General features: G+C 31.9%; 2 protein-coding genes and 3 long non-coding RNA genes across 9 annotated transcripts; 3 read left to right on the forward strand and 2 right to left on the reverse strand.

The window, feature by feature from the left end:
- Window positions 1-17,925: 17,925 nt before the first annotated feature.
- Window positions 17,926-28,848, forward strand: LOC120091558 (NAD(P)-binding Rossmann-fold superfamily protein). Of its 2 annotated transcripts, none has more exons than XM_039049650.2 (6): window positions 17,926-18,166; window positions 27,127-27,294; window positions 27,422-27,639; window positions 27,739-27,898; window positions 28,185-28,344; window positions 28,421-28,810. In XM_039049650.2, the coding sequence occupies exons 1-6, from the start codon at window positions 18,034-18,036 to the stop codon at window positions 28,569-28,571; spliced, it is 990 nt and encodes a 329-aa protein (XP_038905578.1). In that variant the 5' UTR covers window positions 17,926-18,033; the 3' UTR covers window positions 28,572-28,810. The 2 variants fall into 2 exon arrangements, with proteins under 2 accessions (XP_038905578.1, XP_038905577.1); XM_039049649.2 differs by having other exon boundaries at window positions 17,929-18,166; window positions 28,137-28,344; window positions 28,421-28,848.
- A 2,061-nt stretch (window positions 28,849-30,909) lies between these two features.
- LOC120090502 (uncharacterized) lies at window positions 30,910-38,214 on the forward strand. 3 transcript variants are annotated; one of them, XR_005485562.2, is made up of 3 exons: window positions 31,066-31,533; window positions 31,820-31,868; window positions 37,813-38,214. It is a non-coding gene; the product is annotated as an uncharacterized LOC120090502 (long non-coding RNA). The 3 variants fall into 3 exon arrangements; XR_005485561.2 differs by having other exon boundaries at window positions 31,067-31,533; window positions 31,824-31,868; XR_005485560.2 differs by lacking the exon at window positions 31,820-31,868 and having other exon boundaries at window positions 30,910-31,533.
- Window positions 38,215-40,799: 2,585 nt separating this feature from the next.
- LOC120090309 (uncharacterized) lies at window positions 40,800-46,006 on the reverse strand. Of its 2 annotated transcripts, XR_005485508.2 has the most exons (4): window positions 42,724-46,006; window positions 41,341-41,470; window positions 41,135-41,257; window positions 40,800-40,940 (listed from the first exon to the last, which is right to left on the reverse strand). It is a non-coding gene; the product is annotated as an uncharacterized LOC120090309 (long non-coding RNA). The 2 variants fall into 2 exon arrangements; XR_005485507.2 differs by lacking the exon at window positions 40,800-40,940 and having other exon boundaries at window positions 41,013-41,257; window positions 42,724-45,999.
- A 4,737-nt stretch (window positions 46,007-50,743) lies between these two features.
- On the reverse strand, window positions 50,744-53,338 carry LOC120092187 (uncharacterized). Its single transcript, XM_039050423.2, has 2 exons — window positions 52,214-53,338; window positions 50,744-51,605 (listed from the first exon to the last, which is right to left on the reverse strand). The coding sequence occupies exons 1-2, from the start codon at window positions 52,899-52,901 to the stop codon at window positions 50,971-50,973; spliced, it is 1,323 nt and encodes a 440-aa protein (XP_038906351.1). The 5' UTR covers window positions 52,902-53,338; the 3' UTR covers window positions 50,744-50,970.
- Window positions 53,339-58,299: 4,961 nt separating this feature from the next.
- Window positions 58,300-67,577, forward strand: LOC150032496 (uncharacterized). The gene is made up of 2 exons (XR_016524923.1): window positions 58,300-58,455; window positions 66,962-67,577. It is a non-coding gene; the product is annotated as an uncharacterized LOC150032496 (long non-coding RNA).
- The last annotated feature ends 4,512 nt before the right edge of the window (window positions 67,578-72,089 follow it).

Below are 72,089 nucleotides of genomic sequence, written 5' to 3' on the forward strand. Positions count from 1 at the left end.
CATGTTCTATCATATAGTTTTGGAATCTTAAGTCCATATACTCTCTACCACAATTAGATCTTAGTGTTTTTATCTTTTTACCTAACAAGTTTTCAACTTCAGTCTTGTACTCCTTGAACTTTTTAAGAGCTTTAGACTTATGTTGCATTAGATATAGATACCCAAATCTAGAATAATCATTTATGAAAGAGGTATGAATGTTTAAGTTCTAGGGTTTCTTTGGCTTTATAACTTTTTCCAGTAAAAGGTTGCCATCAAGGCATGACTCACATACAGGTAAAGAGTTTTCTTCTAAACCATTTAGAAGTTCACGTTTTACCAATTTCTCAATCCTATTGAGATTGATGTGACCTAACCTTAGATGCCAAAGATGAGCATTTTCTTTAGAAGAAACCTTTGATCTTTTAACAGTAATTGCCGTTTTGAACATTTCAGTATTTAGCATGGCTTTTGTAACTAACGGTCTTAATATATATAAGTTATTTTCCATTGAACCAAAACCTATTTCATACCATTCTTGAAAATAAACACTTTATTTTGAATAAAGGATAAGGAATAGTTTTGTTCAATTAGACAAGAAATAAAAATTAAGTTCCTCTTAAAATGAGGAACCACATACACGTCATCTAATAACATATATCCTTTTTTGTCTAAAATAACTTAAGCCTGCCTATAGTAACAGCTAAAACGGCCTCACCAGTACTGACTCTGAGAGTCATTTCCATAACTGCTAATTGTTTCCAAGAATTAAATCCTTATTGGGAAGAACATACATGGTTAGTAGCTCCTAAATCCACTATCCAAACAGAATCATCCTTCTCTACTAAGCACGTCTCCAAGACAAATATATTAGATATATTTTCTTTGGAGTTCTTTCTTTTCTAGAGAGTAGTGGGATTAATTCCACAACCCAAAACATAAACTCCAAGTTTCATCTCAAAGAACAGTCCTCGTTGATTAACTTTATCAGAGTTAACAACTATTGCTTTCTCTTTTTGTCCTTTGACATTCAATATTAACTGGAGTTTATCTTGGGAGCTGACCTTATTGGTGCCATTGTCATCAACCTCATTTTCCTTAAATTTTGAGAAATTTCGCTCAAACAATTCTTGCATTGATTGCATAATCTCACATGCAGTGACCATGCTCTCAAAACTTTTGGTTAATGCATAAGGTATGCTTGCCAAAATGTGAACTCAAGCCTTAGAATTAGCTTTTGTTCACATTTCATATGTATCACAAACATTTTATGTTGCATCAGGGGTTGGGACTTGAGGACAATCCTCAGTCATGATAATGTTGAGGTTGTTTACCACAAAATAGGTTTTAAGTGATTATTTCCACGTCGTGTAAGTAAATTCAGTCAAACTAGAAAAGATAACTAACAGGAAACTACTGTTTGACATTTTGGCTGAAAATAAACAAATTGATCTACATTAGATTTTTAGTATAACTCTAAAACATCTAATCAAGTTTAGCAAAATCTAAATGAACCCCAATTACATCTAATTTTGCAATGACGCTTCAATAATTTAGGATAAAAGCCACCGAAAGGTAGCCAGTTGTCCCTTCACTAAAATGAGACACTCTAAACCAATCATTACACCAGAATAACTCTTATTCCTATAATAATCAGTCAATATCTATTTGGTCAAGAAATCATTAACTTGCTTACTAATTTTCCGTGAGACACTCCCTAAACCAATCATTACACCAGAATAACTCTTATTCCTATAATAATCAATCAATATCTATTTGGTCAAGAAATCATTAACTTGCTTAATAATTTTCCGTAAGTGTGACCCTCCATTTTAGACTCTAGAGTTCAGCCCCAATGAGCCAATCGAAGGGAAAAACTGATTGGGGAAAAAAATAAAGTGATTTTATCCATTTCTAGAGTTCGCCTTAATATTGATCTACTGCACAAACCATCCGAAGGGGGATGCTCTTAGGGCGCCTCGAGGCCGTACAATAAGATCTCATGGCTTAAGCCAATGAAGGAGACCGTAGGATATGTTGACACGCATCCCTCTTCCACTTACTATAAATATTCTCTCCATTCACCTTGATATTGACCCATGCATCCGAAAGGGATGCTCCCAAGGCGCCTCAAGGCCAAGCATGAGTCACACGTTGTGAATATTAAGAGAGAAACGTGAGTGAAAAGAAATTGATGTATCATATATATCTTTTTCCTCCCACTGTGTATTTTAATAATCTAGGGTTTAATTAACTTAGGAAAAATACAGCTAATTATTTTTACTAAATGATTAATTAAGGTTTGCCCAAAAGTAACACTTACTTTGGAAGTTTAAACAATCTTTTATTATTGTTCATTAAATGCTTCAATAAATTTTAATCAACAATTGCATGCTTGTAGCAAACCTATCTAATTCACCTTTCCAGGTCAGTTCCTAGATAAAGATGTTCCGTTTTCGTTAACTTAAATACTCCAGCCTAGACAGAACTAGCCTTAGACAAAAGGTCCCTTATTGATACGTTTGCCACAAATTTAATTTTTTATTGAAACCAATTTAATCCTATTAAACTGATTAAAAGGATTAAACTAATTTCTAATCTCATTAGAAATTTGTGATCGTAGGTCTATGTGAATCAAATTTTAAAACTATTTAAAAAAAATGATTTTACCTAAGTTTGCATGCAATTCTGAGTTATTGATTTTAATTTCTAATTTCATTTATTTATAACTATTATAAAATAAATTAAACAAATTAAAACATATATTGCATCGTATGAAATATTTTATAAAATTATAACATTTATAAGATTAATTAAAGTAATGGCATGCATCATGCAATTCCAATTTCATTACTAACATACATACCACTTATATATATAAGTAATTAAATAAATAATATACAACACATGCATACATTTAGACTATATATTATAACTATTATAATATAAATAATACATTATTATGTTATTTATGCATGCAAGCATATAGTATAACATTTATATCATATGATGCATGAACATACTATAAAATTAAAACATACAATTATATATTATAACTTTTATAATAAAAACGATGCATAAATAATACATAACCTATGGTGGGATTTTACTATATGACATATATTAAAATAAATAAACCATACATCATATGCATAATTTAAATAAAGCAAATATGGACCGGGATTAGACTCCTAAAAACAATAATTAAATTAATATAATGATTATATTAATTTAATTAATCCAAATATTACCTATTACATTAATAAATAGTACAATTGATTTGAAACAAGTGAACCAAGTCTTGAAATAACTCGAACCAGACTACTCAGCACCTGAACCGCTTGAACCAAGCGAACCGCACCTGAACTAGCCCAAACTGAATCAAGGATCACGCAAACCAGAGATTTTTCTCCGCGTCGAAGCATCACGACGCTATGGAGAAAATTCTCTGTTCGCTGTTTGTGGTGTCACAACGCTACTTATTACATTAATAAATAGTACAATCAGTTTGAAACAAGTGAACTAGGTCTTGAAATAGCTCGAACCAGACCACCCAGCACCCAAACCGCTTGAACCAAGCGAACCACACCTGAACAAGCTCCAAAGCGAATCAAGGCTCGTGAGAATCGGAGATTTTTCTCTACGCCGAAGCGTCGAGATGCTATGGAGAAAATTCTCCGTTTGCTGTTTGTAGTATCACGACGCTAGGGCACAATGTTGCAACGCTACTGTACAGTTTCCTATTGTACAACTTCGGTTTTCTTCTAATCGACATTCGATTTAAGCCCCGTTTCACCAGAAATTCGTCGAAAATAGCACGAACGACTAAAGACTTCAAACTTATAGACTCTATAACAATTATTCCCAAAAACAACGGTCTCTTACACAATCAAATTGTAAAGAAAAGCTTGTAAAACATAAGAGACCAATCCCGAAACATCCATATTGCAAACCACGTTCCATAAAACATTCATCATATGAAAAATAATACAGAATGCACCCATCAATTCTGTAATTAAATTTTGAAATTATAAAAAATTAGGATAGAAAACCTGTCTCTGATACCAATTGAAGGGAAAACCAACGAAGTTTTTCACAGTGTAATGCGGGGATCGATCCCAGTTTCATTTTTTCACAGAAATAATGAAATTACATAATTAAAAAAAAATAGATTATGCATTCTAATATAAACTTACAACATGCAATTTAAATAAAAAAGGGAGAAAAGCAAATAACTTTGAAGAATAAATTTTTCACGAACTCCCTCGAACAGATCACGATCTCTTCTTCCAAAAGGGACACCACCAAAAGAGGAGCGTCCTGTATTCTCCTAGAGTTTGAGAATAGGTAGGAGGTGTGGACTCTGCCTTAGAGTTTTAGAAGAGGAAAGAGATGAAGAGGAGGAGAATGAATTTTTCAGAGAACTTTTTCTTTGTGTAATTTCCTCCAAAGAGAACTTTTTATCTAGGTTTTCAAGGAGGAAGATGAATGAGCATCAGACACCTCACCTTTCATCCTACATCACGTACTTGGTTGAGATAAATTTTCCTTTAATTAATTTAATAAAATAAAATTAATAATAATTATACATATAATAACAACTTTATTATATGTATATGAACTATATGTTATATCACATATAGCACATAGTCTATAATTACATATTATATCAAATATAATATAACCTATAGATTTATTTTTTCTCAACCATATATGGCATTTAATATAAATCACATTTATATTAAATTCACATATATGAATCTCATCCATATAATTTGAATCATATTTAAATTCTTCTCATATTACCTTATATCATAATATATCAAATATATTATATTAATTATATCACATATATAATTAATTTAATTAATTATAACGTATATAATTAATTTCCTCACTTAATTTGAATACATCAAATTAATCCAATATAAAATTAATTTAATTAATTATATCACATATATAATTAATTTAGTTAATTATAACATATATAATTAATTTTCTCAATTAATTTGAATACTTCAAATTAATCTAAAAGAAATTCTCAATTAAATCCCTGTTGAGCTACAAATGGGACCTTATGGACTTGTAGATTGAAGCTCCAATAGTACTTGGATAATTAATTGAACTCTTTAATTAAATTACCCAATTTTCATTAACTGATAGTCATTCCACTAAAAACTGAGAGTTGCACTCTTCGTACTACAGATATATTTCTATGTCCATTGGATATAACCAATCAACAGTGCAATGACCTCTAATAAATTACTCGTAAGTATAATCGAACCAAAATTACTGTTTTGTCCCTACAGTTACATCTAACTCCTTAAGTACCACTAATTCCTTTAATGAACAATAAATCATAGTCCAACTATGACCAAGTCCCTCTCGGGCCAGGAGCGAGTGTGTCCACTATGTTCAAGCCCCAGCATCAGTCCTTAAGAGAACAATTTATCTACATACCCCAACATTGGGGAATGAGTGAATTCCGTCTTGTGTAGTTATGTTCCCAGCTCCTCAATCAGACGAATCCCCAAAATGGTAAGTTTATTGAGTTGGCAATCTCACTACTTTCACCCATATAAATCAAATGACTGCCTTCATGAGCAGGAGTTCACAACTCACTCAAGATTCAGGTCATATCACCTATGGTCATTCTAGTGAAATGTAAGTTTCTATTATCAACGGTGTTATATAATGAGATTAATCATTTCGTGGTCCAGTCTTATTCAAACTCTTTGTATAGGATATCCCTGCTCACATGTCTCCACATGAATGATCATGATCAAATCATTTGTAGCACTTTATAACAATTGTAATACCTACAAAGCAGGTCGTGTCTGTAGTGTCACCAGAATAAGGTACCCAACCTTAACCATCTACTACATACCATTTAGCTTATTATTTAAACAGGATCTATTTGTATGTCTCTACATATTTGTTTAAATTACATAAAATAACCTAGGATATTTAGTTTATTGGATTGAGTGTATGTTTATAAAATAACAATTATTGTATTTGTAACAACTCGTTTATAAAATGTTTTCAAACTACAAGAATACAAGAGATTTAGGACACCAATCCCAATAATAATTTTTATTGCTTATCTGTTTTGACAGCATGCTTCACTTGATAATTTGAAACATTAAGAGCGACCATTTTAGCTGAACTAGTATCCATATTGAACACAGAGCAATCACAATTAGTTTAATCAACACTCTAATACCACTTTATTGAGATAAACACTATAGGAGCGTTTGAGGCCCTGAATGGGTTATAACAATCAGTGTTTATTATAGTCTGTGAGTTATAATATGTGTTTGGGGTGCAGATTATTTTAGTCTGTGTTATAATAGTATGTGTTTGGAGTGCAAGTTACTATAGAATGTGGTATGATAGTCTGTGTTTGATGTACACGTTATTATAGTTTGTGGTATAATAGTCTGTCTTTAGTTTGTAGGTTATTATAGTCTGGGTTATAATAATCTATGTTTGGGGTGTGAATTATTATAATAGCCAGTTTTAACACTATGTACATTAAATGCATGTTATCTTAGTATATATCACAATTGATTCTACTTTTCCTTATATTAGAGGAAAAAAATTTAAATGAAATATCATATTTTCATGAACATAAATAAAATTGTTTGTTCCACCAATTTGTATAAAATGTGTTGAACGTTGCTTTGTCCTCATTCCACCAATTTTAATCTTGTTTGACATATCAAATCCGTGAACATGCAACAAATACAATTCCATCTCTTCAAATGATATTAATCATTGCCCCAACACATTAATGTATGTAGAGATAGAGAAATTTCACAAACAGCAGAAAAAGAAAACCGAATCACATTCATGTCCATGAAATAGTTCAGAGTAAAACATTAAAAATATTATAAAGTAGAAGTCATAATTTAGATATGTCCAAATTAAACTAGGAAAAGCAAGTGATGAAAATAATTATAAGATGTGTCTAGAAGAAGAAGCTCGCAATACTCCAATTTCATATCTGCTGGAACAGATAAAAACTCTCTGTATTATGCACATTGCGGAATATGATATTCATAAGCTACACCTTCCGTTGGGTTTGCAGTTTTGGAATATCGTTAAGTTCATTCACAACCTTGGCACGTAGCTCAACCTCTGTTGCATGCTGCTCTTTCGGCCATTCAGCAATGGACTTCAGTTGGTCATTTGCAAAATCCATTGCATTCTTAAAAACCTTATCCAACTCAGACTGATATCCATAACGTTTTCTCTTACTACCCTTTGATGAATTGCCTCTTTCGAAACCAAAACCGGTCAAGATTCCATCAAACTCATCCTATGACATGTCATGTTCCTATGAATCGCCAGTAGGAATACTTTTATGCATAGCCCCGACACATTTGAGGCCATGTCACCAAGTGACTTTTCCCCTTCTCCAGTTGCTCGGTCCTTATCGAAGACGTAGGCTAAGTCATCAAAATATGGGAATGACTTTTTCAGGAGCCATTTTGCTGTAGGATGGCTCTGCATGAAGAGTATGGCTGGTCAATATAATGGGTGACGATGAATGAAAAATGTTTATGAAATTTTACCTTCACCCAACCATCGAACGTCTCTTTCTCCATAGTGATGCATTGGAATTCTTCATTCCAGCCGAACCCGCTGCATGCCAGTCCTCGTATTTCTACTATAGCTTGGTACATTTTTTAAGGCTTCTTACCCTACAATCTATGGTGGGGGTCCCTTGTATTGTACAACCAGGTATCTTATTAGCCATCATATACTGTAATTGTGCCAAGTACCCAGGGCGAAAGGTTCCGTTGTCTGATCTCTATCCACCAGATTCAACCAAAGTCACCAAACATTCCACTAGGTTCAACTCTTCCTCCTTCGTCCAAGTGTGCTTTAAAGGTCTAAAAGAACTTGACAACCTGCTACATGTACACCGTAGTACAATTTAAGTAGTAAAGAAAGAAATTGTCATGTGATGTGTTATGTACAATTTATAAGGTATTAAATCTAATTATATTAAGAAATTTTGAAATTGATTTCCAAAATCGCATACATGAAATAAAAAAATACATTGTAAAAGTCAAAAACTAAACATAAATCTACTGATTGTTACATAACTCCCAGTCAGAAAACATATTATGTGCCAGTTCATCTCTCCATTGTGTTCATTCGTTTGAACTCTCAATATAATTGATCTCGTCCCCACCAATGGTAGCAGAATGTGAGTCCACCTCGTCTAGATCCTCGGGCATTTTGTTGTATTCATCTCCTTATTAATAAGATTATGAAGAAAGCAACATACAGTGATCGTCCAAGTTCTGACTTGCACGGGGTAGTATGATTTTTCGTGGAGTATTGCCCATCTCCCTTTCAACAACCCGAATTCCCTCTCGATGACATTCCTCACAGAAAAGTGTTTCATGTTAAAAAAATCTCTTGCAGTTGTTGGTGCATTCCCTCCTCCACGTCATTCTGAAATATGATATCGTTCTCCTCTATACGGTGCCAAGAAGCCTTCCGCATTTGGGTACCCAACATCATACAAATAATAATACCCTATACAATGTCCAATTATATGAAATCATAATCGTTGAGTACCACGATGTACGACAAGAAGTTGTGTGTTTAAGTTGTTGTCCTTTGGAACCTTCAATTCATTAGGTCGTGATATTACACCTCTAAGCACATGAGAATCAGCTATAGAACCTTCCCACCCAGGTAAGACAAACAACAAATTTCCATTCGTGTTGCAAACACCAGGAACATTCGTGGCAATTTCAATCTTGTTGACCTTTATGTGCGTACCATTTGATGCACCTAGACAATCCTAGGTGAACACAACGTATGAAATATTCATATACATAAGTTATCTAAACTAGACAAGGACAATGCACTAACATTTGTTTAGTTTCATTATACCTTAAACCATCTCCATCTTGGATCTGTACAGGAGGTTGTGATTGGCAAAGGTTTTTTCAACAATACTTCATGTAGTCATAAAACAACATTGAGAACGGAATTGAAATGCCTAGAAACTGTTTCACCACACGTAATGAATTTTCTACAAACTACTCTATTCTTAACATCATGGGCTAAGATATACAGGAATATGGCGACGATCGCCTCAACATCTACAATTTTTATTCCCACTAATCCATCAGTTGTCCTTAGTAAAGTACATAAAATGGCAAAACAACTTCTATCCATTCGCGTTCTTTCACGACAACTTAAATCAGACTCATGGATTAGCCAAAAGTATGTTAATTGCCTAATATGATGTCCAATGTGATGTGACGGTTATTCTATCCTCCTATGGCCGTCGAGTAACAACTCTAATGTTAGTAATAATTAACGTCGGGTAGTTGTGAACACCGTTAGTATGGTTACTACTTCTTGGGGGTCCATTATACCGTAAATTATAAAAATTGGCTCCTGAAACATTTATTCATGATGGTTTTTTAAATTTACGCAAAATTTAATTTTAGTTTCAAATTAATGTACTTTTAGTCTAAACAAGAATATACTGATCATGGACTTTTAAATGCATGCAAAATTGTGTGATATAGCTTAGAGTAGTAGTAATAATAGCTTGCAATACTTTTTAATGTTTAACGTTAAGATTGAAACTTTTATCTAAATTTAGAGTGCAATTAGATGAAATTGAAAGTTTGAAGTAAGAATGCATTTTTTTTTTCTTTTCTCTCTTTTCTACTTCTTTAACAAATAAGTTTAAATCGTTATCTATGGACTTTTAAGTTTGTTCACCTTAATTCTTCAAGATAGTTATTCATAGTTGTTACTTTACTTTTAATTTATCAATAAAAAATTTGTTTGCATTTTTATCAAATATATTCAACCCTACCAAATGAAGCTATCAAATGGTATTATTAACATTTGATATTGATCACTAGCATACTTTAACCCATAGATGAGTGCTAGCCCTACAAACTATATTTTTTATTATTAATCAACAACAATAACTATATTCAACTTCACGCAATGTCGTTGAATAATTTCATTTTTGTGTATGAACATGGAAATTGCTGTAATAAAACAACTGCAAAAGCATAATCAATATATAACTAAATTATTTTAAGAATTTAAATTTTGTGTCAACAAACACTTCAAATATACATGATGAAATTTGAGAAAAGAGGAAGTACGGGTTAGTTTCCACCCGACCTACAACACATGAAAGAAAAGATTTTAAATCCACCAATCATAGAAATAAACAAGAAAATAGTGAGACAAATAGTACGAACAAAGACAATAAACAGAGAAAGGAAAAAACTACCAAGAAGAATACAAAAGAAAAGAAAATTGAGATAAAGAAGAGTACCACCTTACGTACGATAGAAGGAGGAAATGTGAAGCTTTGCTTGTTCTCTAATAAGTTAAACACTATGAAAATCAATAAACAAATGCTTTAGTGATAATATAAAGAAAAATGTGAAAATGACTTAACAAGAGATGTGATAAGCAACACGAAAGAGAGAGAGGGGGAAGGGACTTACCAATAATAGTGTGGTGAAGATGGGGTTGTCCTTATAGTTGTAAGGAAAAGAGGTCTCATTTATAGAGAAGAGAAGATATTGACATTCTTTGTAATGGGTAGGTCAAGTTTAGGTGTACCTATGGTAATAAGTACATCTTGGAAACTCTACCTAGTGAAATAAAGTGAATAGTATACCATTAATGTGAACCAAATACATTGGGAACCAAAGAAACCATTACTCAATCACATCAACAAAGTACTTACAAGCCACTAATTGCAATCAAACTAGAGTAAACCAAACAAGAACAATTTGGGAACCAAACAAGAGTTATGACATAAATGCAATGAGATTGGAAAAAAAAAATAAGGAAGCCAACAAACAATCAACTATCTTAGTATTATGCTTAGACAGTAAGAACCAGCCTCAAAGCAATGAAATTTTTTCCTAAACCATTTTGAATTTTGGATAATATGATGTATCATGGTAAATTAGATACATTGAACATTAGAGTCAATGCAAAAATAGTCATTGAAATAGTAGCATACCTTTGACCTATAAACAGAGACTAAGAAAGAGAATCACATCATGGAAATAGCATTGTAATCAATGTTTATATAGTGACAAAAAATGAATAGGGACTGATAATCAAAGACCAAGAACAAGTAAAGAAAAATATAAATGCAATTATAATCAATGTTTATACAGTGACCGCTAATCAAACATCAAGAACAGATATCAAATCTCAGGAAAATACAATTATAATCAATGTTTATACAGTAACATATAATTATCAGAGACCGATAATCAAAGACTAAATTTCGGACACTGAAATCAGGATAGAGCAAAATAATCAAAGTAAGCTGAAAAAATAAGCTTATATTTGTCAAAAAAAAATGAAGGAAAAAAATTACAATGATTCATCATCGGCTGGTGAAGAGAAAGAAGACTTACCATTTGATCTATTAACCCTACCGAGATCCGAACACCATGCTCCATCCCCTACCATGCTCCAAACGAGGATCTTCATCCCTTACCAAGCAAGATTTGAGCTCCAACATGGTTGTACGATTTCAAACTCAGATAGACAGGAGGGACAACACAAAAGATTGGAGAACCGAAAGAAGCAGCAAGGGGAAATTCTCGTTTGAAACAAAGAGAGCAAAGAGAACCGAAAGAAGTGGCAAGATAAAGGAGCAACATAAGTGACGTTCGGGACAACAAGATGAAAGAGGAAGCCGAAAGAAAGGATTATGGATCTAGAGAAAAACACAGATATAGACTACCAAACATACCGTAGTCTAGATCTGTGAAGGATTTCTTCAAATCCAACCAAAGAGAACCACAACCCACCAGGACCTACGCCAATCGGGAACCATGGCGAAACCCTAAGGAGAAAAGATGGAAGGAAACGGAGGAAAATAATCGAGCAAAATAATCGGAATAAACAAAACGAGGAAGAGCAAAATAATCTGTGGGTTATATGGGATTTGGGCTCCAACTACCAATTAAAATAGTTGGAGCCCCAAACGTTGGGTGGGCTATAATAGCCCACCCGCCCAATTCTAAATAGGGGGCCTAAATGCCCCCTATAATTTTGGATCAATTATCCCACTTTTGTATGAATCTAATAGAATATTAATCACTAGAAACAACAATAATAATCAAGTAAGGACACAAGAAATTTTAATGTGGAAAAACCTCATCGATGTGAGTAAAAACCAAGAATTGAAGTCGAAATCTCCACTATAATCAACAATGGGAGCAAACAAGTTCTCCCTAGTCACAACTAGAGGCATACTAAATATATATCTTAAGATTAATAATCTTGACAACAAATGACAACAAATAGAGAAGAATAAAGTTAGAAATGTACCATCTGAAGTGGAAACCAATTACCCACGGTATCTGACTGTAGATAGCTCTAAACAAAATATCGTCCAAATTGAAGATTCTCATGTCAAGAATATATGATCAAAATTTCAGCTTGATCGGAATACAAATCGATCCTCGAATGACTAAAAAAACATTGCCGATCGGAATGAAGCTTTCTTCAATTTTCTCCTGTCGGTTTTCTTACTCTCGGACCGTGTGTAACACACTCAACAAACCGGCTGCAGAAAGAAAAAAGTATTTAACTAAAACCTAAAAGCTCATGTGGGCCTTGATATTGGGCCTTCACGCAAGTGTGAAATAACCCGACATTGTTTAGGGTGCTAATTATTTCTTACAGATTCTTTTCAGTATAATCTCATCAGTTCTCAGGTTACACATTTGCCAGCAGGCTATGTGGACCTTTTGTTTTTAAGATATAGTATATTTGCACTTGTCTAGTTGTATCTGAAGTGTGGTCCTTTTGAATCCTCGTATTAACTCAATCTAGGGGTCATTAGGGTGGTCGGGTCATTTTCTAACTAGTATTTTCTATTTTCAAATTAGGTTTTCTATTTTAACTAATTTGAACTACTTTTACTATTTTTCTAAATGAAACATCGGAATTTGTTATTTCTCTTTTTAGCCATTTTTTCTTCCATTTTTGTGTTTTCTTTTTTTCTTTTTTTTTTTTTTTGACAAAAATTTAAATGAACGGCGCCCATTTGACACACCCAAAAGTTTGTCGAAGATTTGATTTTCAAATGAAATTTATAATATCAATCAAATTAATATTTTTGTAGTATTAGTATGAGACCATATGGAACCCCATCAAACTTAAAAGTAGTTTCTCACTAATTAATTTTCTAGTTAAAACGGTAACCAAAGCTTTGGTAAAAGGAAATGAAAGGACAAAAAGATAAATGGAGGAAAAGTAAAGGGCAAAAATGTAGTCTCTCTAAATAATTAACTTAGAAGAAGGGGTTAATTTGATGCAATCCTATCATAGGAAGTCAAATTAAAGTTATTTAAAGTGAAAGCACATGTTGGTCGTTTGCCATCTTTTGGAGCTTGGTTGCTTCGTTTGAACCCTAAGTGCTCCGTTATAGCCCAAATTTTACTAAAATTGCCTCGTGATCTCTCAAGCTCAAATTGTTGTAATTAAGCACATTTAAACATTAAGTTCTCCAAAACTAACAAAATTTCAGTCGAAAAAAGATAACACTTTTAATTTCCATAGTTATATCATACTTTGTTAGTACTCGAAAGGTACTACTTTGCTCAGTTTAACTTACAATCTTATGTTATTTAATGTGTTCAATTGTTTATTATAGTTATCGAGCATCTAACAATTTTTTTTATAATACCCTTTTCTATTTTCTTCCTTACTTTCCCTTCCTACCATTTGTGGAATTTCAACCTCAATTTTTTTCTAGTCTTTTTTTTTCTTACTAAGAAGTAAAACATATATCGTAGATCTCTCGAACCTTCACTTTCAGTCTCTCTCAAGTATCATAGTTGGCGTTCTCCTTTCTCCACCGACTCCATGATGTTCTCCTGTATTCGAATCTCATCTCCTTTCTCACTTCACTCTCTATTTCTTAGATAATTATTAGAAAATTATCAAACTGAATAACCCAATCCAACCCATCCCGATAGATTGGGTTAGAGATCCTATGGGTTACCCAGGTAAGCAACCCAACCAACCCAAAATCTAAAATTTTCTCTGAACCTAACCCGCATACACCCTTAAACAAATCGAGAGCCCTAACAAAACAACTGGGCAGAGCTCCACAGTGGTTAAAACAGTTTTTCACGAATGAGTTCGACAACACCGTCCTGTTACAAAAGGAGTTTTCCTAGTTTTCCAATCCCCATTTAATTCTCTCCTATTCTTTTCAACTTCTATGTAGTATAAAATTTCATGGCTTTACTTTTGGAACCACTCCAAAATGTCTCATACCAATAAAGATAATTGTCTTCATTTATATATCTATGATCATGTCATTTCCTAACCAATATGGAGTTTTATTCGCATTCTTGACATCTAACTCGTTCAAAACCATATTTGCACTTCACTATTAATGAATACAATCTTTTTAATTGTACAATGTAATAGTATAAATAATCTAAATCGGTAATCATAAATTTTATTTAATCAACTGAGAGATTTACAACACCTTTTCTACCGTATTTTCCACTTCTATTTCTTCTCCTAATAACTTCGAATGGAACACTTTGTAAGCAAAATTAGTCTGTGAAGCTGTCTTTATCTTATCTGTAAATTTGTTTGGAACAATTTAAAGAGCACTCTTGGACAATCTTTGGACAAAGACCATTCATGCATGAATTAAGAAAAAAAACATATGTTGACACGAATCATACCCACGTGTCAAAAATTCCACAAAAGAAGGTTACAAAAAAAAAATTAAAACTATTTTACCCCAATTAAATTGCTTGAATTGGAAGGGAAGAACACAAACATGGAAGGCTAGTTGGGCTGGCTACATCTGCCTTCTGGCTTTCCAATTCTGTTGCATTTGCAGACACCATTTATTATAATTACAACAAACCAAACCATATATATAAAACCAAACCATATATAATATTGCCTGCCCCTAACACAAATGCTGAAATCACGGCATGTGAATTCTGATCACAACAAAAATGTTCAAACCACTTTGTTTTTATTTGTTCGCAGAAGAAATCAAGACCAAAACATGAGGAACTGGTTTAACCATAAAAATCATTCATTCACAAGTTTTTATTTTCATTCTTTAAATAACTTTATAATCTTATTATTAATATTATTATTAGGCTTAACCTTCGATGATATTTTGTTGGTATTATATTGATACTCTTATGAAAAAGAATCTTCTGTGTACATATATATTGAATCTATGTAAGTTAAAATTGTCGATAAAATTAATATTCGATTAATTTTATTTTTTTTTCAATACTCGACCTTGTTAATAATATTTGTAAAAGTATTCGCAATGGTAGATCTAATAATGTGGCACTAAACTTGATCAAATCATGAATTTAAGGTATTAACTATCACTGAAATGTTTCAAGTTGGTGATTAACTATTTTAAAGTATTCAACTTGGTTTAATTAAATTTAATCAGTTAAATTAAAAGTTGTGTTTCAACTTTTGACTTATTAGATATTTTTAGAGTCTAAAGACCAAATAAATACGAACTTCAATGTTCAAAGATTAAGTTTGTAATTTAATCAAAAGTATACCAACATGTCAATATAGGAAGGGTATTAGGGGTATTCTTTCTCAAGTTGCGATTTGAGAAACCATGAACTAGAATAGAAGAACTTGCCTCACCTATGAATAAATATTTTGTAGTAATCTTATTGGATCATACATCTTTCTTAGTATTTTCTAGATAATAGGTAGGAGCATAAATTGAAACATTTTGGAGTTATAAAGATAATGGTTAATACGAATAATAAAAGCTCTGTTATAGCAATTTATGTACATTTAATATACTCTATTGATAGATGAATACATAGAGTTGAACATAGTAAAATAAGAAATTGAAAGATTTCATTGAAATTGATCGTTTGGATATTTTCTGAAAAGCTAATCATAGGTTCTTCTCTTTATCAAAACAATGGGAACGTCATGCGCATTATGAAGCTTATTGAAGAGATGAAATATAACCAAGATATATCATTTTTTATTAGAGATTAAATTGATCATCAAAAGAAGAATTAGGTAAAATATTTAAGATATATTCTGAAAAAATATGACTTCCATCAAAGAGAATCATAGAATCGAAAATGAAGTTCTCATGAATTAGTAATTGCATACATCAATGTTCATCAATTTGATGGAAGCTCTTCTCTTCTTACTGCTGCAAACTAATGTTCAAAATCAACTCTTTTTTTTTTTTTTTTTGTAATTACTATATTTTCCACAGTTGCTTTAAATTAGAGAGCTTTTTTCTAGTTCTCTCCATGTACTTTTTTTTTTTTTGAAATGAAATATTATAAACCTAATTGAGATATCTAAGTGTACCTTCTAATTTACTCTTTATCTTGTTTGTAAAAGAAGTATGGTATAAGATTGATAAGATTTCAAACAAAAATAACACTCAAATCAAAGTGATGCATGTGTCACAATTTGTGAGCTTTGACCAAATTATTTAATGGCTAATTTGTGCATTTAATAAAACTTAAATTAGTGAAAATTTTGATATTAATAAACTTAGTAAGATTACAAGGAAAACTTTTAAAGGTCTTTTTTCTTCATTTTATTGAATTATTAAAAATCAAATATATGATAGAAATTGTACACTTAATTGACCAACAACATGTTTGGTAGATAATTTAAATTTTGTTTTATGTTTTTTTGATTTACTAAGTTCACTGAATCTATTTTTGATAGATAGTCTGGATTTTATTTTCGATAACTGTTTCCAGATTTTGTATTCTAAACTGACAAATTTTAGAAACGACATTTTTATATTTTTAGTGCATCCTGATTTTAAAATTGAAAATTTAAAATGCAGAATTATATTTAAAAAGATATAAAAACATAATAAAACTCGATTATTCTTGTCAAACTCAAATATGTATTATATAATATATTATAAATATATGGTATAACAAAATAATAATAATACAAAAATTTTAACATGGAACAAGTTCATAAATTAATTAGTAATACTGTATATCCAACCAATACTTAGTAACTATAATTATTTTTTATTATTTAAAAATATATTATTAAACACACATTGAAAACCGTTAGAATTGAAATTTAATTTTTTAATCAACTACCAAACATGCACATATTTGAAATTATGAAATACAATTTTTTCATCAAATTTGTTATTTTAAAATTGCCTATCAAACCAACTCTAAATTGTTGAGATAGACTTGAAAAGTTTAGACCAAGAATAAGTTTCAAGATAAAAATTGAAACTTACAGACCCCGTTTGGTAACCATTTTGGTTTTGGTTTTTGTTTTTGAAAAATTAAGCATATGGATACTACTTACACCTCCAAATTCATTTCTTTATTATCTATATTTTACCTATAATTTAAAAAATCAAGTCAAATTTTGAGGACTTAAAAAAATAGCTTTCAAAAAGTCTTTTTGAAATTTGGCTTAAGAATTTAACCATCGTACTAAAGAAAAAAGAGGGAAAATATTTTAAATTACAAAACGTTTGAAAATATTTACAAATTATAAAAAATCACAGTTTATCTATAATAGACCGCGATAAGCTACTATCCGTGTTAATATGTGTCATGATAGACACAATAATAGTCTATTACAGTCTACCATGATCTATTGTAGATAGATAGTGATTTTTTGGTTTATTTTCTTATATTTGAAAATAACCCAACGAAAGATTCAAATGATAGTAAAAAGTGTGGGTGAAATATGTTTAATTTTCAAAAGCAAAAACGAAAAATTCAAATGGTTACCAAATTATTTTTTAAAAAGCTGTTCCGTAGCCCTTTCCAAAAGAGAAAAAAGAAAAAACGTTTTCCCCATCTAGGCCGTTTGCCTCTTGTACACGTATAAAGCAAAGGATGCGTAGCTTGTTTTGTTTTGTTTGACAAAATAATCTGCATATCAGAATAAATTAAAGGGAAAATAAAAGGGGGCTTTTGATTTAGGTTAAAAAAAAAAAAAAAGCAGTAGTTTTAGCAGAGAGAGAGAGAGATGGAAGAAGAAGAAGGGTTAAATTTAGGAAAAACATACTGCGTAACTGGTGGCACTGGCTTCATTGGCTCTTCGTTGGTTAACCTTCTTCTTCAAAATGGCTACAAAGTTCATGCCACTTTTCGAGATCCTGGTTTGTAACTCTTCTCCAATTTTCTCATTTCTCCCTTTAATTAACTTTCTCTTCTTTAATTTCTTTCCAATTGTTTCTTCTTTTCTTTTCTTTTCTTCATTCTCTTTCTGGTTTTCTCTTATCTCTATTCCCTTCTTTGTTTTGCTGTGTGTGCTCGAGTTTATACGCCTCGTTTTTTTAGGAAACAGACTTGTTTTATGAACTATCTCATTTTTTATTTTCAAAGTTTGAAAGTCGATTCTTATGTTTATACAAGTTACGAAATTGTTAATTAAAGAATATAAAATCGTAAAAAGAATCAACACACAGATGTACGTAGTTCATTAACGATGTGTTAGCTACATCCTCGAATTTGGATCAACTCCATATTTGGTTGTTTGAAGCTTCAATAAACAAATTTAAGGCGTTCCTACAATACATACTGTTAAATGATATAATAATATAAATTTGTGTAAATGGGTGGTATTAAAGAGATGACTTCTTTTGTTTGGATTTGTCTATTCATTATTTTGGGTTTCAACTTCTTGTTTGTATTCTTAACAACTTTATTTTTTAAAAAAACTTTTTAATTTATTTTATATATTATTTTACTGTGGAATTTTACATTTTCCAATACCTAGATTTATATATTATTTTAACTTTGAATTTTGAAATGATACCATTCATATATTATTTTCAATTTGGATTCTAAATTTTGCCATATGATTTTTTAAATTTGCAATATTTTATTATTTTGAAGTTTTCAACACGTATATTTATTTATTATTTTAAACTTTAAATTTATATGTTTCAGTAGGAATATTTTTGCATTAAAATCCATGAAAATAATTATTAAAAGTTTACATTATCTATAACAAATAAAGTCTCAGTGAAAATTTAACAACAATAATACAAGTATTTTTTTTCTTTGAAATGTTACCCAATTTTGATTTTTCACTAGATTCATTCAACTTAAATAATGTCTATTTAAATCCGACTCAATTACATTAATTTAGCAATGTAATAGTTGTAAAATAATGAAGCACATATAAATATACATATTAAAAAGTGAAAATGAAAAATAAAAATAATATACTGTGTTACTTTTAATATTATATAATTATTATATTTAAACTATTAAAACAGAGAAAAGTAAGAAAAGAAATATAATAAACACCCAAAATAAGAAATTTTTATCCAATATATTTTTTTCTCAAAGAAAAAAAAAATAGTTACCAAACGTATATTCTCGTTTTTAGTTCTTGAAAAACACAAAAATAGAAAATAGAAAACAAGAAAACATGAAAAAGAAGACAAGATTCGGAAAATGTTATTAAGTCCCTTCGCAATATGCAGCTTTTTAATATGTCATTTTTATTATTTCTTTAATTTTTTTAGTTTTTTATTTTAAATTAAATTATAGGTTAGGTATAAAAATAGATTACCAAATATGTTATTAAACTAAATTTTTGCATTGATAAGTTGTAAACTTTAAAAAATTTATTGTATTTAATTCTCGAAATTTAAAGAGGTTGTATCAATAGCTATCTTTAATTTTGAAGTCTAATTAAGTATGTATTTTATACATTTTTTTTTTAAAAAAAATATTATTTTATTAAACATGGAACTAAAATTTTGAAATTATATTAAACACAAAATTAAGATTCGTGAATTTTATAGGATCGAAATCGGATCGAAATCTTAGACTTATTATCTGGATTTTGAACTTATTATCTAATAAAATGATTATTAAAATTTTAAAAACAGTTGTAATTTATTATATTAATTATTCTAATTTCGTAACATCAATTATTTTATTTTTAATTAAAAAAAATCGAACAAATAAAGTATAATCCGTCATGAGGTTAAGTGCAAGTATGAAAATTTAAAATTATGTAAAGGACACAAGTAGAAAAATAATGATTTATTGTACCTTACTTTGCTCTTCATATAGTAAAGATAAAAATAATAATAATAATAAATCTTATGAGTGAATAATTAAAATTTTATGATGATCTAATAAACTTATTTTAATGGTAATTGACACATCTTATTTTTTAGATGTTGAAGTTCGATTTTCATCCCTACAAATATTATCCAAAATAATTTAGGTAATGATCAGTTGAGCTTAGATTATACTTATATTCCAGTCCTTTTTGTGGTAAATTTAGGAAAATTTTTATTGAATAACTAGGTGAGTTGTACGAAGATAAGTACAGCTCAGCCAATGCCTAAATATTTATTAAATTATTTAGTGATGTATTATCGATTAAAGAATGGAGATAGATTGTCTAAAATTCTTTTCCAACATTATATATTCTTTTCTAAGAAAACCATAAATCATCTATGAATCAAGGTACAATTTCTTTCCACCTATGCCCCAACTTTAAGAGAGATAGTGGTAACCCCTCGTTAAAAGGTCTACGCACCTTTTTTTTTCCCTTGAATTTAATAGAACTTTCTCCATAGCCATTAAAAAAATGGTAGTAAATTGCAACCTTCTAACGAAATGATATGATTAAGTCGACTTTTGATCTATAAATAAAGTTGATTCTTTTTTCATTAACATATTATACATTAATGTCAATAAGAACATAATTCAATTGGTACAGTATTCATACTATTAATCTTGTGGTCAAACTCCTTTGTCTCAATTAAAAAATATATATATTCTTTTATCTCACAAAAGATCAATTTAACTTCACCAATTTAAATTTTAAGTTAGATTGTGATTAGAATCGTTTGATAATGTTATCGTATTTGATTTTTAGTTTTTTTGTTACTATTTTTCTTCTTAAACAAATTTATTTGGTAATTATTTTTGCTTTATGTTGTTAAACATGTTTCTAAATGTTTCTGTTTTATTTTTTTATTTTTTATTATTTTTTTATATAGTAACATTCCATATATAAAATCAAAGTTGGTGTTTTGTTTTATTGGCACGCGTGGGATGGCCCGTGTACTCATTCTCCTCCTTAGGTACAAACCCGATCAAATTGTTTGCTTTTTTTTTCCATTTATTTATTTCTTAATAATCTAATGTACATTTTGTTTTCTAAATTTTAACCTTTTCAAAATGTAAATTTGTATATTATATTGAATTTTTTTTAAGTATCACTAGAACAAAACTAGGAAGAACTAGAAGAACAACAATCCGCCTCAGAAAACCGACAAATCCAAGCGAGAAAATTATCCCACCACCCGTGAGTACAAACCTCACTAATTGCCCATGATACAAAACGGTTAGCCACTTGATGTCGTGACCGATCTATATGCTGATATAGCCCCACATTGACACCTATACTAAGTTCTAGTGTTTTTTCCCACAAGGATCCTGATGCCAAACAAATTTATCTCTTCTCCCTTCACTAATTTTATTGTAGTCAGACCATTAGACTCCACGATAATCGAATAGAAATGGTTGGATGCAATAACCTTCCATCATCAACATAAAGGGTAATGATAAGCAGATTACCTTCTTTTTTTTTTTTTTACATATAATGCATACTCATATGAACATTGTATGAACTTGTTCTTTTTGAAGTAAGTATCAATTCAAGTGTTCCATGCTCGAGGTGCTTGCTTTAACCCATAGAGCGCCTTCTTTAGTTTCAATATTTTCTTTTCCTTTCCAGATTTCATATATCCAGGGGGTTGCTCCACATAGACTTCTTCTTCAAGAACTCCATTTAAAAATACTAATTTTACATCCATTTCATAGATAACCCACTTAAATTGTGCAGCTAGAGATAAAAGAAGTCGAATTATCTCCATTCTTGCAACTGGAGTAAAATCTTCGTCATCATTGATTCCTACTTTTTATCTATAACCTTTTGCAACTAGACACGCTTTGTACCTTTCAATCTCACCTTGGGTATTCATCTTCTTCTTGTATACCCATTTTACACCAATGGGTCTAATCCATCAGGCAATTCCACCAAATCCCAAGTTTGTTTCTTTCAATTGCTTTTATCTCTTCATCCATTGCGGCTTTCCACTTTTTGTCTCTTATGGCTTCTTCAAAAGCAATGTTCTTCGAGTCTGCTAATAAGCAAACTAGGTGTACTTCATCGGTTGAGTCGTATAGATCTTGTAGACTCCGCATCCTAGGTTGACTCGACCCTTCAACTTCATCAGATATTTGAGAAGTCATTGGAGTATTTATTGGTGCAATTCTCAATGACTCTCCTTGTAATGCCTTCTTTTGATTCTTCCAGTCCCACACGCTTTCTTCATTCACTTGAATGTCGCTACTTACAATCACCTTCATTTTAATTGGATCAAATAATTTATAAGCCTTCGTCTTCTCGTCATACCTAATAAACACATATTCCTTACTCTTATCATTGAGTTTGGTTCTTTAGTCTGGTACTTCGCATAGGCCACACTACCAAATACTCTAAGGTGTGAGACGGTTGGTTTATGACCACTCCAAGCCTCTTGCAGTGTTTGATTCACCAATTTTGTATGTGGACATCGGTTTTGCGCATACACAGTGCATTGTACTGCTTCCGCTCAGAATTCCTTTGGCACGTCTTTACTCTTCAACATTGATCGAACCATATCAAGGATCGTTCGATTTTTCCTTTCTGCAATGCCATTTTGCTAAGGTGAATATGGTGCAGTAAAAAATCTTTTGATACCTTGTTCCTCAAAATAATTTGTGAAAGTAGTTGATATGTATTCTCCACCTCTATCTGACCGTAAAGCCTTGATGTAAAGATTTATTGTCTTCTCTACCATCACCTTGAACTTTTTGAATACTTCAAATGCTTCTGAATTTTCCTTCAAAAAAAATAAACTCGTGTCTTTCTTGTACAGTCATCAATAAAGGTAATAAAATACCTTTTCTCACTGAAAGATTTCGGAGTGATTGGGCCATATATGTCTGTGTGTATCAACTCAAGAGGTCTCTTTGAAGAATATTTTGCTTTCTTTTGGAAAGTTGTCCTTACTTATTTGCCAAGTACACAACCTTTATAAAACTTCTTGGTATAATCCATTTGGTAGCCCATGGACCATCTCCTTCTTTGCTAACTCTTTTAGTCTACCGTAGTATAAGTGTCTAAACCGTAAGTGCCATAAGAATGCTTTGTCCTCCATGTTGACTTGTAAACATCTCTTTTGTATGTTCTTCAGGTTGAGTTTGAACATCCAATTCTTCCCCATCTCAATGTGTGCGAGCACCTGATCATTTTTGTCCTTCAAGTGCAACATTCGATCTTTCATGAAGACCGAACATCCTTTCTCCAATAACTGCCCCATACTTAGAATATTACTCTTTAAGTCATGTACATAGTAGACATCCTCCATAGTTCCTTCTTTTCCATTCCTTTTAGAAAAACATATTTTTCCTCGACCTTTGACTTGAACCTTTGATGCATCTCCAAAAGACACATGTCCATCTTCTATCTCTTGCATATCAACAAAAAGATGTTTATGTCCACACATATGGTTGCTTGCACCGGTGTCAAGATACCACACCATGTCACTTTCTGGAGTGATGCCTTTATGGGCCATCATGAGAACACCGTCATCTTTGGTCTCATCTTCTGCGACTAAGTTTGTGTTTTCTTCCATCTTCTTCTCGGCATAGCAATCTTTTGCGTAGTGTCCATATTTTCTACAATTGTAACACTCGACATGATTTGAGTGACCACCTCGTCCATGCCAATTTAGTTGGCTCGTTTCATCTTTCTTTTCATTGTTGTTTCCACGATCACGAACTCTGTCGCGACCAGAACTGTGACCACCATGACCACATCCTCTTCCTCGGTTGTGTTGCACATACATTGCATTGTCTTCCTTGATAGTCATCTTTGTTTGTAAGGCCTTTTCCAAGACCTCTTGTTTCTTTTTCTTATTTCTTTGTTCATGTGCTTCAAGGGAACCTGCAAGATCATCAATATTCATTTCTTCCAAATTCTTTGACTCCTCGATAGCACATACCACATTCTCAAAATCATTTGTTAATGATCGAAGAATTTTCTCCACAACCCTAGCATCTTCAAGAGTTTCTCCATTGCATTTAAGTTGATTCACCATCGTTTAAACCCAGGTGATGTAGTCAGATACTCCTTCTGACTCCTACATTTTCATGGTTTCCAATTCACCTTGAAGAGTTTGGAGCTGCACTTATTTGACTCGATCAGCACCCTTGAAAAACCTTCTCCAATGTGTCCCACGCTTCCTTCGATATCTTTGCACCTGGAATTTTCTCAAAACCTAACTCATCCACAGCTTAGAACATGAAATAGAGAGCGGTTTTGTCTTTCATGCACATCTCTTTTATCGCCCTCAATTGATTTGTTGTCGGATTTGTAATTGAAGCCTCATCTTCAAGACCTTCTTGGACTACTTCCCATGTGTTTTGAGCACCGAGCAAGGAACGCATTTGAATGTTTCAGTTGTCATAGTTTATCTTGGATGAGTCGTGGTAAAGGCTTCTGTCCCAACATTGTGCTCCCATGGTTCGACATAGCTCTGATACCAAATTGAAAAAAAAAACAAAAAAAGATTTGAGTGGTGGAGCTTTTTATTGAAGAGAGAAAGAATAAAGTATGGACACTAATACTCAATCTTCTATTGAGTGGTGGAGCTTTTTATTGAAGAGAGAATATATAGTCTCACAAAATGTCTCCCTAAATTCTTCAATAAATCACTAATAAAAGCAAATGAAATAGATTACAATAATTAAGACAAAATATCAAAAGTTGTAGTAATTCTTGACCCTTCGTTACTCAAACTGCCATAACTTTTTATAGAAAACACTAAACGACTTGAGACTTGAACCATCAAAAAGTACACACCCAGAGCATCAAAGTCCATAGGTCACATATTTAATTTAGATAACGTTTAACCTTTCAAATGCCTGCTAAAAACCACCTAAAAACTTGACAATTTGAGTTTAATACTCAACATACCTGTATTCCTGCTTATCATAACACAGACTTATCATAATTCACAACCTAACCAAATGCAAATTCATAAGTAGACAAAATTCTCTTAATGGGCTGTTTGGTTAAAGGGAAAAGAGGGTGGGAATGGGAGTGGGCTTACAAAGCCCATGTTTGGTTTGTGGGCTTTGTTTATTTATCTTGGAAAAGACATTTCGCATCTTTTAGCCACATAAGTGTGAGTTTTCACTTCTTCTTCCCCTTCCTACCACCATTTTCACTTCTTCTTCCCCTTCTTACCACCATATAAATGCTTATTTTGTCTATGTTTAATATTTATACTGTTATATTTGATTTTTGGAATAAAATATAGTGCAGTGACTTACGGTTGTTTTTAATAATTGCATAATAAAAATAAAACTGCACAAATTAATTATTTAAAATCAATTAAGGAATTTTTTTTTATTAGTTATATGCTTTATAATTGCACAAAATTTTGAAAGTGATCATACAATTTAAACAAAAATAACATTTACTTGGTGATCTAATAATATTCCCATGCAACCCAAAACACATGTATTACTAGGAAAAGTAGATAACATTTCCTACACAACCAAACATAATTATCTTTAATTCCCATACATACTATTCCCAGACATTGTTTTCCCAAACACAACCAAACATAGTCATCCTTGATTCCCAGTAATTTTATTCTCAGACATATAATTCTCAGGCATCCGATATTGAAAAAACCTCAATCCAAACGGCCCTTAATAGTCATACAACCTAACTCACTCACCCTAAATAAAACAAGACTATATCAACATATGATAGAAATATCTATACAGTATATTTATGTATTATTTATTTTAATTCTAAAATTTTAATTTCATATTTTGCATTTTAATGTTTAATACATTTGGAACCAACTAGAATTTTGCAACATATAAATTTTGTTTACTATATAGGTATGTAGCTCCACTTTAATATTTTAAACTATAACATTTATAAGTAATATAATTGGGTTGGATATGAGTCCATTCTATTTAAGGTGAAGACTCGTGTAAGATATAACATTGCATATCAAATTTGGACAATATTTAAATAATATAATTAATTGTATTGCTGTTTTAAATTTTGCATAAGGGCCAACAAACAAAGCAAAATATTTTTGTTAAAAATAGGAACGACGTATAAAGTAAATTAGCAAACTATTAGATGATATACAATTATGTTTACCTTTATCTACTAGTTTAAGTTTTTGGATCAATTGGTGATTTAAGATGATATCAAATCCACAAGTGAGATGAAGTATTTGCCTTAACCCATTAACTTAAGTTTTTGGGTCAATCGATGATTTAAGATGGTATCAAAGCTCATAAAAGTAAACTTTAAAGAGGCACTATCATGTTGAGAATCCCACATTGGAAAAACTAAGAGATCTCACACTCTTTCTAAGATAGATAAGCTATTCCTCTCATTCTCATTTAATTTTGAGATGGAACCCCATATTATCATATATGGTATCAAAGCCCAAACAGGTATTCAGTCAAATAAACAAGAAATTGATCCGATGAACCCAAAAGAGGCACCAGCAAGTGATCTCTACTCTTCATAAGATAGATAAGCTACTCCTCTTATTGTCTATTGATATTGAGATGGAACCTCATACTATCAAATATGAATAAAAAAAAAATTGAAAGAAACTAGTCTTTGTAGCTTCTAAAACTCAGTCCCAATTTTATAGAGATGGAATAGGTTATCAAATAACTTTGTTTCTCAAAAAATGAAGAACAAAAAGGAACGACCTTTAGTAATTACTATTATAAGTTCCATGTTCAATGAGTTGAAGAATAGGATAAAAGAATTATACAAATTTCAATAGCAATTACTTAGCCACAATCCCAATTCTATGCCTCTAATTCATTATAATGCACTTACAATATATTCCATTTATTGTGAATCCACGAGAATATGTCGGGAATGATCTTCTAAGTGATCAAAATAGCGTGTTTAACACTTGTAAAGTCATTCCGAACAGTTTCTAAATTTCTTAGACTAAACTTTTCTCATCAAATGCTGCAGCAAAGTCTATAAAGTTATTATCTTCGTGGAGGGGCACTGACCGTTTACGATGGTTCAAAGCCGATCTGCGAGAAGAAGGAAGCTTTGATGAAGCTGTAAAGGGGTGTGATGGTGTATTTCATGTTGCTGCTTCAATGACTTTCGATGTTGATCAACAAGACAACACTGGTAAGCTCTTTTAAATTTGTGGTTTTTCACTTCATATATATATATATATAAGAAGATGATTAGGTATAATGGATTGGAGCATCTCTTTTTAATTTTTTTTGTCTTTTCTCTCTAAAAACTTTTGAAGAGGAATATGTTCAAAAAAATGTGATCGACCCAGAAATTAAGGGGATCATTAGCCTTCTAAAATCTTGCTTGAAATCTGGATCTGTAAAGCGAGTTGTGCTCACGTCGACGATTAGTACTCTCACTGGTAAAGACGCGGATGGAGAACGAAGGGGTTTTGTTGATGAATCATGTCAAACTTTTGTAGATCAAATATGGAAGAACAAACCAAGTGGTTGGGTAAATAATGTTTCATATAACTAATTTGTTGCATTGTCTTAGTTTCCTGCCTAATTTATGAAACTCTATTCTGACTCTATCTCTCTTTGGTTGTCACAGATTTATTCACTTTTAAAGCGTCTAAGTGAGGATGCAGCATTTAAATTTGCATCTGAAAATGGCATTGACATTGTCTCAATAATTACAAGCACTGTTTCTGGTCCATTCCTCACCTCTTATATCCCATCGAGCATTCAAGTTTTCACTGCGCCGATAACAGGTAAAAACTTTCTACATTTTTTTATTCAACTGCAGAAAGTATTCAAAATACATGATATCAAAGAAGATCTCATGCTTCAATTCTCTAACATCATTTTCTCTCCATTTAATATTAATAACTATTTATTCGGCCTCGTACAAAAGTCACCCTAAGGTATTTTAAGTTAGTAGTGATTTGACAATATTAAAGCAAATAAAGATAACAAAATGAAGTGATGGAACTATAATCACTTGTATAGGCGATCCCCGCCTCCTTATGATACTATCAAATGTGCACGAAAGAATAGGATCGGTTGCTGTTGTACACACCAACGATATATGCAGAGCTCACATCTTCCTAATGGAGCATGAGAACGCCAAAGGTCGATACCTATGCTGTGTTGGAAGCTGTGCATTGTCGGAGTTGGTTGAACGACTATTGCTACACTATAGTGTGAACTTGCAAGGGTAATGTTCGCTTCGAACAGCGGAATTGGATGTAGGGATATAGGGAGCTGACATGGTTTTGTTATTTGTTGTGCAGATGTGTTCATTACAAGAAAAATTGGATGCCTTCTGAGGTTTCTAACAAGAAGTTGAAAGATTTGGGGTTTAGGTTTGAGCATGGAATAGATGATATAATAAAGGATACAGTTGCTGCTTGTGTTGAATGTGGCTTTATATCTCCTACTTAGAAGGAAGTTGCCATTTTTCTACAGCTTGGACAGAATGGGGTTGTAGATGTGACTATCACATTTATATCAGCCAATATATTAAATAACAACTCTCTAATGTCCCAACAAGGAATATCGTATATGTTGTCGTAGAGGTTTAATAGTATTTTCGAAATGCTGATTATATTATTGCAAGTTTTGGACTTTTCATAGCATCTTTTTTATGCAATAAAAATGATAAAAATTTGGTTGTGATACAATGCTAGAAAATACATACTATAGCATTTTTAGGCTGCTATCATAGTTGATCTTATTCAAAATACTTGACTTTTAATAATTTTTTTCAATTCTGCAAGAAAAGCTATAGAAAAAAAATCCATATTCGATTGCATAATTTTAACAATGGTAACTTTTCATTGTGTTAGCAAAATATGGTAGAATTGTTTTCTAATAGCAATAAAAAAATGTTATAGAAATATATCATACCATTTTTAGTCTTGCAACGATAGCAAATGTTGGTACAGTAGGTGACTTTTTAATAACATTGTTTTTTTATACATATTTTGTTCCTATTGAACATTTGTACCATTTTAGAATGGTATGTAATAGTTTTATAGCATTTTCATTTAAGTAACAAATTGCTTCTAATATCATTGTAAAATCACTACAACAAAAATGGATTTCCATGATAAGGGTATAGCGAAATTGAGAGGAGGAAAAAAAATGTCATAAATGAAAAAAAAAAAAAAAGCCCGTTTTTGGCAGGAAAAATCACAACATTTGGACCTTTGTTCTTTTATAGCAATTTTTCAATGACACCTATTTATGATATTTATTAATTATGTCACTACGTGCTCTCGATGATACGGAGTGATCAACGTCCTCAAAAAGGAATTTATTTGAAAAGAAAATAAAGGGAGTCGCCAAAACATGTCGCCAAAAAATTTTTTTATGCTGTAATTGGACACTGAAAAAAGTAAATAATGTTTTAAATAAAAATCAACTAAAATGGTCTGCGAAAAACTAAAGTTGGGTTCATGAGTCATTTGTGTAAGAGAAAGGTGTTAGCACCCCACAATGCTCGTTTAGAAAATGGTTACCAAATTTTAAATGTTGAATTGAAAATGTTCTTTAACGAAATTCATTCCGGGAATAATAAGATATTTTCAAAATAATATCTAATTTTACACCTGGTTTCTCTAATATTTTGAGTTGTGATCCCATAAAATAACTGAAAAAATTTTCATAAGTTAGACTATATTATAATTGAGTAAAAATTCCTCACCTCAAGAAATTGAGAAGAAATTACACTTTCTCAAATCCATCATAAGTAATTTTTTTAACAAATAATTTAAAAAAAAAACATTAATTAAATTCGTCTTTTCTTGCGATCAAATCTTGACTCCCAAAGATATGACACATCACCTCAAGAACTCTAGAAATTCGTATTTTCACTTTTTCTAGATTTCATCATATGAAATTTTTTTTTTAAGGAAAATGGTCGATAATATATTACCTTTATTAAAATAAATCCAAATACACAAAAGAAGATTTTGCAAAAACCTTCTTGTTAAAAAAAATGTTATGAGAAAAAAAATATAAAAATCATTATAAAAATGTTAAGTTAGAAATTAAAATTAATGAAAACATTATAAAAGCAAAAAATAATAAATAAAAATAATAAAAATAATAAATAAGAATAAGAATAACTTGAGCATAATAATGGATTAAAATAACATAAACGAGCATATTAAAATTTTAATAAAAAATATTGGAGTTCAATCTCAAACTTCCAAAGAATCGACTCTTCATCTAAAATATTCTAGAAAATTAGACTCTCAATTTTCTAGAATTCACCGACAATTAATCTTATTTATTTATTTATATTTTTTTTTTTTTTGAAAGAATTGTGAATTAAAAAATTAACTCCAATGAAATTTGCAAAATGGCAAACATGAACTCAATTGATGACATAGTGAATACATCATATTTAAATCAAATAAGATGATAGATTAAAAGATGCTAAGTCAAAGACATAAATGTAGCGATCAATTAAAGTTGGATAAATTAGTATGAAAAGATGAAAGAGATAAAAACATAAAGTAAATAAAAAAACATTAATAATTTAAACTAGTAAACAAAAAAGAGATAAAAGATTATAGTAGAGTAAAAAAATAAAATAAAATTATGTTGATGGGATGGAAGAGGGAGAAGAATCAAGAATAATAAATCTAACCATACCCATAGAAATATGGGTGAAAGATTACATATTAATAAATAAATGAATAACAAATAAATTAAGAATCAAAAACAAATATGTCCAATTAAGTTAGAGTTTTTCTTATCTGTTGGACTCTTGAGTTGGTAGATGGGTTTTTTTTTAGGGCCACTTCCAGGAATAGCAAATTTTTTTTTTACTAATATTTAGTCTCTATACAACCTTTTATGATTTTGCAAAAATAACAAAATCTTCAAACCCAACCCAAATTTATTGATAGATTATATGAGAAAAAGTCGAAAATGCCCCAAAACATTTGAATCGGTTTGTCCAATTTTCATATTTAAGTTAGGGTTTGATTTCAACTTCTCCGATTTTCCATCAACACGATTTCTTCCACTTCTTCTTCCAACACCAATTTCTTCCAACTTTGATTTCGCTACTGATTTGATTTCGACGTTAACACCAATTTCTTCGTCCAACTCTGATTTTGTCAACACCAATTTCTTCTTCCAACTCCAATTTCTTCAACACCGATTTCCTCTCTTCCTCCTCTAATTTCTTCCGCTTCCTTCTGTAATTTCTTCTTCCTCTGAATTCTTTCTCTTCCTCCTCCGGTTTCTTCCTCTTTCTCCTCCAATTTCTTCCATTTTCTCCTCTGATTTCTTCCTTTTACTCATCTGATATCTCCCACATTGATTCTATTTCAGATTATACTTCTTCAGTTAGGGCAGTTGTTTTTTCTTCAAGTGCAAGAAGAATGAGGTGAGATTTTTAGATTAGTATACTAGTTTTGTACACATCATTGGAATAGTTTGTTGCATGTGATTTTTTGCTTTTGGAAAAATATCTAGCAAATACCGTTTGAGATTTCAATTGCTTTATGATTACTTTCTATTATGCGTCATCTGACTACCATGTAATAGATTTCTTCATTTTACTTTCGGTTGCTTTTTATTTTATTGTTATAATTGTTCTGTACAAATAACTTAGATTGCCATCTGATTACCATGCGATTGATATCTAATTATCTTCTGGCTTTTTAAACAAGGTAGTACTCACATGCTAGCCTGCTGATTTCCTTATGATTATCTTACACGGTTAGTCACATAGTTCATGCTATCTATTATGTGTTATCTGATTACCATGTAATAGATTTTTTTCCTTTTATTTTCAGTTGCCTTTTATTTTATTGGAATAGTTGTTGTTTAGAAGTTATTGAGATTGTCATCCGATTACCATGTGATTTATATCTTAAAAAAAATGTCTCATTACAAATAAAAATGGCCAAAGATAAAAATTTTCATCACAACAAAAATAGAATGTTGGGAGTGGAGGCTAGGGAAAAACTAGCATCACCGCAACAAAAAGTGTCAAAGGCTAGGGATAAACAAGTACCCCATGATAAATAAAAATGAGTTGGAGGCCAGAAATAAACAAACGTCATCACAACAATAATCAAACGATGGGGGCCAAGGATAAAACAATGGGGGCCAAGGATAAACAAGCACCATCATAATTAAAATATATATATATATTGGGGACTAGGAATAAACAAGTACCATCATAACAATAATAAAATTCTAGGGGCTATGGATAAACAAACAGCACCACAGCGGAACATAAATGTCATTCCTTAATGCATTTATGAATGTATATGCTTCTTCGTTATTTTATTCGTTTTCCTGTTATACTTCTCTAGATTCCTTTAAAAAGAAGAAACAAGTTAAAGCATACAAAGTAGTTTGTTTTCTTTTGAATACAAAAATGGTAATCAAGTACCACAGTCTAGAATTATAACCCAACTCCAATTTTTGTGACTGATGTTAATAAAGAAATTGTTTCCAAATTAGCTTGAGAAGTCACATTATGAGAAATTTTAGAAATACCTCAAATAAAAAGGAAGGGAAATGAGAAAATGAGTAAATTTGGTATATTGGGTTCTTATTGGAGAATAAATATTTACATATAGATTGGTAAATTTGGATTCACTATCAAATTTTTTCTTCACTACAATTACATTGTATATTTGGAGAATATTTTAATATGTAGGATAGCTTCTACAAGTTGGCACCAGAAAGCTCATCTCAGTTAAAGAAGTGAGAGATATTATATTGTCATTGCTTATTTATGCTGAAAATTGTGTTTTTTCCACTATATGTGAAATTTAATTTCTCATAAGTTTACTACTACATATGCATAGAGTTTGAATGGTTTTAGTAATAAAGTATGTTTTCAAATTGTTTGAAAATATGTTTAGCTTTACATAAATTCAATTTTATGTACGTTAAAAGTTAACACATCTAAATACTATACGAAGAAATTAAGGATTAATAAATCAAAAACAAAAAGACAAATTCTATTCTCCAGAAAAGATACTTGTCTTTGACAATTAAAGTTGATCTTCAATTTTAATGACTATTTCGAGTAATTCTCTAAGGGTTAGAGTTAAATTATTTTACCTGCTTAAAGATCATACCTTTCATGCAAATAGTGATTGGACCTAATTGGATATGTGACATAGCCAAAGAACATGTTAGGCCTACACATTCTGATCCAAGCGGTATGGTAAATGTAAGAGTAAGTTTGACATCATAAAGATGTCATCAATATGATTGATTAATATTTTGTGTAAAAGTATCTTCATATAATCCCATTTAAGTCTCATTTTCTTTTAAATGTTCGAAAGAAATTGGAATTAAGTTTAAATCAATTAGGTATGTCTATCAAGACATTATGATTAGAGAGTAAGTTTGACATCATAAAGATATCATCAATATGATTGATTAATATTTTGTGTAAAAGTATCTTCATATAATCCCATTTAAGTCTCATTTTCTTTTAAATGTTCGAAAGAAATTGGAATTAAGTTTAAATCAATTAGGTATGTCTATCAAGACATTATGATTAGACCATTATAGTTTGTACAGGAGTCTATTATACTACACCTAATTGAAAAAGATGGGATTAGATTCCATTTCAAGCATTAGATACAATTTAGGTGAAATTGTCAAGTAATAGGAGAAATTTGATCTTGTTAGACTTGGTCAAATCAATGATGAGTACCTTGCTAGACATAGTCGCATTTAAAAGTTACACACTATTGTCAAGCTCTACTTAGGACATGCTATAGAGATTGTATTTTGAACATTCTTTCTTCAAAAACTTTTTGAGAAGCAATTTTGAATAACAAAAGTGTTGTAAAACTAGTTTACGACATTTCAAGATTTAGGTATTTTAATATACTTGGATTGGAACAAACCCAATAAGTACATAAAGGTCGTCCTTCAGGAGTTACAAAATGGTCTTTTGTTCGATTTCAAATAAATAATGTATTTGTGTGAAAACATTGTTTTATTAGGAATGACTAATAAAAAGCTACAAACCTGTAAAAAAGTTAAATAATGTTGATGAACTAATTCCAAGTTAAACCACTTAATCGTTGACAGTTGTTGTTAACCACTGAATTGCAATTGAAATTCAAATAATTTCTAATAGTCAACTAGATAAGTCTTCATCATAGTGGGAGAGTTATAAGATAACTCAACTTTTAACAAAGACTTACTTGAAGTTAATGGAGACATGTTTGATGACAACCAGAAAACTTATTAAATTTCAAACATAGTGGGAGAGTTATGAGATGACTCAACCATTAAAATGACTTAATGGAAGTCAAGTTGTCATATTAGATAACAAGAATTGAAGCATGTTGACGAGAAATGGTATACCAAAGTCATAAACATGAGATAAAGTCTATGTACTTCATCTCAATTTGAATCCGTGGATATCCTTGATAGGGTACAACTCATATGATATGGATTTATCTACAAAAGAGACTTTAAAATGCAGAATATGAAGAAATAGATCTTCAGGGTAAGACTTTTGGCAAAAAGTGAAAACCAATGCTGCAACTGGTGAGAAAAATTAGATTTTGAGTCAATTTTCCACTTGTTGCTATAATGGAGTCTTTATGTATTATTTGATTCATTGTTGCATATGAGATATGTAAAGATGATTGAATTCTTTTTCGAAAATAATTTTAATGCATCTACACAAATTTGAAAATTTTCAAAAACTCAATAGCAAAAAGTATGCATAATTATATATATTCATTTGAGAAATGACTTACACAATTAGAATCTACGAATATATGGGTTTGATATAGTATCTACAAATCTCGAACCCTAGTTTCCCTACTTAAGTAAGTAATAAGTATGTTAATTAAGATCAAGGTTATGTTAAGGTAAAGTTGTAGGAAAATTTTAAAAGGATAAGAAGAGTGAGGGAAAAAAATTCTAAGTGTTGGAAGACTTGTACTCGGGTAGCTTAGTGGTAGGCAAAATAAGTAAAATAATGGCTAAGTGTTGAATAAATGTGTGGAGGCCATGGGCGTTGGTCTTATCTTTAGAGGTTAGGAAAACTTATTTCGTGGCTAAGTGTGGTCGCATGATGATGCTAGGCGTTGGAGTCGTGCAAGCCAAGGTGATTGAGTTGGACGCATGAGGACACCATCCGTTGATAAAGATTGTGCGACAACCAAAGGTTATGTAAAGGTTAGTGAAGCTTCCGGCCAAGGGTGTGCTATGCGATGACAAGAATGGGCGATGCTAGGCAACGCGTGGCTTGAGGCGTTGGCATGGCCGCTATCTAGTTGATGGGCAATTTCCAAGAGCTTGTCATGCGATGGTGAAGGACATGCATTGATCAAAGATCGTGAGAGGCTACATGGGCAAGGGTGCACGCATAAGAGTATGAAAGCCTTAGTTATTGGGGTTGCGCATATGCATTGATGTGTATGGGAGCAAGACACACAAGGTAAGATGTTGTCAAGGGGAAGTTGTGCTGTGGATGGGCGTACTATAAAGCATATACAGCTAAAGGTTGGTCGGTGTGGAAGCATTGTGTTTGAACTAGGTATTGGCCACAAACCTATGCGAGGTGAAGATGTAAGCATCAGAGCGTGAGCTGAGTAGTGGGGTATGCGTGCGACAAGGCAAGGCGTGTATACGATGGCGCTTGTTAAGAAGCCATGTGCTAAGGCTAAAGCTATGTGTTGATCAAAAGGATATACGGCCAAAGGACCAAGCGACAATAAGAGTGTGCTGCCTTGGGTGATGGGCATGTTAAAGCGTTGACTAAGTGAGCACTGTGAACAAGGGGAAGCCAAGGTGTTGGTCTTGAATCAAAGTGATGGATAAAGCATGCGTTGGTCTAGAAATGTGTGACCATAGGAGATATGCGTTGGCTCAAAGGTAAGCTATGCGTTGAAGGATGCTGATGAAAAAAGCTATGCGTTGAGGATTTAAGGAAAGCTTCCAACTTAATCACCCATTAAGGTGGCCATCTGTTGAGATTAGGTGAATTAAATTCCATTTAATGATGGAGGTGGCAGCTTAAGACTTAAGTTGAGCATGTAGATTTTAGTATAAATAGGAAGGGTTGAATTCATAAGGATGGTTTGGGCATTCTACTCGTGCAATTGAAGTGATTTTAAAGCCATCTTAAAGCTGAGTAAGTCTAGTTGATGAGGTAGGGCTGCCGGAAGGAAATCTCAAGGAATTGATCTAGAGATTGAAGAAATTACAGAAAGATCAAGATCTCAGGTAAGTCTGAGCCAGTGTTAAAGATTTAAAGTAATTTCTAAGGTAAGTTTGCTAAGACAATTTTGAATATGTTTTTAGAAAAAATTTCTTGAGAAAATTCTGGAAATTAAGTTATTTGAATTAAAAGTTGAATCTGGAAATGTTGAACAAGCAGACAGCTGTTTGGGATGAATAAGCAGGTAGTTAGATGGTCAGCATGTGTGCACGAGCTAAGATGAACATCAGCCTATGTGAGGTTGAGCGTGGGGCTAAGTAGGCAATCATAAGAGGCTTGAATACCTAAGGACAAGGTTGGGTGTTGGTGTGTAGCTTGTTGAATGCCTAGAACATGCGATGGACATTTGATGGTGGGTGATGGTGAAGTGTGTTGCCACCTAGCCAAACATAACTTCTAAAAATTTTCTAAGTGTTCAAACGCCTAGAAGGGTTGGCATTGGAAGGGTTGACACCAATGGGAAAAGCTTATCAACCCTAGGAGGATGACCAAGGCTGTGAGTGACTATAAACATTTTATAAATGTTTTGAATATTTTAGTTAAAAGTTTATTCTCATGCTAGCTTATTCTAAAAGAAAGTTTCAAAGCAAACCAAGTCTAGGAAAGATGCTAATGCATGCTAGTTGTAAAAGAGAGAGTTTCTAAAATATGTTTAAAATAATGATGTACTTAGTTATATGAAGCATGCATTAGTTGTTATGTTCTATGATACCATGACTACAATAAACTTGTTAATGGAAATATTTACTTAAAAGTTATAATGAGCTCGATCATACTAGTTTATAAAGATATAAAGTATGATTTCAGTTAATGAGCTTTTAATGTTTATGAGCATGTGTTAGAAACAAAGTTCTCATGAATGCTATGATGTACGAACAGCTCAAGACTGAAGTACTAGGAGAAAGTATCTGAGCTTAGTTTTAGTTATGATCCTTGACGACAGGATCCAGGTTATCTATACGTGCATGTATGACAACTATAAAGGTTTAGTTGAGGGGCTAAGCAAAAGGGGTTCTCCCTCATTTAAAGATCAGCATAGAGGGTTGAGCAAAAGGGTCTCTCCCTCACATGAAGATTGATTGTAAGATGATGGAAAAAGGGTCAACACCTTAGCCTAGGTTATGGTTGGGAGTTGAGCAAAATGGCCTCTCTCTCAACTAAGAATTTGTTTAAATATGTTTTCAGATATGTTTAAATGGTTTTATTTAAAGCCTAGGTTTTCATATGGGAATTGAACAAAGGGATTCTCTCTCAACTGAGGTTTAGATCAGTTATGTTTAAAAAAATATGTTTTTAAAATATACATACATGTTTGCTTGGCCAGTATTCAGTTTTCAATTTTCAGTTACCAGTTTTCAGTTTAAGCATGAGATTTATGCTAAATTTAAATTTAGTCACTCACCAAGCTAGTAGTTCACACCGTTTTTAAATGTTTTCCTTCCCCAGGTAGCGGCCATCTCCCCAGAAGATAACTACACTGTTGCTCTGCCACTCAAAGACTCCGGCTAAAAGTAAACTTTAGGTGTTGGTTCTGTTAATGTCTGTACACATGTTTTGGTCATATAAGAACTAGTTTAGTATGTTGAGGCCCATTGAGACTTGGGTTTATATGTGAGTTGCACATATGTTGTAATTGTAAAACCCTTTTGATGTTAAAAGTGCTAAAGCAGGTCAGTTAGGCCGTAAGTGCTTCAAAAGGGTTGGTAATTGTTGTCGTCACGCTCTCTTCCAAGTTAAGAGTGTAATCTAGGAGAGGGTGTGACAGTATCATACCCACGACTTTGAATAAATAATAATGTTCTTGTACATACAAGATAATTATTAAATATTAAGTGGAAATTTTTATCATTGATGTCTAATTACTCATTATGAATGAAGTAAAATTTCGATATAAAAGTTTGACTATCTAACCAATTTCAAATGGATGATTTGAAATGGTATTGTATATTAAATGTCCATATAGAGATTTTTAGGACATAATATTAAATTTGTCTCAAGTATCTTATATATACAAAAATTATTTGTTAAATGTTTGATGCAATGAATTCAAATAGAATCATAGTGTATCGTTCTAAAGTGAAGTTGATAAAGTCTAAGGAAAGTTTCTTAAGACACCTCAAGTGTTGAGAATATATGATTAATTATTTTCTTTAAGTAGGAGACAATTAATAAATGAGACTAAATTAGCATTAAATATACAATTGGTTAGTTATGTTGGTTAAATCCATGGTACGACCATTGAATATGAAAATTAAAACCTTCTCAAGATATCTATGTATGATGCGAAATTTATGTGTATGGAGTCAAAGACTCGATCTTTTACAAAATTCACTAAATCTTATAGAGATTTAGAGAAATCTATGTAAAGATTAGATTATCCTAAAATGGTGTAAAATAACATATAAGATAAATGTTTTTCCTATGAAGTAATATGAATAATTAGTATAGCTATAAAATATTCTTATAGATTTGTAAATTGTTTCAAATGTAAATCAGTCTATCACATTTTACTAAAATTTAGGACAATAGTAAACACTGATTTATAGGGTAAAGGAAGATTGAGAGAAAATGTCATGGTTGTGACCAAGAAGTTTTTTGTAACATCTTCATATTCTTCATTGCTAATAAGATCAACCTGAAAAATAAAACATAATAAACAAACATAATCAACTATGTGATCAATAATTATCATGGATAACTGACGGTAATTTTTACCTTGAAGCTTCTTGATGGGTTATGTTGATCGTGCAACTCACACTCGACCCAACTAGTCAAAACAATCTTCATTGAAAATTCTTATTTACTTCTTTCAGAAAACCAATGTGAAAAACAGTTGTCTAATGAAATCAAGTAATGATGCAATAGAGAACTCTCTAAACTCTTTCAAAACATTATTCAAACACTCTGAAATATGTGTAGTCGTCATTTTATACCATATTCTCCTAAAATATGCATGTGCCCACTTTTCAAAACCAACTTTACTGAGATATTCCTGAATAGTAGGATATATCGATTCCATCCATTTCATATACAACTCAAAGTTATCAATTGTATAAGCTTTTGCACAACTATAAAATATCTTATCAATTAACAAATTTTTATAAGTCAACTTTATATTTTGCAAAAGGTATCATATACAAACAGAGTACTCAGCAATTGGAAAAATGCTCATAACACTTTTCGGAATGATAAAATGTTGATAAGAAATAATGATTAATCCCTCTCGTTCACCAAAATGGATCTTTATATACTATAAAAACATCATTTTCATGATGCATCCTTTTTTTTTAGTCAATAATACTAAAAGTAAGGGAAAAATTTTGATTGTTACCGTCAATCATTGAAGCCGTCAAAAGAGTCCCAAAATATTTACATTTAAAAATGCGTCATCAACAAATATATTGAGTCTACAATGCTTCCAACTCTAATTGACCAACCAATTGCCATATAACAATACTTAAAGTGTCTATCTATATCAGCTTTATAGGTCGTGAATGGAACTAAAATAAGATAAATATGAAAATAAACAAGTAAGCAAGCTTAAAAAAGTATAAATTGATTGATGTCTATTAGTGATAGCTTCTATCACTGATAATTATTAGCTACACTAGGAATAACATTAGAAGAGGCTTTGACTAGTGATATGAGTAACCAAAGGATATCTTGTATTTTGTTCCTTAACCAAAGCAAAAAACTAAGCTACAGCCTTATCTCATTACAAGAATTCTGGACTTTAATGTCGGTTTAAAATCTATATTAAAGGGCGTTAATGTTGGTTGACAACCGACATTAAAGATAGTGTTATTAAAGCCCTTTAATGTCAATTGTCTTTAATGTCGGTTTTAAACCGACATTGGAGAGGGTGTACAATGTCAGTTTAAAACCGACATTAAAGACAACCGATATTAAAGGGCTTTAATAACACTATCTTTAATGTCGGTTGTCAACCGACATTAAAACTAACATTAAAGCCCTTTAATGTCGGTTCATTAACGCCTAGAATTATTGTCCATTTTTTTCAATTATTGTCCGTTTTTTTCAATTATTGCCTGTGTATTCAATATAATTATTGTCCGCGTATTCAATGTAATTATTGTCCGTGTATTCAATATAATTATTGTCTAATCTATTTTTAATGTTGGTCACAAAGTTAAAAACGACATATTCTTAAAAACCAAGGTAATCAACCTGTACATGCACAAAATAAATTCTTAATTGCTTGCTTTCACAAATCCATAATAATAAGTTACAAAAGAGAAATTGGAGATGATAATTTAACTTTAAAACCAAGGTAATCAATAAATTACCAAAACTCATAAGCGTTACATAGCAAAATTAAAATTTTAATCCAAACAAGAGCGAGAACTTACTTTTTAACTATAAAATACAAACTAAAACTTGTAAATATCCCCTCCCCCCTCTCCCCCTCAAAAAAAACAAACAAACAAACAAACAAAAGTGCACACACACTTGTAGTCATTATATAATGTTTTCCAAATAGTCTTCAATTGTTCTTTCGTTATGTTCTCTCCACCATCCACTACAGATTTGATCCAAATCGAAAGCATGACTTCCTACAAGCAGAGAAAAATGGACAAACAACATATAATAAGAACTTATAAAAACATATTAAAGAATGTTGCACATCAGGAAAATATGTCATCTATTCTTCAATGTTGCACATATTTACAAACTTAATATAAAATTCTAAGAAAGAAAAAATTTTAAACATGGAATACAACAATTGAGCTTTCTTATCTCAGAACACCTTCTACACATTCATCAATGAAAGTGAAAGATCTTGTTTGAAGACCATCTCCCTACATCTCAAACTTGTCTACAAAAGTGAGGGCCTTTCTACAAAATGCAGGAGGAGCCTTTTTCCTTCCACCTATATAAATGAACCAATAGCATTAGATCTTACATTATGAATTGTCCAAAGATAATATAACCATTTCTTGCATTTGGATCTACCTTTCCATGTTCCAAATGGACCACAAATGTTGTGGAACCTCCCAATTCAGCATTCAATACCAAAATCCTTAGTATAATGTTTGCACAACTCCTCTATAGCAAGCTTCTCCAAACCATAAGTATCTAGGTGCTATGAAACAAATGTTAACACGGTTTTAGTAAGCACATGTCTAACAGTTGTTTCATTTCCAAATCATTAACACATAAGTAAATATGGACATTAGTTTCCAATTGCTTAAATTTAGGGTAGATGCAAGCACTAGAAGCATAGAAAAACCTACAATCACATGATAGAAAAACTTGCACTCACACTAGTAGCACAATTATAAATGTCGCATTGTATAAACATAGGGTAGGAACTCATACATTATCTTTTATCCAACTTTTCAAGTTAAATAATGCTCTTTGACCTATTTATATTACCAAAGTGACTGAGGCTTAAAAACATATCATGTTTAATTCTTAAGTTGATAAAAAAAATTAAAAAAAAAAACTTTCATAATCGCATCCTCTTTACATTACCAATGTGCATAAATGGTACATTCAAGGCAAAATTCTTGTAGTTCGAAGAAACAAGTTACGATACCAAATCTTTACTTCTTTGTTGCATTTGCAAAACAAGAAAACTCAATAGTTGAATAAATGAGAGAATCTTCTTTTTCAAGATCATGAAGAGAAGCTTGGTTACCTAGATATGAGCTACGAAGACGATGAAAAATTTTCGACAGCATAATAATACTACCACAACAAAACCAAAAATTTACCTTGAATCTGTTCAAAAAAACACACTCCCAATAATATTTCACAACCATTTGTTCTCAAATCTAATTTCAAGATATATTTCGAGACTCGTGTCCTTAGAGTTAGACTCTTTCTATAAATACTTCATAAAAGTACCTAACATGTGGAAACATATCACAAATCTAACATGTAGTTCAAGATATATTTCAAGACTCGTGTCCTTAGAGTTATACTCTTTCTATAAATACTTCAAGAAAAGCTAACAATGAATAAAATACCTAACAGATGGAAACATATCACAAATCTAACATGTAGTTCGAGATATATTTCAAGACTCGTGTCCTTAGAGTTATACTCTTTCTATAAATACTTCAAGAAAAGTTAACAATGAATAAAATACCTAACAGATGGAAACATATCACAAATCTAACATGTAATTCGAGATATATTTCAAGACTCGTATCCTTAGAGTTAGACTCTTTCTATAAATACTTCAAGAAAAGCTAACAATGAATAAAATATCTAATAGATGGAAACATATCACAAATCTAACATGTAGTTCTATGAAGCAATAACAAAATCTAAACATCCAACAATCAATCAATAGATCAGGATTTACACATAATTAAGTTAAGAAAATACCTCTCTCTTCTTGCATTTCTCATAAACATCAAAATGATGTTCTTGACATTTGCTCTTCTCCGAGCGATGTTCTTCAAGACCTATAGTATTTGGAAAAGAGATTTTCTCTAATATGAAATTAAATTTTGTTGCTTCTTCAAGTTCATAAATTGTTCTAAAACAATAATAGAAACAATTGCATAACACTTTTATTTCTCGAAAATTACGAAATGACTCCACAAATCCCTACACTATCCTACATGAAGAATGTCTGAAGAAACCTACAAGGAGTGTTTTGAAGTATTAAACTAAAACAAAAATCTTGAAGTAAACAAACCCAAATACCCGTTTTGCCTCTTTCTTCATCCACTTGTTCTAAGTGTCCACTATAGAAACATACCAATTTTGCCTCTTTCTTGATGTCTTTTCTCTACAATCAAACAATATAGAAACTAAAAAAAAAATCCACAGGCAAGTTTTAGGGATAGAAAACAAGAACAAAAAGATACTCCAATTGAACTCCACCAACTAAGGGAGTTGCACAACTGCACTTGGTACTGTTGGCCTACCTACAATCATTTGACTACTTGAGCCAAGCAAGAGAACACTATTCAATATCAACTGGAAAAGATAAATCCATAAAAGAATACTCATTAAAGCTTGCTCAAGATGAAAGACATAGAAGAATTATAGTCAATAATAGTATTGAAACTCACACAGATAATAAAAAAAAAGTAGGCAAGGTATTAACAGCAAACATGAAAAAATCAGCAGAACAATATTCAATTGTGACAAGACTAAAAGGCAATAGAAACTAACAATAAGTACTTAAATAAAAGCTACCAAATGATGATATGTTTCACGTTTTCTTTAGTTAGTCTGAAGCAATTGTTCTTATTAAATAAAATACATCACTATACATTTTAGCCTCATCTATGACAAGCTGAAAAATGCAACTTCTCATATATGTAAAACAATTGCTTTTTAGGAGCTCTACTATATTTTGTCACACTATCATAAAAAACAAAGGAGCTCTTATATATTTATTCATCTAAAAACTTGAGCCCATCAAATTAATGTTTAAGTCCAATTAGGAATGGGAGTTTGAAGATTGCGTGTAATAATAGAAATTTTAAAAGGGAAAGTGGAAATACGTTTTTCGGAGCAAGGGAAGAGAAGGCCTGGTTTTTCGTTGATGGTGTGAGCATCGAAGGCCTGGTTTTTCTTTCCGAGGGATTCATTTTCAATCAAATTTAAAAACTGAGAAGTAAAGTAATGAAAATTACGGGGATGTTTGGCCAAGAACGAACCTGGCGGTGCGTGCGACACGGAACGAGCAACAGATATAGGGATAAGGGGAGAGTGAAGAGGGAAATGAAAAAAAAAATGGAGGAAAAATAGAAAGTGAGAGGATAAATTAAGTGGGTCTTTAATGTCGGTTTAAAACTGACATTAAATGTACCCCTACAATGTCGATTTAAAACCTACATTAAAGATCCGCTTTTAAAAACAAAACAAAACCAACATTATACATCCGATTTCACTTTTTCCAAACGACATTAAAGTCCAAAATTCTTGTAGTCTTCATAAATTTCAACTACATTTTGAACTTCATTCATACAAAAATCTAATAAAGTTGATAGTTCTAAAGAAAAAATTGATACACTCAAACAAATCTTCTTTACTATTAAACCACAAAATCTTCAAACACCATGTTGTCTTGTAATCCACATAACAATATTTTTCATTCCATATTTAAGTAGGAAAAAAAACTATAGAAATAACCATATTCTTAAATTCCTACAAAACTAAAACATAAACCCATGAATGACAATATCAATGAAATTGATATAACGATATAAATTACAGGTTCTAATATCTTACTATCATAGACTCATATCAAAGAGGAATATCATAATCTATCACTATCACTGATACCAATCTATAACTAGGCATGTCTATTAAGGGATATCAATAAGAAACAATAACCACAAAAAAAATAATCTTGTTCAGCAATAAAATAGATATCAGTGGTTATCATTCATATATCTCTACCACCAGTGATAGCCATATAGGGGTGGTCATCCAAACCGCAAAAACTGAACCGTTTCTAAAACCGAACCGAAAACTCAGTGAAATCGAAAAATGCGGTTCAATCCGGAAGAAATTTTGAAACCAAATTAATTCGATTCGATTCGGTTTCACTTTCGAAAATCGAATTTGAAACCGAACCGAATCATTTTAACTAATATATATATTTATTTATTTATATATTTAAAAAAAAAAGTAAAACTGAATTTAAAATCGAACCGCTTTTAATTTAAAGAATAAAATCGAATTTAAATATATAAATAAATATAACATGGATTTTTTAAAAATGCAAAAACCGAATTTGAGACCAAACCGAACCGCAAATATACAGTTTGGTTCGATTCGATTCAGTTTCACATTTTAAAAAATTCGATTTGATTTGGTTTAACCACCAAACCGAACCGAACCGTTTACACCCTATAGTCATGTCACTAATAATCAATATCAATGTTATGCTTCTATTAATGATAGCAGCTTCTTTAGACTTCTACCCACTTATAAACTTCATTTAATAATAGACTTATACACTAAACCCTAAGTTTAATACCTTGAAAATTTCAGAAAATCATAGATGGCAAACAAGGAGTACAAGAAAGAAAAACCTACGAACCAAAAATTCGTGAATCTAGAAGAAGAGGATTGAAGAAAATGAGAAAGAAAAGATTCGAGAATGCAATGAAGGACGCAATAGCTGAAGAAATCGAAAAAGCTCAATGAAAGACAGATGCCATCGAAAAAAGGGAAAAATGAAAGGGAATAAGAAGTTGTGCGCGCCCTAACGTACAGACAAAAAATTAAAGCCTATGAACCAGTGAAATAACTGATTTATCAATCCATAGGTTACCTCTTGAGATCGAAGTCTCCTTATTAACCAATCGATCAAACCTAAATATAATCTATTATTAATCACGAAAAACAATCTACGAGTTCCTTAGTGAATGTAACTTCTCGAACCCAACTGATATAGCCTGTGTAGTGATCGTGAACATAGCTTCTCAAACTCAAAGATTCATGAATTCAGCAGAAACTTGAAGAAAACGAGAAATAAAAGGGTAAGAAGGCAAGAACGCAAGAACTGTAGAAATCGAAAAGACCCAAAAACGAAAGACGAAAGCAATCGACAAAAAGGGGGGAAATGGGGGAAAAAAAAAGGAAAGGGAAGAATATATATTTTCCATATATGCAATTGTTTTGAAAATGTGCTATATTGTAGTATTATCCCTAATTTTGCTCCGTATTACAAATTTACTTGTTTTCATTTTTGTTGCTATTATTTTTTTTTCATTTTCCATTTTTTTTTCTAATTCAATAGCATGTAGAATGTGGATTTGAATCTTTGACTTTTTTTTTTTCTTTTAGAATATGTGATATTATATACGACAAGGAGGATCCCATAGCCTAAGATCAAGGCATCAAAACAACAAAGCACAAGTAAAGACAAGACTCAACAGAAACAAAGCCAAAATAAATGCAAAACAACACCATCCACTGAGAGAAAATAGAGAAAAGGAAACAAAACCCCACCACCTAGGACCAACAGCCAAACAAAGAACAGTGGCAAGTACAAAAGAGGAAAAACATCTGTAAACGCACTAGGTAAGATCGAGAAGATCAACCCACCAGGCAGCAGCACGAGCATGAATCGTAGAGACTATAAGGTGAAACAGAGCAGACACCGTCCTCGCTCTACCCCTATGAAGCCGACGATTACGCTCCTGCTAAATGTACTAGATGAAAGCACACCAGAAGACACGGAACAACTTACTACATACCCCCTTACCCGACCCCACTCCGCACAACCAACTCAACTCGACAACCCAATCTGCCACCCGATGAGACGAACCCCGCAACATACCTGACCACACATCTCTCCCAAACTCACACTCAAAAAATAGATGATCTTGCGACACCACACCTCCCCCACACAAAAAACACCTTCTCTGACAATATACCCCAACTCCTCAACCAATCCCGCGAACCCAATCTGTCCTCACAATTAACCACGCACAGAAGGAGTGACGCGGAATACCACCCCCATACTACAAAAGACCTGCCCAAAACACCCTAGGACGACGAGGGCACAAACTCTCCCACACACTAGCGATAGAAAACTGACCACTAGCACCCGACACCCAAACCCAATAATCCTCCCCCCTCACCTTAGGTCCCACTACCTGAATAAGACCCCGTATCTCAAACAACTCCCATGACATTGTAGGCTACCTCCAACCTCCCTCACCATCCACCTCCAACCTCCCCTCTCCCCTCTTTTTGGCAAGCACACCTCATCCCATGCCACCTGAGCACCACCCCGACTCTCCGCACTGCCCTTCCATAAATAACTATGCAACAAACGATCAACCTCATGAGTTACACACGTAGGTAACACGAAGAAGCTATATCAAAACACCTGAAAGGACTGTAAGACAGACCTGACAAGCTGCAACCTCTCAACAAAAGAGAGAGACCGAGCCGCCTAGCTTCTAATACGAGTTGTAATCGTCTGTATCAAAGGCACACAATCTTCTTATACTTAAAACTATCTTTGAGTCTTTTGATTTAGAACTATCTCAACAAATTAAATTATACTTAGGCTAAAAATTTAAACGTCAATTTAATGATTTTACCAACATAGTTAATCTAGTATGGATTTTAAAACTTAAAACTGAAGGAACATATAAAACTCTTAATTATAACGATGACAATTTTGTCCAAATTTCATCATTTTTCAATCTTCTCTTGGCATTTCCACGCCATTATAAAACCACTTATTAGCATTTAATGTTAATATTCTTTCACATTTATGAAAATGTCTCCCATTTTCTTTATTTTAGTTCAAAATGTAGTTATGAACTTAGATATTTGGATGAAAAATACATATTATATATATAGTCACCAAAAGCATAGCTCAACTGGCATAAGATTTAGGACTGACAAGTTGATCCCCTCCCTCTAAACCTATTTTGGTTCTACAGTATTTTTTTTTCTCTTTTTACCCCAATCTTATTATTTCCTTGGCCCCATCATAACAATATTAATTAAACATTCTATACTTTTCAACATTATCCTCTTATATACAAATTACATGTTGCTCATAATTACATCAAACAACCTCTCATATTTTCAAGATCTAATAAAATTGTTCCATTGGGGATATAGACACATTGCTTCATTCAATCTTCAAAAGAAAAAAAAATAAAAAATATATAATTTATTCATATTCCTTAAAACATAATATATGGTTTTCAAGGATAATAATAGTAACATAAATATGGTAAAATGAGAATAGTTTAATAATTGGCATTATACTCATTTTGACATAGTACTTATATTATACTATTATCAACTTCGGAGTTAGAAATTTGATTTTTCCACCTTACATATTATCAAGAAAAAAAACACAAACATAATATTTTGTTTTAAAACAATATTGATGGCAGTCTAGATTTTGTTTTCCAACCAATAATTGTCAGTGAAGATTGAACTATGTATTTTTTAGATAGTAATCGATATCTTTTTAGGTTAATTTTCTTGTAAGATAGATTATTTTTCTTAATAAGAGCTCAACTAATTATTTTTTATTCATTTCATCCAATATAGTTGATTATAGCATTGTAGCTCAATTAATTATCTCATAGCACCTTAATACATTTATATAATTATAATTATTAGAAAGAGCTTAACTTAATAATAATTGACATGACCTTCTTCCACAGAGGTCAAAGGTTCGAGATCTTTTATTCCTATAAAAATTATACCATTGTAATTTAATAACAAATTAATTTAGATTCACAACAATAGGAATTCCAATCTTTGACCCTTTTGCCTTAGAACTATCTCAACCAACTGAATTATAATTTGGTTGAAACATTCCCTTTCATTTTACCAATGAGGAATCTTAATTTAATGCTAATACCAAATCTAGCATTGATCTAAAAACTTATGATTGAAGAAACATTTAAAGCTCTTAATTGTAATGATAACATCTTTATCCAGATCGTCATCATTTTTCAATTTTGTCATTTCCATCATTTAATATCAATAACAAATCTTTCTAATATCTACCATTTTTTTTAAAATTGAAGATGTGTGAAAAATCAATACACTTTATATGTTGCCTGAGTTCAACTCATTTTAATAAAAGATCTATCGATTATGATCATATAAAAATAATTACTTCGAAACTGTTTGGAGATCCAATATGAGATGATATATTTCCACATCTTATATCATCTCAATATTTGGAGACCCATTATCCTATCTCACCGATTGTAATTGTTTGTGGACCCATTTTCGAAAGGCGTTTCGTATCTCACCATCATTTTTCTTCCATGTATCGTTGAACATACTCGATCATACTCGATTGTTATCAAAACTCCCCAGACATCAGTACTCTCCACACATCAAAATTTCTCACATCCTATATCATCTCAGCGTCTCAAATAGTCTCTTCATATTATATCTGATAGCTTTAAAAGTCTATCCCTACACATTAACTAGAAAAATAAATAACATTTATAGGATATCGACAGACAAACGAAATGACAAACTAATCCTTAACTAGAGGTAGACGTCCTATCCCCATAAATGTACATTAGAATTCTCAATAGGAGAGGAGATGGGACCCTAGCCTTATCATAAATGAGGGTAGCCAAGAGTAGAATGAACCCCTTGTGAAGAGAGTGAAAGAAAAATAGCCTTAAAATTACAGGGCACATAGCCCTTTGGAACAAAAGCTTTAGGCTGTTCTGGACAGAGACATGCAAGAAAGAAACACATTACAGTCACAGTTCCTCCAAACTTTGTCTTATAATTTGAATTCACCTTTTTTTTTTGGGTCATATCCCTCCAAATAAAGGACCACCTGCCCTCCTGCACCTATTCTTTTATTAACTGCTTGGCTTTCTCTCTCATATCAGCTTTTTACTTCACTTATATCAAGAACAGCCATTGAATGTGAAAGTATATTTGGTTGATTTATACCCAATGTTTTAATCTTTTTGGTTTGCGATATAGTTTTTATTTCATCTTTATATTTCAAAATGTTATACTTTTAGTTTTTAATTTTGAGTTTAGTTTCAATTTAGTTTTCAAAATGTTACAATTTTACCTTTAAAATTTAAATTTTATTTCAATTTAGTCTTAGATTTCAAGATTTACACTTTTAACCTTTATTTTTTTTTATTAAATACTCATTTTTCGTCTTTAATGCTAATGTTTAGAACTAAAAACATTGTAATAAATTAAGTCACTATATTTCATCACTCTAAAATTTTGACTTTCTTATTATTTTGAATTAATTAATTCACATTAGCGCCGATAAATAAAAGTGGGTATTTAATAAAAATTTAAAATTAAAAGGGTAAATCTTGTAATCTAATTGTCAAACTCACACTAAAACTTAAATTTCAATGATAAAGTTGTAATATTTTGAAATTTGGAGAGCAAATTGAAATCAAATTCAAAATTTACATGAAACATTTTGAAACCTAAAGAATAAATAGAAATTAAATCTAAACCAACATATCAAAAAAGTTTTTTTTCCTTGATTCAATAGAAATAGAAGCTTCAAAATCAAAGCTCTGATTTATTTAAGCTCCGTTTAGTACACTAGTTTTACATCCAATTTTCTTTTTTTGTTATCTACTTCTCACCAATAGTTTAAAAAATCAAGTCGAATTTTGAGAACTAAAAAAAGTAACTTTTAAAATGTTGTTTTTTGTATTGAATTTGACTAAAAATTATGTATTGATAAGAAATGGAGATGAAATAAATTTAATTTTAAATAAATAAATATATATATATATATATATATAATGTTACTAAACTGGGCCTATTTATTTCAAAAAGATAAAATATATATACTTTTTGAACATGGATTTTTCTGTCTCTGATTTTAGTACAGGAAATTCAGGGTTGGCCTTGTGTTTCCAAATGATGCAATAAATAATTCTGAAAATACCCTCTCTCCTCTCTTAAGGATTTTGAAATTTGAAACTTTTTACACTTCTTTTACATAGCCTAACATAAATCATAAACAAAATATTAGGACCCTCTGTCACAACAAAAGCTTCCAATCTTTTCAAACATTTTGGAAAAGTAGAATCAAATCTTCCAAAAGATGAAAAACAAGAATTGGATGAACAAAAAATTACAAATTTACCACAATAATTTCCTTCATGGTTTGCAAATTACCACAAAACAAGGAAGCAAAGCTCTAGGATTCAGCAAATAAAGCTCTTCTATATTTGAATGCAACCCAACTTTCCCTGCCAATGAATCAAACCCTGTTTGCCCTGCCATTTCTTGTATGTTTTCCAATGGCCTATGAACTCTCCCTGCAATCACCCTGCAAACTATCATCGCCTTCCTTGTCGTTGCCTCGTCCCCTCCCGATGCCTCGATTGAGTTGAATGCTCTTGCACTCGTCGAAGTAGTGAACACTCCTATCCCTTCTTTCATCTCAGTCTTTGCCGAGAACCCATTACGTATGATCCTACAAACACAGCATTTCTCCGATATGCATAGGCTCGAGGAGCCATTAAGACCGAGCGAGCACGCGACTGTCGTACCATAGAATCGCAGGAGCTCGTTCCCGTCAGCAAGACACCGAGGGTGCTTCTTTGGAAGCTTGCTGGCTTTGATCTTAACCGTCTCGCGATACTCCTCGAATCGAGCTAGCGTACGTTGCATATTGTGAACTTTTAGGACTCTTTCTATTCTACCACTTTGATTCTCAGACTTTAACCAGCTTGTCCTGCATATGATCTCCACAATTTTTCTTGATGAATCTCCTTCCACAAGCTCAGTCACTGAAAATGGAAGAATCTTATATGTAAAATAACTAGCATTATCAAGATTTAATCAAACAAATAGTATGTTTAATAAACTGGTTAGCTTCAGGGGATTAAACCACACACCAAAATGATTAGAATGAGACTATAATGATCTAATAATAAGATCCGTTTGATAATTGTTTGATTTTTGAAAACGAAGCTTTTAAACATCCTAAATTTCTTGTTTTATTATCTAACTTTTATCGTGTTGTTAAAAACTAAATCATAATTTGAAAACTACAAAAAGATAGTTTCTAATTACGTGTTTTTTTTTTTTTAATTTAGCTAAGAATTCAACACTTCTACAAATCATTTTAAGAAATAAACTAGATTCTCAAAAACAAAAACCAAATAGTTATCAAATAGCCTAAAATTACAAGATCAACAATAACAACTTCACTATAATTAATCACCAATGGCTTAATCTCTTGGATTCCAAAGGAAATAAAGGCAACTGGGTTAGAAAAAGATCTAAAGTTAGATAGAAGATGAACAAATTTGCTCACTTGCCAAACAGGAATTTTCCAGGAAAATGAACAAGAACAGAAAAAAAAAAGTTAGAATAAAGAAATTTTATTTTATACCAGCATGTTTAGAAAGATGATGTGCTTCAGCAGCATCCCATTTGTTAAACTGCTCTCCACATTTATGGCAAGTAACTGCAGAAGAAGATCCATTCCTACTATTCTCTGTTTCCAAGCAGATTCTATTACTCAAATGAACACCACCACCGCCGCCGCCGCGAGCACCTCCGCCAGCGCCGCCGCCAGATTTATTAGAGCTACCAAATCCCTCTCTGAAAGGAAATTTTTTCGAAGAAGACCTCAAGGAAGGATTGAAGTAATGCATTGAAGGGTGGCCACCGGGGCCTGGCGTGCCCGGTGTGAGAGTACCAACAAAGGTTGAACCGCCGTTAGGACCGCCGTGAGGATCGGCCGCAGGAAGATCTTGGGGGAAACCACCATGAAAACCGGTGATTTTGAGCTCGCACTTTGAGTTGCTGAGAATGACTTCGTGGGTTATTGGGTTGAGAAACTCACTACTGCCAATCGATCTTGGACTGCAACTTGGAGGTTTATCCAAATGCCTTTTGCTGCCGCCATGGATGACATCTTTGAGATTTGCTATGGACCTTGAACAACCTGATCTTCCTCCCCCTGTTTTTCTTGTCAAAATTGCTCCCAAATTCTTTCTGATTTTTGGGTCATGAACTTCTGATGGCTCTGATTTACAGTGCAAAGATTTCTTCAAGGACAACCAAACTGTTGGCATATTTTGATTTTTTTTTACTATCTTTCAAAGATAACAAAACCCCATTTCTTCAAAGAGGAATATTAAATTTTTGGGCATTTTGGGGAGAGATTTTGGGAGGAGATTGAGGGAAGTTCAAAAATAGAAGCTAAAAAGAAGAACCTCTTTATCATGTGTGTTCAAAGAAGAAAAAACAGGGGAATAAAAATTTAATATTTATGTATATATAGAGAGAAAGAAAAGGATAGGGAAAGGCCAAAGAGTTTTTTTATTACTTGAAAACCAAAAAAAAAAACATTGAACAGTGAAACAAATAAATGTTACTGAGGAAAAGGCAGAGAAAGATCCCCAAATGGGACAATCTGAAAGGGAGGTTTTCATGGCCATTCATTGTTTTTAATCTGATTTTGAATTTTTGGTGTTTTTTTTTTTTTTTTGGACTTTCATGTTAGAAATCTGTTCTGAAAGATTTTCCATCGGTAAAGTTTAAGAACCAAGAGATCTTTGCTATTGACTGATGGATTAATTCAAGATGTTGCGCTAACTATTTTTTTTTTCTCCTTTAACTTAAATTTTATGTTTAAAACAAGTTTGATATCTAAACTTTAAAATAACAATTTAGCTTTTAAACTTTCCTCTTAACAATTTAATTTATATACTTTCAATTTTGTAATAATTTAGTTCATAAAGTTTAGTTTATAACAATTTAATTTTTATATTTTTAAATTTATAACAACAAGAACTAACATGTTACAAATTCTAAAGTATAATGACTAAATTGTTATATAGTAAAGTTTATGGATTAAATTATTACAAAATTGAAAATTTAGGAACTAAACTGTTACAAATCAAAATTTATAGTTTAAATCGTTACTTTTATAAATTTTATGATTTTTTGCCCAATGAAATTAGGTAATCACTTTATTGGGTATAAATATTCATACTTGAGTCTGTCATGTTACTTGCTCTTGTTAACTAGTTCAATTTTTTTTTTTTTTTTTTTTTTGTTTTACTTTTTTTTGGGTCATTTTTTCGAGTTGCCTTTAAACAAGAATTAAAAAGGAAAATAGAGAGAGAGACTAGAATTACATTATTAAATCACAAAAAGTGGAAAAGAAAATTGAAAAAAAAAAATGTGTAGCCGATGGCAAGAGTCGAGTATTAGCACACTTACATAACCGAGTTAGTTCCATAAATTTAGTCTGTGATGATGCATGCAAAATGCCATAAAACTTATGTTTTAAAAAGGTGAATGAGGTACCACTTTGGCCTTGTGAAAAGGTCATCCATACATTTCAAAAAGGAAAAAAAAAAAAAAAAAAAAAAAAAAAATCCTCCTTTTGGGTACTTTATTTTGAAGAAGAAAAAATTAGGCATATTTGTTAAAAGATAAATTACAAATTTAATTATAATGGTCTGGATGATGTTAGAACTGAGTCTCTGTGGTTTAAAAGTTTGAATTCATCTTGAAGATTGGATAAAATAAGTATTGTATCAAATGTGATAAGACTATCTATAAAATTTGTCAAATCTTAAGGATGAAATTCTAACGTTTAAAACTGCAAGGATTAAATTCTAACTTTGTCTTAATCATAGGGATCAAATTTGTAATGTGACCTATTGATTAGCTTTGCTATTTTTTTTTTTTTTTACATTTTTAAGATTTAGAAAACTGATAGAGTGTTTATTTGGAGGTATGGAGAATTTTGGGTCAATTTTGTTTTTTTATGGATTTAAAGAGATGAAGATTCTGTTAGAGATACATTTACAAAAAAGACTGGGTGTTAGCTAAGGGTGTTTGGAGCGCTAGTTGAGTTCTGAATATTGGAGTTAATATGTTGGAGTCACGAAGTTTGTATTTGAGATGCAGAGTTATTTAGTATGCAGTTAGAAAATATTAGAGAGAGGTAGAGAGAAAGATGAAGTTTCTCAATAAATGTACAAACTTCAATAATCTGAAGTTGATGGAGTTCAATTATTTAACATCGACTTCTGAAGTGGTTAGATCAAACTCTTTCTTAAAGAAAAGGGAATGAGATAAATTTTACTATTTTAGAGTGAAAAAAGTTTTCTTTTTTTCTTTTCAATTTAGATGTGTTTAGTAAATGATATAAAAAGCCAACATGAGCATAGCTCAACTAGCATAATGCTCATACTATCGATAGAGGTTCGTTTCTCCCACCCCACACTTTAATTATAATACCTTTACAAAATACAAAAAAGATTTAAAAACAAGAATTTGTAAAAGATTTGTTTCAATGGAAAAAAGAGTTGTATTTTCATTTATTATATATGATTATACTTTTATACATATGTTTGGTATCATGCTTATCGTTGGCCTGGGGATCTCGCACTCGTTCATCATCGTCCTGGTCCTCTCGTGGGGTTGATTTCTGACCCCCTTCTCTTGGCCTAATCTCACTTTTCAAGTTGACTTGCATGAAAAATCCTATCATCAATGTGGTGTTACCTACCTCACTCTAATGCTTGTGTTAGTATAACAAGTGTATAGTTCAAGTAAGCATACCAAAGTAAGATCATGACACTCTTTTGGAGATTACTTATTCTTCCCCTAAAAAAGTCATCAAATAGGACTATGTATAATGTCCTTCCTCTGACAGTTTCCTTTGGTTATATGTAACTCTAGCAATATCAGGGTAGTTTCAGTGCTTGATGTTGTAGGACCTCAGTCCAAACACGACTCATTTATTTCTTGATTGGTATATCTTCGTTAACTCGACTTGTCAGCCCATAACATGAGACTCTAACTTTTTCCTTTTAAGACATATATTTTTCCCAAGTCGCCCTCCCAATTTTCATTGGTTTGGACCCACCCATGAGCTTAGGATCTTGCCTAGGACAATCCACGACACCTATGATTTGAATCTCAATTTAGATAATTATTCAAAATAATGTGTTTGATATATAACCAAAAATTGGTTGTATACACTAATTACATAATAAGATGAGTATCAACTATATATATAGAGAGAGAGAGAAAGAGAGATTTTAATAAATAGAAAAAAATGTCAAACTATTTATAAAAGTAGCATAAAAACACTGATAGACACTGATATACTTCCATCAACCTCTATCAATGATAAACTTGTATTAGTTTCTATCGTTGATAGTATCAGTGATAGACTTTTATCCATTTTTATTATTGATAAACACTGATAGACTTCTATAAGCATCTATCAACGATATATTTCTATTAGTTTTTACCACTGATAGACACTGATAGAATTCTATCAGCCTATCAACGTCATATCAACGTCTATCAATGATAGATTTGTATTAATTTCTATCACTGATATACACTGATAGACTTTAATCAACGTCCATCTGTGATAGACATTGATAACAATGTCTATCACAACTATCTAAAAGCAACAAAATTTTCAATAACAATGTCCAATGTATGTATCATAAACTATCTAATAGCAAAAAAAAAAAAAAAAAAAAAAAAAGTAAAAACTAGCAACAACAAAATGATTATCCATCGATAGACAATTGAAGTAATCCATCACTGATAGATAATGATAGACTACTATCAGTGTCTATCTATGATAGATAATGATAACAATGTCTATCACAACTATATAAAAGCAACTAAATTTTCATATTCAGTAATAATGTCTAGTGCATAGTTGAAGGCAAACAAAATTATGAACAAAATCATTGTCTATTGATAGATCATTGATAGTAGTCTATTACTGTTTATCAATGATAGACAATAATAGAAAATTATCATTGTCTATCACAGATAGACAGTGATAGACAGCTATTAGTGTTTATCTGTGATAGATAATGATAGTGTTCTATCATTTGGCCTATCACTTGACCTTCCATTGTCTATTATTATCATTCTAATTACTATTTTGAAACTAACAATAAAACTACCAAAAACTATTATCACTTTGTCTATAATTTGGCCCTTCCATTGTCTATCATTATCATTCCTATTAACATTTTAAACTAGCACGGAAAGTATAAATAGAGAAGAAGATGATTTATAATTGAAGAATTAATTAACATTTTTGAACTAACACAAAACTATAAATAAGGAAGAAGAAGGAGAAGAATAAGGAAAAAAGAACACGAAGAAGGAGAAGCCGAAAGATAAAGAAGGAGAAAATAATTAAATTTTGTTATTTGTGTAAATATTTTTCTTTATTTATATATGTGTGTATGCATATATTAATTTGACAAGAAAAAAAAAGGATGGAAGGGCTAATTTTTTAGGGTGAACAAATTTGAAAATTAAGAAGAAATAGATATGAAAGTCATATGGAGATAAAAGTATTTAGAAACGAATGAAAGACTTAAAAAAAATGAAAAAAAAATATATTAGGATTTTAGATTGAGAAATAAAAATACAAGTTATATAAAAATAAAAGTTTTAGATAAAGAAACTTTTAGAGAGAAATTTAGTGAGAAAAACATTTTATAGAAAAAGAATTTTGTTGAAAATCGAAACTTTCAAAAGTTTAGAAATATTTTTTAAATAAACTATAAAATTGAGGTGTATTTTTTTTAATAGTTTAACCTAAAATCTAAAACCGAAATGAAATAGAAAACATCAAATCAAAAGACACCTCATTTTACAAATTTTAATTTTCCTTTTTCTTATTTTCTTGTATATATTTTTTTAAGTAGATAATGGAAACGTCAATGTGTAGTGGGGGAGAGAGATAATAAATTCTTAAACTATGCTTTTCCTTTCATTGTAGGGAGCTGGCACCCACTTCCAAAGGGCATGGCATGGTCTACCAACGAGACAATTTTTTTTAATAGGAAAAGATATATTGGATGCATATTTCATGGCCTAAAAAAGTGGTTTTGTTATCGTCTTAAAAAAACATCAAATCAAATCAGGGTGACATGAAATGTTGTTATCTCATTAAAAAATAGAAATTGCGCCAATTGCAAAGTTATTACCTCAATGTGATAATTGCACATATGAAGCTAAATTTTAAATGTTAAAAGTAAAAACTTTTAAAAATATAAAAATGAGATCTCTAAACTTAGAATGAGATTAGTGAAGGAGAAGGAAATCATTGGAAGAGGGAGAGATAAAAAGTAAAAGTGTTTGAGGTGCTGAGTTGAGATAAAATCTAGAGTTAATATGTTTGAGTTAAGAAGTCTGTGTTCGGCGTACAAAATTGTGAAATGGAGTTTTTCGATAAGTGTGTGGAAGAGTGTTAAGCCAAAAAAATGTATTTTATATATTTAGATCTTTCAATATTATAGAAAGCCCAAATATAAATAGAGAATAAAATGACCCATACTAGAAAATGGAGTAGGTGACACTTGTGGTGTTGGTCATGCCACATACTAGGATTAAGAAAATATGAGTAAAAACCTTCTGTATTAGACTTTCTCCATTATTCAAATTTACTTCTCCGCTCTCTAGGGTTTTGATTTCTCTAACATCTCTCTTGTGTTTGTGAGTGTATTGTGCAAATCGAAGAGTGAAAATTCAAAAAATGGAGCATGCAACACAAGAAATGAGAAGGAGATCTACACAATGATTATAGTGGTTCAGTCACGAAGACTTACATCCACTTTCAAGGTATAGGATTCATCCTTTTATTCAAGTTTTCTGAGTTGATCTTACAGAGTTTCTTAGAAAAAATCTCTCATATATGTTCTTTCACTCTTTATCTCGATACGTATATATATAAAGAGTTAGTTTACAAAACAATAATCTTGAAAAGTTAGTTTATTTTGTTTTAGCTAACTTCTCTAACAAACATTTGTTTCTTGTATGAGGTGAGATGGAGAGTGAAGGTTTACCTAGAGCTTGTTCTATCAAAAGTAATCCTTAACTCAACTTCTTTTATAACTCTCCACCTTGAGCTAAAGATTTCCCTTATACCCTGATTTTTTTTTTTTTTGTAACTTTAACCTCCAGCTAAATGATATACTACTTTTAGTAGACCTAAACAGTACTCGAGCTTGGAACAAACCACTATCTTGGTCAGACAATCAAATAGGTTTTCTTCTATTTTAACTAATTCTATTTTGATTTCGTCTTTTTCAACTTCATCTCTCATAAATTGTAAATGAATGTCTACATGTTTTGTTCTATCATAAAATTAAGGATTTTTTGTTAGGCATCTTGCACTTTGGTTGTCACATTTTATACTTACTTTCTTTTAATTGAAACCAAAATCTGATAGGAGTTATTGCAACCATTTGTTAGGAAATTCTATCAAACACCCATCCCCCTAACTGAGGATCTACTCCTACCTGTGGAGTACTCGACTCACCTTCTAAAGTCATTTCCGAAGGAAATCAAGCATGAAGATTTTCATGAGTAGTGGAAGTGATCGTTCCAAATTCTATTCGAGTTGAACATAAACAATCACAGTTTTAAAACGAAAACTAATAGATCATGCATGACACGACACAAAATTACAGCATGCTAACAAGAGTATTAAGGATAGAGTATGCATACCTTTGAAGAAACATTCTTCAAGAATCCCTCGAACAGTCTCCTATGCATCCAAGAAAGCAATACACGAATGCAACGATCGTAACACAACACGAACACAGCCTCCACAAAACCAATCAAGTCACACTCAATTCACAAAGTGAGTGAGGACACCACCACAATGGTTACCTTGGTATTCTTGGTGTAAGAATTTAGGATTTGTGGGCTCTATATGATCTTGGATTGAGGAAAATACTAGAGGATGACGATCGAACAAGTGGGAGATAAGCAGTTATCTATCGTATAGATGATATGTTTGATCGTTTAGTAAATGGCAGCTTATCGTATAGACTATGCCACTCAATCGTTTAGCTACGATCAGCTGAAAGACTAACGTATAGTCAAAGTTGCACAATCGTTTAGTCTTTGAACATTATCGCTTAGTGAAACAATTTCACTTGATAGCTTATCCGTAAATTCTTTCCGAAAGTAGTAACTCTAATTTTAGGAAAATCATTTTCCTTTTTATCTCACGGTTACCATAAAACCACCAATAATCTCCCACTTCATCGGTTATTAGAGAAAAAGAATCAATTATCATATAATTATCATATTATAAATAAATATAATAACAAACTTATCATATTATATTTATAACTTATAGTTTTAATATTTCATCTCATGAATCATACAAATCATAGTTCTTTTTCTATTTTATGGTACTTAATGTATATCATATTTACATTAATCCTCCACTTGATGTATCTCATACATCACACCACTTATATTATATATAATTGAATTTCCTCTTGTTAATTTGAACACTTCAAACTAACCCCAAGAACTGATTCTCAACTTGAATCCATTGAGTTACCAAGGGGACCTTATGAACATGTAGCTCGAAGCTCCAACGGTACGTGAATAACTGACTAAACTCTGATCCACCATCCGTTAACTATCGTGCACTCCACTAAAGATCGAAAACCGCACTCTTCTCACTACAGATATATTTTTGTGTTCATATCAACCAATCAACAATGGATTACCCTTCACAGATCACTCGTAAGTACAGTTGGGCCAATTTATCTTTTTGCCCCTATAGTTACATCTAACTCCTTAAGTACCACTAATTCCTCTAATGAACAATAAGTCATAGTCTTACTATGACTAGGTCCTCTCTTCCAAAGAGAGGATATGACCATTATGTTCAAGACCTGGAATCAGCCCTTAAGGGAGCAATCTATGTACTTACCCCTGCTTCGGGGAAAGAGTGAATTCCGTTTTGTGTAATTGAGTTCCCAGCTCCCCAATCAGATAAATCCCTAAAAAGGTAGGCTTGTTGAGTTGACAATCTGACCACTCTCACCCATACTAATCAAAGGACCGCCCTCAAAGACTAGAGTTCCTAAAACACTCAGGATTAAGGTCATGTCATCTATCGTCGTTTAAGTGAGATGTAAGTCTCAAGTATCAACAACATTATATAAAGAGACTAATCATCTTGTGGTCTGGTCTTATGCAAACTTTTTGTATAGAACTCCCCCGCTCGCATGTCTCCACATGAATGGTTAGGATCAAATCATTTGTAGTAGTTCACAACACTTGTAAACCTCTACAAAGCGGGTCGTATCCGTAGTATCACTAGGATAAGGTATCCCTTCTTAATCCTTATACTATAGACCTTTTAGGTTATTATTTAAGGCATGAGTCATTTGTATATCTCATATACATGCTTAAGTTTACATAAAATAACCACGGATCTTTGTTTATTGGATATGAGTAAATGCAAATAAAATAACTCTTATTTTATTAATAACAATGTGTACAAAGTTTACAAACTACAAGACTCCGGGAGAATTAAGACACCAATCCCAACAGTTTCTTAAACTACATGATCTCTACCTTTTCTCTTATTCAGATCCCCTCGTACCTCAGGATATCTAACGGTAGGGTCAAGGTCCCCTTCTGTCGTCTGCTTGCTCCACCTGCCACTTCTTCTTAGCATCTTTACCTAATTATAAAGTACATATGTTAGGGACTCACAATATGGACCTGGACTAATGCATAAACTCTCTGTCTTTTCTTAAAACCTTATGCTATGATACCAACTTGTCACATCCTCTCTCATATTACCCTCTTAATCCATAAGAGAATGTGACATCAGCAGTTACCAACCCTTTTGTGGCACTTACTGTCTAACCTACATTCTTAACCTGTTTAAAAATCCTTGGAGTACATAAATAACTGGTTAAGATACTTAATCTCAGCTAACATAACCAGGTTCAAGCACATAACATATTTACATCATTAACAGATACAGAGTTCAGTGGGTCCCAACATTTAGCCCTTATCCCTAACATGAACATACATATGTATAAACATTTACAAATAAACACCTAAAACTTCTCTAGAAACTAAAGTCTTTGAGTGGCAGTGCAACAGTACAATTAACCTTTGGAGAATTGACTATTATTGGGGAAGAAACATTTAAAACGAGTGAGCTACTAGCCCAGTGAGTGATTAATAAATCATAAACATCATGCTTAAAACTGAAAATTGCCAAGAAAACTCATACTTAAAAATTTCAAAACATAGCATTGCTTAAAACACAACTTAACATGATCCTTAGTTGGGAGAGAACCTTTTTGCTCAATCCCTCAACGACAAACCTTAGTTGGTGTGGAGTATTCTCAATACAACCAATGCTAATCCTACCTATGTGCACGTGGTAACAACTGTGTACCATCATACCTTAGGTACTACTACCCAAATACCTTTTCAATGTCCTTCAGTATCGGGTTCTAGTAATCATCATAAACTTATACTTTGAAGTAACACATACTTTAGGGGCATAAGCAACATAAATCATATGCTTAAACATCTTTGCTATAAAACATAAAACTTCTAATGCATGCTTCCTGAAAATTAAGTATAGAAATACTTAAATCATGCTTTCATAAACTTCTTTAAACTAGCATGCGTTAATAGGTTCATGAAAACTTGTTTGCTTGGAAACTATTTTAAGCATTCTTTAAATATAAGCAAGCATAAGTCTAAACATTTAAGTAAAACATATGTTACTAAAACATTAGAAAACATTAGTTTTATTACTCACAGTCTTGGGCATTCCTCCTAGGGTTGTTAAGCCTTTTCTATTGGCGTTAACCTTGTAGAAATGATAACCATGTTTAGCCAATGCCATAAATCTCCTTGTGAGACCAACTCACTTGAATGAACTTAATATTTATCTTAAAGCATCCCTTTAAAGCTTAACACATACCTCCTTACGCATTCAACACTTTAAAGCTTAACGTGTACCTCCTTTAAAGCTTAATGCATACCTCTTTGTGAGACTAACTCAATTGAATGAACTTAATTTTCTTAAGTTATGCTTCTAGACTATGTGGCCACAAGACCATCCATGCACCATCGTATATCTCATGCATTCGTCCAGCCACATGCCAACACACACTTCGTGCAGTCCTTGCACCCAATGCCTTGCACTCAGCACCTTGCACGCATGCTCATGCCTCCTCTAATGCACAATTGAGCACCCTTACCCACACAATGCCTTGCGACAACCAGCCCTTGCATGCCCACTAACCAGCGCCTCTGCCTGGCTATTCAAGCTGCTTGCTTGCTTATCGTAAGTAGCCACATACTTATTCAAACCAAAATTTCATATTCATCATTGAGCTCGAATAACTTATTTTTCAGATCTTTTCTTGAAAAATTTCCTTCTACAAATTGTTTAGAAATATCTTAGCTTGCTTACCTTAAATTTGAGCTTTGAATTCATCTTGATTTAGCTGAAAGCCTTCAATCTTCACGACTGGCCTAGATTCATCCGAGAGTCTGACCTTCTTGAGGATTACTTCTAATTTCACCTTGAATCCTTTGGAGATTTATTTCAACAGCCCTGGAGCTTCAACTATACTCAACCTTCATTCAAATGGTTGTAGAATCACCTCAATAGCACGAGTATTTTGCTCAAACCGCCCCTTTAAACTAAGGCCTTCCTTTATATAGTTGAGACTGCATGCCCACAAATCAACCTTAGGCTGACAACTCACTCATTAAGTGGGTTCAGTTCTCCTAATCTTGATAGTTGGCCCACTAGAGTGGGTGACTAAGCTGTGACACCTCTTAAACCAACGTAAGGCTCACCATCACCTTACCATTGTATGGCACATTCAACGTACATCCCTCCTTAGCCAATGCACAACTCAATGTATCTTGCGCCCATCGCTTGACCTAGTGTCATCTTTTGTCTTCCTTGCCCGTAGCCTTTACTTAAACAATGCATAGACACAACCATGCGTTCAAGGCCATCGGCTAATGCATTGCAGTTCTTAGTCAGTGCATACCTTGGTGTCTCTTGCGTGCATCACCTAGGCTGGTGACCATCGCATGGTCCTACTTGCCTATGCAACTTGTCTAGCCAATGCACGTTGCCTCACCTAGCTAATGCACATTACAGCCCACCGCTTAGATGTCCATGCCATGTCGCGTGCCTTCTAGCCCATCTAACCTCGCATGGCTTTGGTTAATGCATTGCCTACGTACATTGCATGGTAAATGAAGACCAACATTTAGTCATTTTCTCCATGTAACACGCCTTTCATGCACTCAACCAACCTCCTAAGAGCATGGCTGTTGCACACCTCAATAACCTTCAACGCATGGGCTTCCACACTTAGCCAAATTTTCTCACCTAACGTCTCAATGCTAATGCTACTCGAAATCCTTGTTTCTCCATACTTAGAACTTTTCCTTCTTCTTAATCATCTTCAAGCTTCCCTACAAACATAGTATTAGTTTTTACTTAATTTTAATTAACATATTAATTATCATACTTAAGTAAGGAAAATAGGATTCGAGGTTTACACAAAGAGCTCATTTTCACTATTCATGGGCTTCACCCACTGTTTCTTTTCTTTACTCTTGATAGCTTCTTCATAGTTCTTTGGTTCATCATTATTTAGGTTAGCACAAATATTTGTAAAAGCTACATAATCATCTTTTCTATATCTCTAAGATGGCCTTCTTTCTCTTCTGCTTCTATCTCTTGTTAGAGTGTAGTTTGCTAAGTCCTGTGTTTAAGGTTCTTGAACTGCTGTCTTTGTCCTTATCTCTTCTTTTTCAAGTGGGTTAGGGTGATTAATTCGAATAGGATTAGAAGAGGTTTGCTAAGCATTAGAAAGTTCCACTTTAGAATGAATTTGAACCACTGTTCCATCATCACTCTCAGCTATTTTAGGATATTTAGAATCTATATAAAGCATTTCTTCTCTAAAAACAACATCTTTCCTGATTAAAATTTGATTAGTTCTGAAAACCCACAACTTGAATCCTTTAGTTCCTTCAGGATAGCCAATAAATATACACTTCATTGCCCTAGGTTGAACTTTCCCTTGTCTGATATGGATATAACCCACACAACCAAAAGGCTTTAAGAATGAAAGGTTAGGAGGATGCCTTGGCCAAACTTCCTCGGGTGTTTTAAAATCAATAGTTGTGCACAGACTTCTATTGATAGTAAAACAGGTTGTAGCTACTGCTTCTACCAAAAAAGACTCTACCATTTTAACTTCTAAAATCATACACCTCGCCCTTTTTAGGATTGTTCTATTCATCCTCTTGGCTACTCCATTTTTCCATGGGGTGTTGGCTAGTGTTTTGTGTCTAGTTATTCCATCCTCAGCAAAAAAACTATTAAAGTCATTGCCTAAGAACTCTAATCCATTATTTGTGCTTAAGTATTTTACTTTCTTATTAAATTGATTCTCAATAATTGATTTCTAACTTTTAAATTTGTCAAAAGTTTAGTTTTTAGATTTCAACAAAAACACCCAAATTTTTCTTGAGAAGTCATCTTTTAAGGAAAGAAAATACCTTGAACCATTCCATGAGCTAAGGGCTTCCGTGGTAGAGTGAGTTCCCTTCACAAATTTTCATCTTTTTAAATTTCCATATACAGTGCTGTGTTTAGCCTTTAGTGCCTCTGGACTTAATCAGCCGCTGTGTTTGTAGTTCTTATATGCCTTTCTTACTTATGCGTGAGAGTCTTTATGCCACAAATCAATCTTATCCACTTTATTCTTCTGAACAACACAAGACTAAGCTGACAAAGTAACATTCTTCGCAAAATAAAGCCCATTGGACTTTGTTCCAGTAAAAACAGTTTTTCCTTCCTTCATAATCTCTAGGCTTCCATTCTTCCCAACAAAAGAACAAACCTGATCATTAAGCATTCCCATTGAAATCAAATTCCTTCTCAGTTGTGGAACATGCATCACCCACTTGAGTACCACTAAGCCTATTCTAATCACTTTCAGCCATGATTGTCTCTTATGGAAACAGAACCACCATCTCATGATTTGTAGGAAATAAACCATGCCTTTGATGATGTTATATGATAAGTATACCCTAAGTCTAACACCAGTCATCCTTGGTTTTCATGGTCTTTTGCCTTCTCCTCAGTGGTAACTAGGATTTCTGTAAATTCAAATCCATTCTCTCCAATAAAGACATTCCCCCTTCTATATTCCTTTGGTCTTTTAAAGTCTTTCCTGTAGGGATTCATTTTTCTCTTGAAATGTTCTTATTTATGGAAAAAGAGACATTTCAAGATAGATTTGTCCTTTTGAGATCGATGTCCTTTATGAAAACATGATTTTCCCTTTGTAAACAAAGATTCAACATCACCACTGCTCTTTGAATCAGCCTTCAACTCTAATTCCTTACTCTTCAAAGTTGTGATCACATTATTGACAGAAATTGAGTCCTTACCATATTTCAAAGCTGCCTTTACATCTTTATAGCTCTCATGAAGAGAGTTTATCAAGATGATTGCCTCATTGTCCTCCCTAGTTTGTTCCCTGTTCTTAGTGGTGAGTTTCTTAAATTCATCAAGATTAGCATTCAAGGAGTGCTTCTTGAAGCACTCATCTTGAAAGAAAATAGCTTCTCTCTAATGTAAAGCTTGTTAAACATATCCTTCCTTAGGTAAAGCTTCTTTAGCTTCTCCCAAACTTCATAAGTTGTATTTTCATTAATAACTTGCCTAAGAACACTGTCTGAAATATTCAAGATCAATGCCCCATAGGCTACTTCTTCCATGGTCTGCTTTTCTTCATCAGTGATAGTTGTAGGCAAGGTTTTAGGATCCTCGATTGCCCTTAAAGCCTTCGAGAAGATTGAACTACTTGGATTCTCTTCATCCACAGTTAAAAATCTCCATTTCTTGTGAATTTCTCCACCTCATTACGAGCCACTACTATTTATGACTTTCTTGATTGATCTTAACAAATTTCTTGGAGAATCTTGAAGCTTTCTTAGAGTTTTCTTTTGAATGGCTCTAATACCCGTTGTTAAGCCAAAAAAATGGCTCTTATACATTTGGATCTTTTACCATTAAAGGAAGCCCAAAAACAAATAGAGAATGAAAATAACCCAGGCTGGAAAATGGAGTAGGTGATAAATATGGTGTTGGTTGTGCCACGTACCAGGATTAAGAAAAGATGAGTAAAAACCTTTTATAATTCAGACTTTCTTCATTATTCATATTTACACTTCTTCGCTCTCTAGGGTTCTGGTTTCTCTCTAACATCTCTCTTGTGTTCTTGAGTGTATTGTGCAGACCGAGGAGTGAAAATTAAAAAAATAGAGCATGCAATTCAAGTATTGAGAAAAGAAGAAGGAGATCCAATGATGATTCTAGTGGTTCAGTCATGAAGACTTTCATCCATTTTCAAGGTATGGGATTCATCATTTTATTCAAGTTTTCTGAGTTGATCTTACAGAGTTTCTTAGAAAAATAATCTCATATATGCTCTCTCACTATTTTCTTTTATCTCAGTACATATATATACAGAGAGTTAGTTTACAAAATAACAATTTTGAGAAGTTGGTTTATTTTGTTTCGACTAACTTCTCTAACAAACATTTGTTTCTTGTGTGAGGTGAGTTGGAGAGTAAAGACTCAGGTGGAGCTTGTACTATCAAAGGTAATCTTTAGCTCACCTTCTGTTGAAATGCCTTGAATCTTTTGTTGGCGCTTCAAACAACCAAGTACGGGAGTCTCACTTTTTATTTATTTGCAGTTTTTTACGATTATGACCCTAGAGGTTTAGAGTAGTGTTATATAAACTCTCTAACCCTAGAGGCACCGTGTTGATGTAATTTCTGAAAGCATTCTCTCAAATAATATTGTTCTCCCTCTAACCGTGGACGTAGCTAACGTAGTGAACCACGTATATCTGTGTGTCGATCTTCTCTATCTTTATGTTCCTTTTTGGTGTTCTTTAATTGTTGATTTTGTAACACCTTCTTTTACGAAGAGAGAAAAAAGAGAAGATAATTTTTTTTTAATTTTATTATAATTGTGCCAACTAGATATGACTTATGAGAGATTAATGAAATAAAATAGATACAATTTCTACTATATTATGACTTATAAATCTTTCAAAAATAGAATTATAATGAAGGTTCAAGTTCATTGGCAATAAAATAGTAAAAAATTATTCTTTTACAATAACTATGAGATGAGGGATCAAACATTCAACCTCTGGGAGAAAAATCATGTCAATTACTATTCTTTTTGTCTATTCTTAATAATGAACGAATATGAGATATATTAAAATTTGGTAAATTGTTTAGAATTCTTTTGGAACGAAATTAAGGACCCGTTTGGATTGACTTGAGAAAAAATGATTTTCAAAAGCCCATTTTTATTTAAACACTTTTGACAAAAATTATTGAACATACTTCAAAACCTATTTTGAGTGATTGCCAAACCTTATAATTTTTCAAAATGACTTATCTTTTAAATTAAACACTTGTAAACGCATTCTAAACATATCCTAAAAGTGAGACAAAATCTTAATAACTAAATTATATTTCCAATATAAGAGGTATCTTGTCAAAATGAATTTAGTTTAACGATGATTGACATAACTTTCTTCTAAAAAAACGTGATAGTTGTTGGACTTAAAAAATACTAGTTTTTTTTTTCCTTTGATTTTTAGATGTTCATAAGGAGTTTTTACTTAAACAGAATAAAGATGACAAATGGATGACACTCTTTTTTGTGTGTTTGTCTTATTATGAAAAAGGGTGATGGGGGCCAGAAGAAGCATTTTTTTCCTTCTTGTCTTACATGGTGTTGGCACTATCCTCCTCAAACAACATCCAAACTACAAATTGACAATCAAATATAGTTCAATTTTTTTTATTAAAATATTTATTGGTCAAAATTATTATTCCAACTCAAACTCACATGGCTACTTAAATGAGTCACTCTCAACCCCAAAAATTCTAATGTAGACACAATTAAAAAAAATTGGAACCATAACAACTTAAGATGCTGAGAATGGTTTGTAATTAAATATCACTTCATTTCATTCAAATCATAATATAAACAAATTATATATGTTTATTTTAATACTGCCCAATAAAATTCAATTCTATGTTAGTTCAAGTCATGTGTTTAGAATATATTTAATACTTTGACAATTTTGGATGCATTTAAAATGGAATTATTCGACTTGCTAGATTTGTAATTTGAATAGGGCTATTTTCAACTTGTTTTTATTTAATTGGTAAATTATGGTGAAATGATAATAATTGTTTATTGAAAGTCCAAAAAGAAAAGTTTAAAATTAAATCTTATCACGTTGATTAAATTTTGATATTTATTTTCTTATATGTGCTATAAATTTTTATTTATTTATTTTTTTGTTTCATTCCCTCAAAAATTCGAATTCTTTGTTTTAGTTTATCTAATTTTCCCTTAAAAAAACATATATTTTTTTTTAATTTTTCATTATTTTTTTTAACACAAATTTAAATGACCACTCCATTTTTGTGTTGTTAAAGTCCAACTTTTCCTGTATTTTGTCTCTGCCAATGAGTAAAGCCTTTCTAATATAGCCCCTGAAACTTGGGTTTAAAAAAATGAATAATTGGCTGAATTTATATCAATATAAAAATAAATAATATTTTTTTTATAAATTGATGAAAAATTATTTTAAATGATAAAATTATTAAAAATATTTAGCAATAATAACAAAATATCACAATCTATGAATTTTTGTTATAATTATAAATATTTTATTTAATTTTTCTAAAATTAAAACCAACTCTAAATTAATTATAAATCATATAAAAATTGTAATCTATAAGTATTTACAAATAAATAAAAAATGTCGATATAAATATCCACCTCAACTACAAAGTATTAAATATATTTTTATTTAAGTCAAATATTCAATAAAAAAATTAGATTCGATCAAGAAGTAGGTAATTAATTCTTAAAATATAGACGATTTAATGGAAAAAAAAAACCAACATCAACAAAATTCAACGATTAAAACATCTTACTTCTATTAAATTGAAACTTTATTTTCTATCTCCTTGTTCTATTGAAAAGTACCATTAAAAGGTTTGAACTCTACTATTATCTTTAGACTTTTACAATAAAATTTCAAATAAAAAAGAAAAACCCTTTTACCTTTATTTAATTTGTGAATTATGGGGAAATGATAATAATTGTTTTTGTAGAAAAAAGATATAGATTCATAATGAGGATGGAGGTGCAGCAATCTCAATGTTTCTTTATTTTCAGTGTAAAACAAATCTCAAAGCCCCATAAGAAATAATTACATATGGGTAAAGTAAACCTAAAACTTCCTCTAGCTTATTACCTTCCTAATCCACTCATTATACATTAAAGAAATCAATTGGAATATTAGAATTCAAAAAACTCTTGATATGCTCACACAATTGGTTATTTAACTTTAATTATTTATATATATTTATACCCCATTTTCAATCTTTGCGGCATGGTCTATTTCTATTTAAAAACAGACTAAATTATAGAAAATAGACTTTATTTTTAATATTATTTTTGAAAAATATTTTCTGCCTATTTAAGTTGAATGAGAAATTTTGGATCAATCACAAGTCACCACGTCATTTGCTAAATTAACGACGAATTTCTAAATCATTGTCTTTGGGTCCAATTAGAAGTTGACACATGTCCCGAATTGAATTGAAGACAAGTTTTGATAACGTCACGCGGATGAATCGGATGAGATTAAATTGGTCCAATTTAATATTACTATTTGGGCTTAAAGTCCAAACTACAAAAAAAGTTGAATTGGACCCAAATTTCAGATCAGGCCCAAAACCAACTAATTGGGCCCAAAACTAACTAATTGGGCCCAAGGGTTAGACCTATGAACCAACCAAGCTCACGAAGCCCACCTGAGAACTCTATAAATAGAGAAGTTCTCTTTATTTGTAAAGACAACATTTTCTACACTCAGAAGACCCAGAGAGAATTCACTAACAAGCAGAGGATTCCCAAGACTCCTGAAGTTGCACTCCTATACACAAATACTTTTCCAAGACTTCTACTTCAAGCTTCCAAGACTCTTAAAGTTGCACTCCTATAAGGCAGAAGACCTTTGAAGACACAAATACTTTTCCAAGATTTCTATTTCAAACTTCCAAGACTTCTGAAGCTGTACTCCTATAAGGCAGAAGACCTTTGAAGACACAAATACTCTTCCAAGACTTCTACTTCAAGCTTCCAAGGCTCCTAAAGTTGCACTCCTATAAGGAAGAAGACCTTTGAAGACACAAATACTCTTCCAAGACTTCTACTCCAAGCTTCCAAGACTTCTACTTCAAGAATGTTCGATGTTTTCCTTCTCCAAGTCAAGCATATTCACCCAACTGAGAGAGAATCAGAGGATCAAATATTAGAGATCGAACCACATCGCATCAAATCAACTCCAACACCAACTCAAGTTCAACTCCACGAAACAAGTTTCTCCGGAAACCTCGTGCGAACACTAATCCTTCAAGAAGATCAACAAGCCCTAAGGCCGATCATCCAAGAAGATCAACAAGCCCAAAGGTCGATCATCCAAGAAAATCAACAAGTCCAAAGACCGATCCTCCAAGAAGATCAACAAGTCCAAAGGTCGATCCTCCAAGAAGATCAACAAGCCCAAAAGCCGATCACCTAAGAAGATCAACAAGCTCAAAGGCCGATCACCCAAGAAGATCAACAAGCCCAAAGGCCGATCGTTCAAAAAGATCAACTAGCCTAAAGTTTATAGTTTATTTTAAAAGTATCAAAATACTGTGTATTAGAGATTGTACTCACTTTTCACAAAATTAATACAAATACAAAGTTCAAGTTCCACGAAATAAATTTCTCTTGAACTCTTGTGTGAACAAACGTGTTACAGCATTTTTCAAAACATAAACAATAACGAACAAACAAATAATAGAGACACTAAAATTTGTTAACTTAGTTTGGCGAAATAAACTGATTTATGTTAAATTAGTCACTCACTGGACTTTTAAGCTCACATTTTCAAAATGTTGTTCCTCCCTAAGTAGCAAACGAGTTCCTAAGGCTTAGCTTACGGTTGTCAGCCTGCCACACCACTGCTAGAGATTTCAGATAGACTAAGAAGTTTTTTATGTCTATATTAAGTTTTAAATATTTTGTAACCATGTACATATTAGTTGTGAGAAAGGGTAGAACCCAAGTTTGTAATTAAGTTTGTGAACCTTGATCTGTATATATGCATGTAAAGTCTGTTATATGTTAAAGCTAATTCAACTCTTATCTTAAGTTCTTAACGCCTCTAAGGCCTAAGTTTATATATATATATATGTATGTATGTATGTATGTATGTATGTATTGCGTATCAGGTTATGCAAAGGCAAGGAGATAGGTTACAAGTATC

The sequence above is a fragment of the Benincasa hispida genome, chromosome 11, assembly GCF_027475165.1.
Source record: "Benincasa hispida cultivar pf3 chromosome 11, pf3_genome.v1.1, whole genome shotgun sequence".
NCBI lineage: Eukaryota > Viridiplantae > Streptophyta > Magnoliopsida > Cucurbitales > Cucurbitaceae > Benincasa > Benincasa hispida.

Bases quoted from the DNA above. Each gene is read 5' to 3' on its own strand.
- LOC120092187 (XM_039050423.2), bottom strand. From the start codon at position 52,901: ATGCCAACAGTTTGGTTGTCCTTGAAGAAATCTTTGCACTGTAAATCA. The intron at 51,606-52,213 runs GTATAAAATAAA...TTCCATTTTCAG, and splicing joins TCATCTTTCTAAACATGCTG to TGACTGAGCTTGTGGAAGGA.
- LOC120091558 (XM_039049649.2), top strand. From the start codon at position 18,034: ATGGAAGAAGAAGAAGGGTTAAATTTAGGAAAAACATACTGCGTAACT. The intron at 18,167-27,126 runs GTTTGTAACTCT...CAAATGCTGCAG, and splicing joins TGCCACTTTTCGAGATCCTG to CAAAGTCTATAAAGTTATTA. The intron at 27,640-27,738 runs GTAAATAATGTT...TGGTTGTCACAG, and splicing joins AGAACAAACCAAGTGGTTGG to ATTTATTCACTTTTAAAGCG.